Below are 72,089 nucleotides of genomic sequence, written 5' to 3'. Positions count from 1 at the left end.
TCATCCACCCTGACATGATACCTACTACGTCAGGTACTGGCGTGTAATAGGCTTTTATGGAAGATAATGATGACTATGCCCTTCCATAATACACACTGTTCCAGATACGTGCGCGCAATGGGCTTTTACGAAGAATTTAGTTAAATAACATAATTTTCCGCTGTTGCATGTTTCCAGTGAAAACAGTGGTGGTAATAGCTTTACTACTTGCAATATAATAAGAGGTAGGAAATAAAAAACACACATATGGTTACATACATTTTCTTAAAATCAGTATTCATACACAGGATGCACTACATCAACTGGTTCTTTCTTTATCTTAAAGCCAGTACCAAATATATAAAATAATGCCTTCTTGTAAGCAAAGAATTCAACATGTATTTCTCTCAAATTTAATAGCAGTACATTATTTTCCACCGGCATCATACTGACCCACTATTCGAAGTCATCTGTATGCACACAGTTCATACTTAGATACTCTGCAATGTCTCTTTACAGAGCCTTAACACAAGGCAGACATATGCTCAGTTTTTCCAACACAATGGATAGCACTATCTGTAGATCGGAAAAGCCTTTATTGATGGACGTTATAGATACATAAATGGATGGGTCACCTAATTTCACTTCGGGTGCAGAATCATTGTATACTGTTGTAATGAACAGAGCTAGAGCAGCATGTCCAGTGGCGGACGGCTTTCGTGATACCTGGTGGTCAACTGCTGCTTGATGTACGCTTTTTCACTACATAGTTCATCATATTCCATCCCCATAAACTGCGGTTTAACATTTTTAGCTACATTCGCGATCTCTTTCACAATACACCACTCTCTATCTGTTGTTGCTACCAATACGTAAACCTTTCGAACCTCCAGTGATTAAATTATACACTGAAGAGAAGAGTTGTACTGCACAGCGTTTAATTGGTATCTTTTTATCCACTACATCTTCACATTGTCCATGTAGTATCATTGGAATATTCTGCCAAGGGGCATATGATGTGTAAGTAGGCTGTTTAAGTTTTATATTGATAACGCCACGTAGCTCTCTGTATGAAAATAACTGGCTGTGCTGTGTGCAGTGTGTGGCTGGTTTGCATTGTTGTTGGCTATTGTAGTGTTGGGCAGTTGGCTGTTAACAGCGCGTAGCGTTGAGCAGTTGGTGAGCCGCCCGCAGTGGTGGATGTGGGGAGAGAAATGGCGGAGTTTTGAGAGCGGATGATCTGGAAGTGTGTCCATCAGAGACAGTAAATTTGTAAGACTGGATGCCATGAACTGCTATATATATTATGACTTTTGAACACTTTTAAGGTAAATACATTGTTTGTTCTCTATAAAAATCTTTCATTTGCGAACTATGCCTATCAGTAGTTAGTGCCTGTACCTTTTATTTAGCTGGCATTAGTGGCGCTCGCTATATTGCAGTAGTTCGAGTAACGAAGGTTTTTGTGAGGCAAGTGATTTGTGAGAGGTATAGGTTAATGTTAGTCAGGGCCATTCTTTTGTAGGGATTATTGAAAGTCAGATTGCGTTGCACTAAAAATATTGTGGGTCAGTTTAATGTTGATCAGAATACGTAAAGAGCGAAACGTCTGAGTACGTTCAGTTCTGCTCAGCTGTTTGAAAATCAAATAATGTAAGAGGTTTATCAGCACAGTAATTCATTAACTTTTCTAAGGGGACGTTTCAGATGGAGCCAAGTACAGACTTTTGTATTGCTGATTAGGAAAACTATCGAACTATTAGTTTGATAAGCCACAGCTGCAAAATACGAACACGAATTCCTTACAGATGAACGAAAAAACTGGTAGCAGCCGACCTTGGGGAAGATCAGAGTGGATTCCGCAGAAATGTCGGAACACGTGAGCTAATACTGACCCTACGACTTATCTTAGATTAAGGATAGGCAAACCTAAGTTTCAAGCATTTGTAGACTTAGAGAAGGCTTTTGACAATGTTGATTGGAATATCTCTTACAAATAATGAGGGTGACGGGGGTCAAATTCAGGGAGTGAAGGGCTGTTTACATTTTATACAGAAATCAGATGGAAGTTATAAGAATCGAGGGGCATGAAAGGGATACATTGGAAGGGAAGGGAACGAGTGAGGGTTATAACCTATCTCCGGTGTTATTCAATCCGTATATTCAGCAAGCAGTAAAGGAAACAAACAATGAAGATGGAGTAGCAATTAAAATCCATGCAGAAGAAATCAAAATTTTGAGATTTTCCGATGACATTGTAATTCTGTCAGGGACAGCGAAAGACCTGGATGAGCAGTTGAACGGAATTGAACATGAACAAAAACGAAACTAGGATAATGGAATAAAGTCTAATTAAATCATGTAATGCTGATGGAATTAGATTAAGAAATGATACTCTTCTTTTAATTCTAAATGTTTTGTTTGCAAATGACCTACTGCAGGATCCAGGCTTTTATCCTTATATCAATAAGTTATTCAGTCGACAGTTGCTATTCTTATTTGTATATTTCTGTACTCCGCGTCCCCAACCATTCCATTAATATTTATCGGCAGTTATTGCCTGTTCTGTGCATGCGACGCTTCCCTCGTTGTCATGTTTTGATTTCCAGTTAGTCTTTTGATATCCAGTCAGTTCCTGTATGGCAGTCGCAGCTTTCCTCCCGACGTGGCTTCAGTTAAGGTTCTGTGTACTGCATACTACGCACCCCCCCCCTTCCACCATCTTTCCGGTGTGTTTTATAATCTTTTCTCTCGTCACAATTGCTCATACGCTACAGTTTCATGTCGCGTTTTTTAATCCCTGATTATTGCTTTCTCTGAAATTTGAGAAATGTTGAAGATAAGGGTTGGGGTCGGATTATAAAAGTGGCCTGACCACAGAACGTACGAATTAGGTCTACCAGACACGTTTTGTCACTTTCGTTTGCCTTTGCGTAAAGTTGCTTGTTTGCACATGATGATGTAATGTCAAATTAAGAAACCGATCGTGCCTTTAGTAATGGATTTACAACAACCGCAGCGTTTTTTTTTTTCCCAACTGGCAGAACTTTGTCTGCTCACCCATTAAACTGCTATGTTCCCTCATTAAATCATATAGGGTACTCCCCATTGACGTAGAATTTCAAACTAAAACATTTCCGAATGCCTTGAAATCACTGGAACAGATATGCTTCCAGGATTTATGTCGGCAACAGACAAAAATCGCCGAGGTCCTCGATTGTCGAAACATGTGAATTGTCTACACACGTAATTACGTGTGTAGGTACCCTCTGTGTGTGACTCCGACTCGCATCTGGCCCATTTTTTCATCTGGCTTCTCTTTTTCCATCCACAGTTCATACACTCCTGGAAATGGAAAAAAGAACACATTGACACCGGTGTGTCAGACTCACCATACTTGCTCCGGACACTGCGAGAGGGCTGTACAAGCAATGATCACACGCACGGGACAGCGGACACACCACGAACCGCGGTGTTGGCCGTCGAATGGCGATAGCTGCGCAGCATTTGTGCACCGCCGCCGTCAGTGTCATCCAGTTTGCCGTGGTATACGGAGCTCAATCGCAGTCTTTAACACTGGTAGCATGACCCGACAGCGTGGACGTGAACCGTATTTGCAGTTGACGGACTTTGAGCGAGGGCGTATAGTGGGCATGCGGGAGGCCGGGTGGACGTACCGCCGAATTGCTCAACACGTGGGGCGTGAGGTCTCCACAGTACATCGATGTTGTCGCCAGTGGTCGGCGGAAGGTGCACGTGCCCGTCGACCTGGGACCGGACCGCAGCGACGCACGGATGCACGCCAAGACCGTAGGATCCTACGCAGTGCCGTAGGGGACCGCACCGCCACTTCCCAGCATTCGCAACCGTCTCCATGAAGCTGGGCTACGGTCCCGCACACCGTCACGCCGTCTTCCGCTCACGCCCCAACATCGTGCAGCCCGCATCCAGTGGTGTCGCGACAGGCGTGAATGGAGGGACGAATGGAGACGTGTCGTCTTCAGCGATGAGAGTCGCTTCTGCCTTGGTGCCAATGATGGTCGTATGCGTGTTTGGCGCCGTGCAGGTGAGCGCCACAATCAGGACTGCATACGACCGAGGCACACAGGGCCAACACCCGGCATCATGGTGTGGGGAGCGATCGCCTACACTGGCCGTACACCTCTGGTGATCGTCGAGGAGACACTGAATAGTGCACGGTACATCCAAACCGTCATCTAACCCATCGTTCTACCATTCCTAGACCGGCAAGGGAACTAGCTGTTCCAACAGGACAATGCACGTCCGCATGTATCCCGTGCCACCCAACGTGCTCTATAAGGTGTAAGTCAACTACCCTGGCCAGCAAGATCTCCGGATCTGTCCGCCATTGAGCATGTTTGGGACTGGATGAAGCATCGTCTCACGCGGTCCATGGGAGAATAGCAGCCTGCACTGCTGCCAAAGGTGGATATACACTGTAAGGGTGCCGACATTGTGCATGCTCTGTTGCCTGTGTCTATGTGCCTGTGGTTCTGTCAGTGTGATCATGTGATGTATCTGACCCCAGGAATGTGTCAATAAAGTTTCCCCTTCCTGGGACAATGAATTCACGGTGTTCTTATTTCAATTTCCAGGAGTGTATTTGTATATGTATGTGTGTGTGTGCGCGCGCGCGCTTCTCTTTTGTTTGGTGATTGGGTCTTGAGGCTAACACGAGCGCTCCCGATGAGGTTTAATCCCAGCTCAGAAGAGTGTGTTGCCTGTATCGAGGTACTAGTGGCTATTAACTAGACCTGGCTGACGTATTAGCCTGAAAGTAACACTGTTCTTATCCCTCAAATGTCCGAAAGTTTTCTCTGAACAAAGCGTGCTCGTGAATTATAAGGGCGAATGTTGTAAGATGACGACTGCCCTTCATATTAGTGCGAGTGTAACCAAGTAACTAAATCTCATATAATCAGTAGCGGAAATCTGCATGTAACAATGTTTTGGCCATAATAGTTGCTGTTAATGTACTTCACCATCTACCACGACATTAATCCGACCAGTATTGAAAACTCCCTCCTAGTGATCATGCAAATTTCTAAACTCCACTGATGGGCGAGTTGCCTAACTACAACACTTCTTTCCGATCGATTGTGCGCACGACGGCAACCTACGGATGCGCCCAGTCTTTCCCACCCACTGCCCTTCTGATTATCTCTCTCTCTCTTTCACTCCTCTCTCCCCTCCCTCCCTCCCTCCCGTTTATATTACTTGTTACTGCTGTTGAGTTGTAGGTTGTGGCATAAGGAAGCGGGGTAACAAAGTTGGCTCTAAGCACTATGGCAGTTAACATCTGAGTTCATCAGTCTCCTAGATTTAAATAACCTAAGGACAGCACACACCTCGGTGCCCGAAGCAGGATTCGAACCTGCAACCGTAGCACCAGCGCTTTCCCGGACTGAAGCGCCTGAATCCGCTCAGCCACAGTGGCCTGCGCCCATGATGGGCGACGACACACAGGCTAATGGGAGCCCATTACTCGTTATCAAGTGGTTGACACAGATATGATGATGTTGTGATGTGGTTGGTGCAAAAGACGGTGATCATACACTCCTGGAAATTGAAATAAGAACACCGTGAATTCACTGTCCCAGGAAGGGGAAACTTTATTGACACATTCCTGGGGTCAGATACATCACATGATCACACTGACAGAACAACAGGCACATAGACACAGGTAACAGAGCATGCACAATGTCGGCACTAGTACAGTGTATATCCACCTTTCGCAGTAATGCAGGCTGCTATTCTCCCATGGAGACGATCGTAGAGATGCTGGATGTAGTCCTGTGGAGCGACTTGCCATGCCATTTCCACCTGGCGCCTCAGTTGGACCAGCGTTCGTGCTGGACGTGCACACCGCGTGAGACGACACTTCATCCAGTCCCAAACATGCTCAATGGGGGACAGATCCGGAGATCTTGCTGGCCAGGGTAGTTGACTTACACCTTCTAGAGCACGTTGGGTGGCACGGGATACATGCGGACGTGCATTGTCCTGTTGGAACAGCAAGTTCCCTTGCCGGTCTAGGAATGGTAGAACGATGGGTTCGATGACAGTTTGGATGTACCGTGCACTATTCAGTGTCCCCTCGACGATCACCAGAGGTGTACGGCCAGTGTAGGAGATCGCTCCCCACACCATGATGCCGGGTGTTGGCACTGTCTGCCTCGGTCGTATGCAGTCCTGATTGTGGCGCTCACCTGCACTTCGCCAAACACACATACGACCATCTTTGGCACTAAGGCAGAAGCAACTCTCATCGCTGAAGACGACACGTCTCCATTCGTCCCTCCATTCACGCCTGTCGCGACACCACTGGAGGCGGGTTGCACGATGTTGGGGCGTGAGCGGAAGACGGCCTAACGGCGGCGTGACCGTAGCCCAGCTTCATGGAGACGGTTGCGAATGGTCCTCGCCGATACCCCAGGAGCAACAGTGTCCCTAATTTTGCTGAGAAGTGGCGGTGCGGTCCCCAACGGCACTGCGTAGGATCCTACGGTCTTGGCGTGCATCCGTGCGTCGCTGCGGTCCGGTCCCAGGTCGACGGGCACGTGCACCTTCCGCCGACCACTGGCGACAACATCGATGTACTGTGGAGACCTCACGCCCCACGTGTTGAGCAATTCGGCGGTACGTCCACCCGGCCTTCCGCATGCCCACTATACGCCCTCGCTCAAAGTCCGTCAACTGCACATACGGTTCACGTCCACGCTGTCGCGGCATGCTACCAGTGTTAAAGACTGCGATGGATCTCCGTATGCCACGGCAAACTGGCTGACACTGACGGCGGCGGTGCACAAATGCTGCGCAGCTAGCGCCATTCGACGGCCAACACCGCGGTTCCAGGTGTGTCCGCTGTGCCGTGCGTGTGATCATTGCTTGTACAGCCTTCTCGCAGTGTCCGGAGCAAGTATGATGGGTCTGACACACCGGTGTCAATGTGTTCTTTTTTCCATTTCCAGGAGTGTATATTGAGATAGTGGTACACGGTCGACCGGAACTTTCATGAAGAGTGCGCCTGCTCTCAGTGTCCCATGCTGTCCAAAATCCGATCACTTACGTATCTCAATGATCTACAAATCAAGAAATAGCACAATCTGACTAACCAGCTAACTAGAGTCACACAATGAGGTGGCATTGAAGCTCTTGCTGATAACACTGCTTTACTCTATTACGCGTCAACTTTGCGTCCTTCTTTGTAATCACTCAACATCTGACACTGTTCGTAACCCCCATACACCCTACCAGGTCTAGTAACATTATTGTAAACTAATAATGCTTATATTTTGTGATGCCTGTTCTACACGTCGCATAGAATTGAATTTCTACTCATTTACATAACCGCCGAAGGAGTGGATGCGTGTAAATTTACACTACTGGCCATTAAAGTTGCTACACCACCAAGAGGACGTGCTACAGACGTGAAATTAACCGTCAGGAAGACGATGCTGTGATATGCAAACGATTAGGTTTCAGAACATTCACACATGGTTGGTACCGGTGGCGACACCTACAACGTGCTGACATAAGGAAAGTTTCCAAGCGATTTCCCATTCACAAACAGAAGTTGACCCTCGTGGCCTGGTGTTACGTTGTTGTCATGCCTCGTGTAAGGAGGAGAAAAGCGTACCATAACGTTTACGACTTTGATAAAAGGTCGGAATGTAGCCTATAGCGATTTCGGTTTATCGCATCGCGACATTGCTGCTCGCGGTGGTCGAGATCCAATGACTGTAAGCAAAATATGTAATCGGTGAGTTCAGGAAGGTAAAACGGAACGCCGTGATGGATGCCAACGGCCTCATATCACCAGCAGTCGAGATGACAGGCATCTTATCCGCATGGCTGTAACGGATCGTGCAGCCACATCTCGACCTCTTAGTCAACAGATGGGGACGTATGCAAGACAACAACCATCTGCACGAACAGTTCGACGACGTTTGCAGCAGCATTGACTATAAGTTCGGAGACCGTGCCTGCGGTTACCCTAGACGCTGCATCACAGACAGGAGCGCCTGCTATTGTGTACTCTACGACGAACCTGGGTGCACGAATGGCAAAACGTCGTTTTTTTGTATGAATCCAGGTTCTGTTTACAGCATCATGATGGTCGCATCCATGTTTGGCGACATCGCGGTGAATGCACATTGGAAGCGTTTATTCGTCATCGCCATTTTGGTGTATCACCGGGCTTGATGGTATGGGTTGCCATTGGTTACACGTCTCGGTCACCTCTTGTTCGCTTTGACGGCACTTTGAACAGCGGACCTCACATTTCAGATGAGTTACTTCCCGAAGCTCTACCCTTCAGTCGATCCCTGCGAAACCCTACATTTGAGCAGGATAATGCACGACTCCATGTTGCACGTCCTGTACGGGCCTTTCTTGATACAGAAAATGTTCGACTGCTGCCCTGACCAGCACATTCTCCATATCTCTCACCAATGAGAAACGTCTGGTCAAAGGCGGGCGTGCAACTGGCTCGTCACAATACGTCAGTCACTAGCCTTGATGAACTGTGGTATTGTGTTGAAGCTGCATGGGCAGCTGTACCTGTACACGCCATCCCAGCTCTGTTTCACTTAATGCCCAGGCGTATCAAGGCCATTATTACGGCCAGAGGTGATTGTTCTGGCTACTGATTTCTCAGCATCTATGCAACCAAATTGCGTGAAAATGTAATAACATGTCAGTTCTAGTACAATATATTTGTCCAATCAATACCCGTTTATCATCTGCATTTCTTCTTGGTGTCGCAATTTTAATGGCCAGTAGAGTATATTGACGTTCGACCATGTCTTCCAGGTGCTTCACCTGTTTATTTATAAGGCAGTGTATTCTATAGAGGTTCTTTTCAAAGATGTTAGGAGGCCCATATACCAGTTTCTTCTCCCTCACTGTGACACGGGGTTGCAAGGATCAAGTCCTACAAAGTGAAGCAGAAACTGTCTTCGTAAAGTGATGTCTGTAGTTGTATTGACCGATAGCACAAATGTATGGAGACCGATCGCAGCTTTATTCTTTGCTTAAACACACTGAATAGGAGTATTTGGTACCACAGGGACGCAATATTGGTCCGCAACCGTCTTTCAATCTACGTTAATAGTTTTCTATCAGATTAGGATCGATCCAGAGTCCTCCATTTAGCAAGCTCATATTTTGCCTTGTATGCAAATGATGAGAAGTACCTTATTTTAAGGAAGTGGTAATAAATTTTCATTTTAATGTAATCCGCCACCTATAAAAGGGCAATTATCTTGTAAATACACCTTATGCATCTTAAATGCCATAGCCACCATTCTATTCTGCATTGCCGTATGATCGATTACTGCAAATCATTCTCACTTTTAATGATACTTTCCTATCTCAGAGCGAAGACAGTTCCCTGAAACTGTTTCATAACGTCAGCCCTCATTGGAAAAGCTATTGGCATAGTGATGACTTCTTGTACCACATCTCTAGCTACATAACATTAAGTCAAAACAAAGAAGAAGAAAGCTTAAAATTTAATACCTCTCGCCAACAATTCTAAAAGGCGAAAGTTAAGTCGGTGAAGGAATGAGTAGTATTCGATACACACGTTCGAACAGCGGAGAAGTGATACCCAAGCGTCAACTTTAGGTTACAAAATCTCCGGATGTAATTAACATTTTACAATGCAACAAACGGCACTGATAACGTATTTGTTTATATGTTCAGATGTGCTAACAAAACTAACGGGATTCCATTTTAAAAAAACGTAGGTTTGTGTTAAAAAAACATACTTCCGTGCATTTTTTATGTTTTGTATTAACCAGTTACACTAGGCTCTCTCCTCACGTTCGGTTTGTGGAATCGATTCGTCAGTATTTGGTGTGGTTTACGAAATATATCCAGCGGTAATGTTAGGTGACTCACCCCGTATAAATGTTTTGTCCAAAACAGTTACTTTCAATGTATTTCACCATTTACCACCATATTAATCCGATAGTTATTGAAAACTATCTCCTAGTGATCATACAAGTTTGTAAACTACGCCGATGGGTGAGTTGCCTAAACACAACACTCCTTTCCGATCTGTCGTTCGACGGACGGCTACGGACGCATGCGCCCCAGTCTTTCCCACCCACTGCCCCCCTCGTTATCTATCTCTCCCTCTCTCTCTCTCTATCTCTCTCTGCTCTCCCCTCCCTTCCTCCCTCCCTCCCTTTCTCCCCCTCTCCCGTGTATATTAGTTGTTACTGCTGTTGAGTTGCAGGTTGTGGCATTACGACGTGGCGTGAGTTAGGATGACAGTTTCCGTTAGTGGGTCGCAATTTAAGTCAGTTAAGTCGTCAAAAGCGGCAGCAGGATTATTAAATTTCTTTATGACGTCAGACAAAGAACCACGGGGGTAGTATTTTTATAGCACATAGAGTGATATTTTATTTCAATATTTTTCTTTGGATAACTTAATGTGCAAAATAAAAGATATTCTTTTGTGAAAATCCAGACATGGCGCAAAAAATGAAAGTATTTTTCAGAATCTGTATTGATCGTACAACACTTATTTTGAGAAATTATTTGCAAGTTTTTTAGAACGTAGGCTTGTGTAATCTACACTGCTCAACGCTATTAGGGGAAACCCCGTAACTGGGTCCCACTGCAAAGTACAAGCTTAAACTTAGGCTCTAAGGTGGCTACCGCCTTAGTCTGTAATTGTGAGTAGCACCCTGTGACCTGACTCGACGACGCTTCAGACAGCAAGCAAGTCGTCGACATCGGGAAAGAGAGAGAGAGAGAGAGAGAGAGAGAGAGAGAGAGAGACAGAGACCAGCACTCAGGTACTAAGATAATCATGCGTCGAGCGATAATGATTTCAGAAGGCAACAAATTCACCACAAATCTGCGCAACATCAACGATAACGTGTTACACGAAAGGAAGGTCGTCACGGAAGGAAGATGGTCGCAGCCCCTCTTTCACTTATTTCACCTTTCTTTTGACGTCTTTGTGATAACAGGTCAGAACGGTAACACCACGCGTTGAAATCAAGACGGTTTTCTTATGGGTAGCCGGCTAAAAGATTTCAGACACACCGCTCACATAAACGACACGAAAGAATCCCAGCGATTGGCGTAAAGGAAACCTCGTGTTCCTTGGGATGTTCATTCCCGCACCTTTCACGATCGAAAACGACAGTTCCTATTGCGATAAGTAACAGGATGACGTCTTGGACAACCTTTGACGCAGGTGATAACCCCGGACGCTTCTGTGGGGCTGTTTCCCAATGGAACTTGATGGCAGCCCTTTCGATTGCAGTGTGACCGCAGTTTCTGCTCTCGTGTACAGACTCGATCCGCTAGGGAACATTCAAAACAATTTGGCAAAATTTGAACGTTATCCAAATCAGCGCAGGCATGGCCTGCGTCGTGATCTTGTTTGGGTGTGACATTAACAGACGTGTGATTACTTAGTGCTGATTGAAAAATTCAGTCAGTAGTTTATAGGTCCCTTGGTGGAAGGAAGTGTGACAGTGCTCAACTTTCTTTCATGTTAAGTAGAAACGGGTAGCTCCACCTCCCCCGTATCTACCCCGTATCAGGTTTCTTGTTGTTCTCTATCATTAACTGCTTTCATGGATATTGTGCTCAATATATCCTTTACCTTATCAGACTTACGATTTTTGAGGCAATATTGGGCAGCACTTGCGCACGACTGCATCGTACATCTATGACCAGTACTAATGAGCCTACAATCATCAGGAGTGCCTCAGTCGGCGTTCGGCCATCGCAGGCGTCATCAGACTCCATCTCGTGGGTCGCACGGTGCCCTTATCAAGTATTCCTGTTGCTGACGGTTCTAGGCCGTATTTTATAATAATATACCTTGACAACTAACAGCCGAATCCATAAGTGTAAGCCGGCCAGGGTGGCCGAGTGGATCTAGGAGCTACAGTCAGTTTGTCGAGATGTGCTTGATTTTAGTTGACGTTGGTTCAGTTGGCTGCTAGCTGAGTAAAGCTGGCAGCTTACCTCACGGGCAGAGGGGCAAGTAGCGTGGCCACTGTGGATTTAAAGGATGTGTGTGAGAGGTGAGGTTTTGTGTTTCTCTTCCTGTACTGTTCAATACACAGGTGTGCCCGAATGTACCACGCAGATTATATAGTATAAAATTTGACGTTGAAGTGATGTGGATTCGTGAATGCGCATTCTAGAGACAATCACCTTCAGTTGAGGTTCGTATTTGTAGAAACTAATATTAAATTAAACTAAGGCTGTTGTTATATAATGCAGTCGGTGACTGAAAAGTGATATACAAAATATTTAGTAAACACTTCCCTTCGTGTCCCAAATTGCACAAGGCTTTTCGATATAGTAGACTTACTGTTATTACTCAATTAATCGCCAAGAACCTACTACACTGTCAGAGCAGGAAGGGAGGTGGTACTCGTACTTCTACGCGGTGGCTCCCAGATAGCGGATAGGTGGGATCCTAACCGACTCACTGGCGGACGTGAGTGAAATAAAATAGCTCACACAGACAAATCACAGCCTCTGTGGTTCAGAGTTGTAGTTGTAAATGTGGGTTTTCTCCAGCTAAGGTTAATTACTTTTGAGTGTCAAATATGGAAAGGTCTTTTAGGAGAAAAATGATGGGTAACCAACTAGAAGACAGCAATGAATCGGAGCGTTTTCAGTTACCCTAATGCACACTGACACACAAAACGAAGACTCAACGAAAGCAAATAAACGATATGGCAACACTACAGGAACTCACTACTTAAGGCTCAAGAATTTCACAGATGAATTCAGTAAACCAAAAAATTTTATAGCAGGGCTCCAAGAAATGAGAAGCATTATAGAGGAACCATTCGAATTACAAGGTTATATAATTTATGAAACAGTGACCACAACTGGAACACAATTTACAGAGAATATAAAATTTATAAATTTAGTAACTCATTTTCGAGCAATGGAATCAACTCTGATTTTTAAAACATTTTCCGTGGCATAACACAGTATTTTAGGTAAAACTATTACATCCTTAGCGTAAGTGAAAGCAGCATGGACGCTACCACAGAGTATTGTGGTAGCAGCGCTGGTCGTCAGCCATGCTATGTCGACATGTAGGGCGCACTTGCAGACGCGCAAGTGAGTTGCCAAGCGAGGGTACTTGAGCGCAGAGGTAAATTGCCCCGTACAGTAGAGAACGATGTAGTGAGAGGGTCGTTGCTACAACTCTCCTGTGAGTTTCTTTGTTAAGAGCGAAGTGACAAGACACCAGATTTTAGAGAAACAAATGGGCAGTAACAACATTCGATTCGGGGACTTGGTCATCGCTGAGTAGCCCTACCTCGGCGACGGAGCACCGCCAGACCGCAAGACGATCTGACAGCGCCAGCAGCAATGTTCTTGGTTCGAGACCAGGATGCGCTTGCTGCTGCACCGGGTTCTTCACGGCACTTAGTGCCACAACCCTATCGGCCTGCTGTCCGTCCCTGGTGCCACTGACGCTGAGGCCCAGAGAGGGACTCGGCGTGAAAATGCCAGACGCTCTCTGCCTCATGTCCGGGGCGCGTTGGTCGAGACTCGCGCTCAGCCAGACCGCCCACACGGAGGGAGCGTAGCTGCTATCTGTCTTGTCACTGCGCCGAAAAGCACTGATGCCACAATTGGCCGTCCCAGCAGCTGTACCGTCCAGAGCTCATGAGAGAGGCGTGCCTGCCTCATGTAGAACTGAAGATATAATAAAGTTAAATTCTTACCCAGTGTTTTCACTGGTCCTCCACCACCTATGGCATCGCCGCACACCCAGAACCAATTACAGAGGTTCCACTACACAGTGGTGCATGTAGAGTGGCGTCAGAAGGACTGATTTCACAGTAACCAACAGTGGAGGGTGTGCCACTCCAACAGCACGTCTTTCGAGACATAATCTGCAATGTCGTCATTGGGATGGGTGAATCTATTTCGTTCTTGTGTGCTGATAATCACGAGGTCTAAGTTTAGAGGACGTCCTTTTACAGATGTTACATTTACGAAACAAGAGGAACCTGTGGATCTGTCGCAGTTTAGGAGTAATGAAAAAGCTGCATTATTAGTACATGTACATTGCATTCTGCGCCTTGCACTGGATGAGTAATGGGACAGACTTACTTGTAACAGTTTTGCGCACATGGTTAGACAATGTAGAGACTCCAGGTGGCTCGATTAAAGAGAAGAAATAACTTGTTAGAACATAGAAGGAATAACTGTTCTGTGCGTATTATTTTGGTGCAGTGCAATTTTTATGGGGAATAATGGAAGCAGAGGCAAAAGCAAAGGCACAAGGTGTCACCAGTGAAGAAGCGGTGCAGTCATTAGTGGATCAAGTGGTTCAACTGATAGCGGGTAATGTGGTTATTCAATGAACTAGCAGGAAAGAATCGCCAGTTGGAAATGTTGAAGTTGCGACGGGATCTGCTCATGAAATTTCAATCACCATTTTTCTCCTCCGACTGCGAAAACATTCTGTTGACACCCACTTACATAGGGAGAAATGATCATCACGATCAAATAAGAGATATCAGGGCTCGCAGAGAAAAATTTAAGTGCTCGTTTTTCCCGCGTGCCGTTCGAGAGACAGCATGAAGGTGATTAATTGAACCTTCTGCCAGGCACTTTATTGTGAATATCACAGTAATCACGTTGATGTAGATGTAGATCGCCTAAGGATCTTTATGAAGAGGTTACGTTAGCTTCGGAATACAAAGAAATCGATCGGTCGACAGACGTAAGAGAGTGGAAACATCTAGTTACATTGAATATGAAATGTTTTACTTGCGGTCGAATGGGACATATACAAAGACAATGTTACTAATTATGGAACCCACAGAACAACTGGAGTAATGTTTGGTGGAAATGACAGTAGATGTCAACGGCAGTGTTATAGAGCAATATAAATGGTCTGTTAAACTTAGAAGGTGTTCTCACGGCCGCCTACGGGAATTCTCAGTAGGATTAAATTCTTTCAGAATGTATGCAGAGGCCGAAATTGCTATAGTGGGTATTGTGGATAGAAGAGAGTGTAAAGTATTGTTGGACACAAGAGTAAAGGTATCAACAGCCCCGAGAGAATTAGTAGGTAAGAGGGAGTGGAGCCCATGACGATATGATTCACGTGGGTAGGAGGTAATGATACACGACCCTGGGGTCACTATTGATGAAGTTTTCGTTTGGGACGACTAAGTATAGGCAGTGGAAGTGGTGTCTCATAAAACGAGTGGTACAGCGTGATCCTAGTTTTAGATTAAATGTGTGTATCACCGTCATGCCATAACTGAACTTGGCTGACGTATAGTTGAACTGAGGGGAAGACATTTCGACTTCCGAAGAATTTTGACAATGTTAATCGGCCGCTAAAAGTGTCTAGTATACAAGACGGTACAGTTAAACCATGACAAATACCATTAAAGCCTGAATAGAATGATTGTGTGTCGGAAGGTAGCGGAAAATAAGTGTGCGTGATTGTGGAACCAAAATTTTCAGTAAGTGTGACTTATGTAACAGAGCCGTTGGAGGGCGTTGTTTGGTGAAACGTACTACTGTTAGTGTACTGCAAAATAACGGAGGAAAAGTGGTACCGTACGCTTCCATGCGCATAATTATGACGCCGAAAATGTAAAATTGTTGAAGGGAACGCCATTACCTACACTAGAGATTCCACAGGAATAAGATTGCCACACGGGTGATTTTAGTTATAAGGAGGCACAAGACGTCTGTGACTGTATTTTGTGAGAAGCTGAAGCATTTGAAACGAATATAGAGAGCACTGTTGGAGGACTTGTTGCTGGAATTGCAGGATCTTGTTTTCTTCCGAGAGGGCCGTTGCGTGCCACGCCAGTAACACAACACAAGATTCCAACAGGAAATGAAGCACCGGAATACCGAAGGCCATACAAAATACCACGGTCGTTCCAAATAGCTGACTAACGGAATATGTATGTTTAGTAGAAGTATCGGTTACGTTGTCATGATCGCTGCTTGAGTAGCAAGACTACAAAAGATGCATACCCTATTCCGAATACAACGGAGTCCATAGATAACCGAGGCAAAAGCAAGTATTTCTCGATGTTGGGTTCAAAGAGTGGATACCTTCAGTTAGAAGTGCCTCCTGAAGACAGACGAAAGAGTGGTCCATACACAATGAATAAAACTTATACAATCATATAGGCTCATGCTCCTACAAATGAAAAGTAAACTCTAACAAAAACAAAGGAAGAGGTTGATAAGTTCGGGGACCTTCCGAACAGCTGCAAAAAGAAAGAAAATATAAATATGTAATTGGAAAATGGACTCCAATAATCTTACAAACAAGAATGGTCAAGGTCTTGCAGAACACTGCAGAGAACACCACCTTGAATCCAAATCAAAATATTTCAAGAGGAAGCCAAATAATGTTAAATCTTGAAAATACAAAGAATGTAGGAAGGGGAATTACAGGTAGACCATAAAAATTCTCATAGGAACTCTTCAATGCTACAGGACTAAGAGGAGTAGACACAGGCTCAGCCCACTGCTTGGTAAAAATTAAATTCTGATTCATTCCAGTAAAGGAAAATAATGGAAGGATTAATACAATAAGGGCATGGGACCCATTTACGTCAATTAAAAACGACAAATGCCAACAAATAACGCAAATTATTAAAGCAACAGATGATACAGAAAAACTGATACCAACCCACAAAAAACAAGCCGAGAAACGAGCTCCTTCCAACCCACGAAGAGAATATGAATGGTGGACTCCATAATGTGACCAAGTCCATTAAGAAATACACCAAGCACGGTTACAGTTTCAAACACATAAAACAAAAGAAAATATCATCAGCTTCAAAAACTAAACGAAAAAATTCACGCAAAACATTAGAAGAATTAATTGAGGCTTCCATAAAGGCATTATAAATTCTGCAAAAGATAATTACCACAAAACCAAATCCAGGAGCAACTACACTGATGGTGAAAGATGAAAATTTGTGCCAGACTGGTATTCGAAACCAAGTTTCCTATCTACTGGAAGATCCGTTGCCCACTGCGCCATCCACATAAAGTAGTCATCGTTACTGCACCGACTACCTTAGAATGCTTCCCGTCAGACCCATGTTCTCAAACTATCCACACACTATGCGTGTAGTGCCTCTTGCCCATTATCCTCAGTATTCGCGGCATTTCCTGTCTTTTTCCGAGGACGGCCATTGATCTCTTCGGTGTGGAAGCACACCAGGATCTAACGGTTTCGGGAGTCTGCGAAATGTCATGAGTAATGGGAGTAATCGCAAAGGGGCACTACATGCATAGTGTGTGGATTGTTTGAGAACTTGAGTCTGATGGGAGACTTGTTAGGTTAGTCAGTGACGTTTCGACGACCATTGTGTTAGGATGCCGCAGTGGTAAGCAAGAAACCCGGTTACGAATCCTTGTCGGAGACAAATTTTCAATCCTCCACATTGATTTAAGTTAATGCCTACTCTAATTCCATTGTGCCTTAATTCATACTGTCTGCAGGATCTAAATGGTGTCTGTTCTTTCGGAAACCTCCGACATAGACACACTAAACGTACAGGGTGGTCCATTGATAGAGACCGGGCCAAATATCTTACGGAATAAACATCAAACGAATAATCTACAAAGAACGAAACTCATCTAGCTTGAAGGGGGATACCAGATAGCGCTATGGTTGCCCCCTAGATGGCGCTTCCATATGTCAAACGGATATCAACAGAGTTTTTTTAAACAGGAACTGCCATTTTAATTACATATTCGTGTAGTACGTAAAGAAATATAACTGTTTTAGTGGTACCACTTTTTTGGCTTTGTGATAGGTGGTGCTGTAATAGTCATAAACATATAAGTACGTGGTATCACGTAATATTCCGCCTGTGAGGGCGGTATTTGCTTCGTGATACATTACCCGTGTTAAAAAGGACCGTTTACCAATTGCGGAAAAGGCCGATATCGTGTTGATGTATGCCTATTGTGATCAAAATGCCCAACAGGCGATATCCTGGACGACATCATCCAAGTGTCCGGACCGTTCGCCGGATAGTTACGTTATTTAAGAGAACAGGAAGTGTTCAGCCACATGTGAAACGTCAACCACGACATGCAACAATGGATGATACCACAGTAGGTGATTTAGCTGCTGTCGCTGCTAATCCGCACATCAGTAGCAGACAAATTTTGCTAGAATCGGTAATCTCAAAAACTTCGGTGTTGAGAATACTACAACAACATCGACTTCACTCGTACCATATATCCATGCACCAGGAATTGCATGGCGACGACTTTGAACGTCGTGTACAGTTCTGCCACTGGGCACAAGATAAATTACTGGACGATGACAGATTTTTTGCACGCATTCTATTTAGCAACTAAGTGTCATTCACCAACAGCGGTAACGGAAACCGGCATAGAATGCACTATTGGGCCACGGAAAATCCAGGATGACTGCATCAAGTGGAACATCAGTGACCTTGGCGTGTTAATGTATGGTGCGGCATTCTGGGAGGAAGGATAACTGGCTCCCATTTTATCGATGGCTATGTAAATGGTGCAATGTATGCTGATTTCATACGTAATGTTCTACCGATGTTACTACGAGATGTTTCACTGCATGACAGAATGGCAATGTACTTCCAACAGGATGGATGTCTATCCGGCACATAGCTTGCGTGCGGTTAAAGCGGTACTGAACAGCATATTCCATGGCAGGTGGCCCGCACGTTCACCGGATCCGACGTCCCCGGATTTCTTTCTGTGAGGAAAGTTGAAGGATATTTGCTATCGTGATCCACCGACTACACCTGGCAACATGCGTCAGCGCATTGTCCATGCATGTGCGAACGTTAGGGAAGGCGAACTACTCGCTGTTGAGAGGAATGACGCTACATGTACTGCCAAATGCATTGAGGTTGACGGACATCATTTTGAGCATTTGTTGCATTTATATGGTATTTACAGGTAATCACGCTGTAACAGCAGGCGTTCTCAGAAATGATATATTCACAAAGGTACATGTATCACATTGAAGCAACCGATATAAAATGTTCAAACGTACCTACGTTTTCTATTTTAATTTAAGAAACATACCTGTTACCAGCTGTTCGTCTAAAATTGTGAGGCATATGGTTGTGGCTATTACAGCGCCATCTGTCACAAAGCGGAAATAGTGGTCCAACTGAGACATTCATATTTCTTTACGTACTGCACGAATATGTAATACAAAATGGGGGTTCCTATTTTAAAAAACGCAGATGATATCCGTTTGCCTATGGCAGCGCCATCTAGAGGGCAACCATAGCGCCATCTGGTATCCCCCTTCATGCTAGACGAGTTTCGTTCTTTGTAGTTTTTACGTTTGACGCTTATTTCTTGAGATATTTGGTCACGATCAATGGATATACCAGAAAATCTTTGGGAGACAGCAATAACACTATGAGCACCCTACGCTAGTACTGAAAGATGAAGATAGAAGAATGGCTCACAGTTTTGAAGAAAATTGCTGAAATCATGGAAAAATGATTTCATAAACTTTTAATTTTGAAAAACCCAAAATAACTCTTACAAACCGACGGAAATACCGCAATTAAAACCAAACCTAACAAATTCCTCACCAGCCCCGCCTCCCACTTTCCAATCAGTAGAAACGGTTCTGAAAGGGCAAAAAATGTAGAAGACATGTGGAGATTTTTGTGAAATGTGGAGATATTCGAGTAACACCGTCAAGACCTCCTTACACAAGGTTGTAGCAAAAGTATGGGTAACAGAACAATTTCCTGAACAATGGACAGTGGCCATCTTTCACCCACTACACAAAAAGGGGGATAAGAGTGGATCTGGACTACTACCGTGGAAACTCTCTCCTAGACAGTACGTACAAGATTTTATCCAAGATATATAAGGAACGCTCGAGGAAACAAGAACAATTAGGACATGCGTAAAATACACAATATCAGGTAAATGAGCATTGGAGACACAAGAAAACAGCACCAATAACGAGCACGATCAAGAAGCAAGCTATCTCATCCTCTGGACATGTCATGAGAACAACGGAAAACGGAATTACTTAGGTAATAACAGAAAGTTTGAGAAATAGCAAGAGTAACGTAGAATGGATAACAGAAATTAATTAATATATAAGAGAACGCCAAATTACAGAATCTGACACAGAAAACAAAACAGAGCAAACCAGAATACTGCAGAAACACGAAGAACAATCTCATAATGAAAAAGAAATAAAATATCTTAAAGAATGAAGAATATCGGTCATGCAGAAGAGCAAAACACCATTCATATAATAATAAATTGTAATAATTGTTTTATAAACACTGTACTACGGAATTATTCTACTGAATTGAATGACCTGCATTGTGTTACTGAATAGCAACAACTTGTGTAAACCTTTCTATAAATCAAAAGATTTGTTCAATGAAAGTCATAAAATAAAAAATTAATTAATCGCCCGCTCACACAGAGAGCACAACAAGCTAAATCAGTGTCACAGCTTTGGGGTCGCTGAGGGTGGTCTCAATATGATACAGAATAGAGTCGACACGAAATGTTCCACATGGTGCCGAGTTTTAACGATGAATACTAAAGAACCGGTGGCAATTTTAGTGCGCCCTTAAAAAATGGTTCAATTGGCTCTGAGGGCTATGGGACTCAACTGCTGTGGTCATTAGTCTCCTAGTACTTAGAACTACTTAAACCTAACTAACCTAAGGACATCACACACATCCATGCCCGAGGCAGGATTCGAACCTGCGACCGTAGCAGTCGCACGGTTCCGGACTGCGCGCCTAGAACCGCGAGACCACCATGGCCGGCTCGCGCCCTTACTGTAGATAGTCAATTGGGGCTCATAAGATATTAATTTAAGTAGGTCACCAAATAGCAACAAGTTCGGTACACATTTGGTCCCAGGTGTTGGCCTTTAGTGTTTGTTGACTTTCGTGCAAACAATTTTGACGACCACGATCTTGCAGTTCCTCTAATGAGCATTTCCTCATCAAGCACTGATTCAATACTCCTGAGAGTTGAAGCAATTCAAGCGGTCAAATAAACGTACAATAAATTCATTAAAAACGATTCCTATAGCAATTTAATACTGTATATGAACGTATCTTGAGCTGTTAGCAGATGAAATGAAATAGCGTATGGCATTTTTGGCCGGGAGGCCCCATTCGGGAGAGTTCGGCCGGCGTATTGCAAGTCCTTTTTCGTTGACGCCACATCGGCGACTTGCGAGTCTGTGATGATGAAAGACACACAACACTCAGTCCTCTGCCGGGAATCAAACCCCGGCCCCCTGCGTTTCAGGCTGTAACGCTACCGCTACGCTACGGATGTGGACGTTGGCAGATGTGTTATATAGTTTGCACTAAGAATGTAAGACAGAAAAAGTTTAGGAAAGTTTTTGAAAATATATTGAAAGTTTCTGGGAAATTGCTAAATTCTCAAACTGTCGGAAGTTGGATCAGTAGAGTGAGGATAATATGCTTTCCGCTTTAAACGGAGATTAGCTTTTCACGCATGTCACTGTTTATGATGTCGTACCCTTAAACTATGTATTATATGTTATAATTTTTCGGGTACACTCACCGGTATATGTGTAATCTGTCTCATAATGTGGTGTGAAAGGAGTAACTAATTAGGACATAATAAATTTTCCCTCTCATGATTTTGTGAGCGATATCAGTGAGAAATAGTGTCTTGGGCGTTTCAACTTTATTGTAATGTTTGTTGGAAGTCACTAAGTTGTCTCATTCTCAATAACTGAACAAACATGGTCGAGGTATTTGCGTGCCACGAGTAATGTTTCATGAATACATGTACTAACTTTCCAACTGTGATACTTATCTTGCTGAGTTGAAAGTGTTTTAATGCCGGGCTAAAATTACGTTAAATATGGAAGATGAAATTTTTATTGCTCCTTGAAGCCGTTACAGAGGTAATGTGTGACTGGGACGAGGTTGATGCACCACGTTTTAGTCACTTAGTAATACAGACATTAATTTTCAGTCCTTGTCCAAATATTAGATGAAGCTGAGTCTTATTTTCCATCAACGAGACTTCCACTTTGCTAAAGCCATGCGTGTCCTCTCCACCTGTTCAGCGGTCTGAATATACACTCCTGGAAATGGAAAAAAGAACACATTGACACCGGTGCGTCAGACCCACCATACTTTCTCCGGACACTGCGAGAGGGCTGTACAAGCAATGATCACACGCACGGCACAGCGGACACACCAGGAACCGCGGTGTTGGCCGTCGAATGGCGCTAGCTGCGCAGCATTTGTGCACCGCCGCCATCAGTGTCAGCCAGTTTGCCGTGGCATACCGAGCTCCATCGCAGTCTTTAACACTGGTAGCATGCCGCGACAGCGTGGACGTGAACCGTATGTGCAGTTGACGGACTATGAGCGAGGGCGTATAGTGGGCATGCGGGAGGCCGGGTGGACGTACCGCCGAATTGCTCAACACGTGGGGCGTGAGGTCTCCACAGTACATCGATGTTGTCGCCAGTGGTCGGCGGAAGGTGCACGTGCCCGTCGACCTGGGACCGGACCGCAGCGACGCACAGATGCACGCCAAGACCGTAGGATCCTACGCAGTGCCGTAGGGGACCGCACCGCCACTTCCCAGCAAATTAGGGACACTGTTGCTCCTGGGGTATCGGCGAGGACCATTCGCAACCGTCTCCATGAAGCTGGGCTACGGTCCCGCACACCGTTAGGCCGTCTTCCGCTCACGCCCCAACATCGTGCATCCCGCCTCCAGTGGTGTCGCGACAGGCGTGAATGGAGGGACGAATGGAGACGTGTCGTCTTCAGCGATGAGAGTCGCTTCTGCCTTGGTGCCAATGATGGTCGTATGCGTGTTTGGCGCCGTGCAGGTGAGCGCCACAATTAGGACTACATACGACCGAGGCACACAGGGCCAGCACCCGGCTTCATGGCCGTACACCCCTGGTGATCGTTTGAGGGGACACTGAATAGTGCACGGTACATCCAAACCGTCATCGAACCCATCGTTCTACCATTCCTAGACCGGCAAGGGAACTTGCTGTTCCAACAGGACAATGCACGTCCGCAAGTATCCCGTGCCACCCAAAGTGCTCTAGAAGGTGTAAGTCAACTACCCTGGCCAGCAAGATCTCCGGATCTGTCCCCCATTGAGCATGTTTGGGACTGGATGAAGCGTCTTCTCACGCGGTCTGCACGTCCAGCACGAACGCTGGTCCAACTGAGGCGCCAGGTGGAAATGGCATGGCAAGCCGTTCCACAGGACTACATCCAGCATCTCTACGATCGTCTCCATGGGAGAATAGCAGCCTGCATTGCTGCGAAAGGTGGATATACACTGTACTAGTGCCGACATTGTGCATGCTCTGTTGCCTGTGTCTATGTGCCTGTGGTTCCGTCAGTGTGATCATGTGATGTATCTGACCCCAGGAATGTGTCAATAAAGTTTCCTCTTCCTGGGACAATGAATTCACGGTGTTCTTATTTCAATTTCCAGGAGTGTATAATACTTCGGGCTGACACCCCAGAGAGGCATGGTGGAGGTATAAGCGTGTGTATATAATCGGAACTCCAAACCAGAGTTTTAAGCACATTGGAACAGTTTTATAAAATGAAAGGTTTAATTGATTCAGTGAACTAAAACTGAATTTGATTCCCTATACTTAAAACTTTCTTGTATTCTGTATTGTGATCCTGAATAACGCAAGTGGTGTAATTATTAAAGGGTTCCTCGTAAAAGGCATCGGAAAACTATAAAACTATCTGAAACTGTGCAACTCTACTTGAATTAACTTTCACCAAAATACCACAAACGTAGAACTGTATTCCAAATAAGCTATTTTGTGAAATTCTGTATTGTGCACTGCAGCAAACTATGCTACAATGACAGACGTCGCTGTACGTGGTATGCAGTTCCACCAATCAACGCTAAGAAATAGAATTCTGAAAGAATAAAGAGAGTAAATTTTTCTGTGAATATGCCCCGTCACTTTATGTACACTGACTGACTAAACAAAATTCCAGCCAGCCGGTGTGGCCGAGCGGTTTTAGGCGCTTCAGTCTGGAACCGGGCGACCGCTACGGACGCAGGTTCGAATCCTGCTTCGGGTATGGATGTGTGTGATGTCCTTAGGTTAGTTAGGTTCAAGTAGTTCTAAGTCTAGGGGACTGATGACCTCAGATGTTAAGTCCCATAGTACTCAGAGCTATTTGAACCGTTTAGAACAAAATTCCAAACGCAAATGTAGCACAACACTATAGCACTGCTTTCCTTTGACAAAGTAAATGAAATTTATACTGATCTCCACATAAACTGAACCTGCAGTTAATTAGGAAATGCAAAATTTAGCTCTCAACGATTTAATTGTTTGCTGACTGTGACATTAAAGTGCCCCTAACTAATTTAGGTGGTGTCTTAATAGTGGCAACGGAAATTCGATACAGCTCGAGCGTGATGGACATTAAAATGCAGCGCACTGCAAGATCGTGCAGCTACGCTAAGCACATTAAACTATATTTATAGCCACTGTGTTCCTCGAAGTACAGTGCGGCACCAGCATTCATAAACTATATGGAAACTATGATTCTTTAACAGTGTCAATAAACTTTACAAAACTCACCTGTACAAAAGTACATTACCTTGACTACAAATTACTTACTGATACGTTAAAGGAGTGGTTCCTTTCCAATTCTCAATGCAAGCGATGTGAATACATAATATCACTTGTTCTCGTCTCGACAATCAAACTAACTGATCCGAACGATAAAGAGAAATCACCAAAAATATACATTTCTCAAACTCGTCTTAAATTACGAGTGAGCAAGCAAAGCAGCAACAACATTATCTGAATTACTTCAATCTTCCCAAACCAATCCTTATCAGATGATAATTCAACATCTTCTGAATCTTATCTCTGTACTCTTTCAGCAATTTTTATACTGCTTAGTAACATGAGCAACACCCGCTTACACCCCACAGAAAGCTGGAGACCGTTGAAATTCTACCGATAACCAAAGATCTCATCTTCGTACACAGAACCTCTAAGGTGTAGCATGTGGACTATGGAAGACTTACGTTTGAAAAATGTCCAGTGTAAAATATCAAATATGACACTGCTACTAAAAATATAAAACTCGCATCGCTTTCCTCGAGTACCAAAATAAGCTGGAAACCTTACACAGTAAGCGGTGCTATCAAATTATCTTCCAACGGGCCCAAGGAACTTCCGCCAAAACGATAAACAGCGTACACTGCACGTACCGAATTCAATGAAAGTAATTTTAAGTGTCAATGGTCATCTGATGATGAACCTGTCGGTTCGAAACGGGGTACTTCGCTATATGTTCTAAGGAATAGCGTAATCAAATGTCACTCGTTACACTTTTTAGATTTTTAAAATCATATGTCTGCATTTCCTGGAAAATTGCAAGAGCATACATTTCGAGAACAGTCTGGCTACGTCTTACCTTCTCTTACATAAATTCTCCAAAATTACCGTTAACGAAATATCAGAGAAATGCATATCCCTTTCTTCATCAGAAAAATACGATTCTATTTCTTGATCCCCCCCACCATCCGTGAATCGAATAGGACAAGTGAGAAATGTTGGTGGTGATAAGAACATCCAGCGGAATAGAGACGTAGACGAAAAGCCTTTGAGATAATATTACATCCAGACTCATTCACTCTTGCATTTAAAATTGCGGTCAATAGCCCAATTCCTATGTAAATATGAATTTCAGCTGTGTGGACCACAAAAACTGCAACAAAGAAGATCATATCAGTACAAACAAAGCTGAAGATTATGATAAAAAGGAAATATGAATATGAAGTTACTGCCACAAACCTTTTGATTCTTTATTCTTTCTTAGAGTTTCAACCACGCTGCTTACTTCTCTTCTATGCTCAAAAGGATTAACTTACACTAGTTCAGCGCCGCTGCTTCGCTCGCGTAGACTGTACGGCGTGGAGAGTCTTTTCTGTTTTTCTTTTATTTAATGGAAATTTTAGGTTTTTCATAAACTGCAACATCCTCTAAGCTTTCACGTTAGTTAAGGCCATATAATCATGTTCTTTTCATAATGTACCTCTAACCCGAAAGCGATTCTGGTACCTGGAAACTAAAGTTTTTCTTACCAAACGTTTCGCGTTTCTGTGGAGTTATTGTCACAGCAACTTTCATCCTTTAAGATGTATTTCTCAGTATCGAACCGAGAAGTGAAATACCAACTTAAAAAAAATAGCTTCAAAATTATTTTTAATGCAGCGAAATATTTTATTAAAAACTTGCATACCATATTCCACTCCCTTTGGGGTTGAATTTCCAGAAACACTGAAACACGGATATGTTTATTTCGAACTGAGAAGGCAAATACATATTGTCGCTGGTGTAGCCTTAAAAATCCGTTAGTAGCTTCTTAGTAATTATTTATTTTCAAACTGTCACCCACTACTTAATCCTCGTAGTGGTGGAATGTTCAAAAATGTTAAAACAAGCATTTTATTATTTTCTGAGAGTGAAACCAATTACCAGTTTTAGCATGTCTTGCTTCAAAATTCTCTTAATAGCGACATTCTTTCAAAAAACCTTTCATCTCCTATTTCACTCCGTATGGAATGGAATTTCCGAAAACCATTTCTTAAACAATGCCTATCGTACAAGGTCCACATGCTCTCAAAGCTTCAAATTTCTATCGTTAGCTGTCTTGGTTGGGCGATGATAAGTGAGTGAATCAGTCCCACCATATTTCAAGCTCTTAGGGGTTGAATTTGCAAAAACAATGACATTAATTTATTTTATTTCTAACAGAGAAGCCAAATACAAATTTTCATAGATTTAGCTTCAGAAATGCTTGCACAGTGAAATATAGTTTAATAAAAATTTTCATTCCCCATTTCACCCACATAGGTGGAACACTGAAACACAGATTTTTTTAATTTCTAACTGAGAAACCACATGAAAATTTCATAGACATAGCTATAAAAATATTTTCATAACAAAATATCTCCATAAAAAAATGTGATCCCATACTTCACCCCATCAGCGGTTCAATTTTCATGAAAAACTGAAATAAGTGTTTCTTACTTGTAACCGAGAAGTCAAACACCAGTGTTCGTCGATGTAGTTCTTTAGTAATAACATATTTTCATAAACATCCTTCACCAACTATTTCACCCCAATAGTATTAAAGTGAAATGTATGGGAAGTGCAAACTGGCTAAGCAGGAGTAGATAGAGAACAGTTGTAAGAGTTTAGAAGCGTACTTCAATAGCCGAAAAATAGACACCACCTAAGGAAAATTAAAGAGGTCTTTTGGGAAAAGAGAAGCAGCTGTAATAATATCAAGAACTAAGATGGTAAACCAGTCTTTACAGAAGAATGAAACAAAAATGGTAGAAGCAGACCTCAGGTACGACCAGTTGGGTTTCTGGAGAAATAAAGGAAAACGCGAGGGAACACTGACCCTACGATTTACCTTAGAAGGTCGGTTAAGGAAAGGCAAGCCTGCATTTACGGCATTTTTAGACATGGAGAAAGCGTTTGGCATTGTGGGCTGTATTTCTCTCTTGGAAATTCTGGAGGTAACAGGAAGCGAAAGGCCATTTACAACTTTCACAGGAACCAGTCGATAGTAATAGGAGTCGAGAGGCATGAAAGGCAAATGGTGATTGAGAAGTGGGTGAAACAAGATTTAAGCCTGTACCCAATGTTATTTAATCTGCACATTAAACGAGCAGTAAAGGAAACCAAACAAAAATTTGGATTAGGAATTAAAGCTCAGGGAGAAGAAAGAAAAACTTTGAGATGTGCCGATGATATGGTAAATCTGTCAGAGACTAAATGGTTCAAATCGCTCTGAGTACTATGAGACTTATCATCTGAGGTCATCAGTAACCTAAAACTTAGAACTACTTAAACCTAACTAACATAAGGATATCCCACGCATCCATGCCCGTTGCAGGATTCGAACCTGCGACCGTAGTGGTCACGCGGTTGCAGACTGAAGCGCCTAGAACCGCTCGGCCACATCGTCCGGCAATCAGAGACACAAAAGGACTTGGAAGAGCAGCAGAATGGAGTGGACAGATTTTTTGAAAGGGGGATATGAGTTGAGCATCAACAAAGCAAAACCAGGAAATCATTTGATGCTAAGGGAATCAGATACACTGAAAGTAGTAGATGCGTGGTCCTATTTAGGTTGCATAGTAACAGATGATGGCTGAAGTAGAGAAAATAAAAAAATTTATACTGGCAATGGCAAGAAAAGCATTTCTGACGAAGGGAAATCTATTAATATCGAATAGAGACTTAAGTGGGAATACGTCTTTTCTGTAGGTATTTGTCTGGAGTGTAGCCATGTATGGAAGTGAAATTTGGATCACTGACAGTTTAGGTAAAAATGTAATAGAAGCTTTCGAACCTGGGTGCTACAGAAGAATGCTGAGATTAGATGAGTCGATCACGTAACTAATGAAGAGATAATGAACAGAATTGGGGAGACAAGGAGTTTGAGGCACAAATTCACCAGAAATTTCTATCGGCTAATAGGACCCATTGTAAAACATCAATGGATCGCCAGTTTAGTATCTGATTGAAGTGTGGGGTAAAAATCGCAGAGGGAGACCGGGAGATGAAGACAGTAAGCAGATTTGGCGAGATGTAGTTTGCAGGACTTATTCGAAGATTAAGAAGCTCGAACAGTATGAAACAGTATACAGTAGCATGGAAAGCTGCATCAGACCAGTCTTATGACTGCTGAACACAAAAAAAAAATTGTTAAATTTCCAGAAATGTTTAAACACGTATTTATTCATTTCTGGACGAGTATCAAAATACCATTTTCCGTAGGTCTAGCTTCAAAACTGCCTTATTGCAACAATTTGCTAAATAACCTTCATACCCAGTTTAAAGCCCTTAGGATTGGAGTTTCGAAAAATACGTTCTAAACGACGCCTACAGTAAAAGATCCACACCTTCTCCAAATCTCAGATTTCTATCCTTAGCAGTTTGGGCTGCGCGATGATCAACCAGGCAGTCAGTCAGACGATACATTGCTTTTTACGTATAGAGATTAATCTAGGATTTTTCCATCATCATGACTGATCTGGTGATGTGAATGTCTAACATTTGGATATTTCTACAAAATATCTCCGTATAACTACACTTCCAGTGCTATTCGTAGTTCTGTGTTCTCTTACTGTCTTTTATTTCGAGTGTCTGGTCAGTCTAATAAGCTGTATGGACTACCTGGACCCTTAACTGTCTTTCGTAACGTCTAATTTCAGACACGTCAATAAAAACAATAACTTAGCACTTTGAACATTAATTTGCTATCAATTAAACAGTCTTAGTAATGGTAAGCGCATTTGTACGTGTCTGAATATTAACTAGGTTTTCATACTTCTTACGGAGCATTCACTGGACAAATTAGTGCTCATTGTCTCCAGAATCGAAGTATCCTTTTCAACTCACTATTACCTGTTATTATCGTCCAATAATTAATGTTTCCCCCTGAATCATGATGACAGCATTGGCCACTGGGTCAGAAACCAATAATACCTCAGCTTAAGGCGGTTCCTCTTGAACACAATTGAATCTTCTTGCTAATGCCGGTCACCACCTCCTGAAATGAAGAATTTTGGAACGAGGTCTGTTTGTAGTACTTAGAATAGAAGATTGATTTATAATTTCAGAAATTTAATTATTGACTTTGTATAAGAATAAAAAGAAAACTAAACTTAAATGACGTCCTTTCCAAACATTACGAATTTTCCAAATACAAAATGAAGTTAGCAACGGTGATTATACTGAAGTTACTTTAATCTTGAGATTTTTAATAACAGATTGAAAACTAGTGAAGTTTAATAAGATACTGCAACAATGCGTCACATCAAATTTGTCTCTATTTTTTTAATTTAATAAACCACACAACCGAAGCATTCACTTTTGTAAATTTTCCACCCAGTAAAAGGCTATTTGAAATTGGAATTTAGGAGAATTGGTGGTAGGTACGTGAAGCAGGACGGTAAACTTGTATTACCTAACTGTTAATACACTGAACCAGAAGCACTTATTACTACGGAATTCGTTGACATAATCTACCTTTGATAAGTGTTCTTGTATTAAGATGGTGTCATTCTTCCAATACCTCACTATGGTCAGGAGTAGTCTTGCATCCTTGCCTACAATTGACATGAGAGATCTTATTGATGCGTGACTTGTAATGACCACATTGGACCTTAAATTATACCTATGTTAGCTCAATATATTTAATGCCTTAACGATAACACTGATACATATTCAGTTCGTTGAATTTCGTCTACAGTTCTGTCTGCTTGCGACATAAATGGTGTTCAAAAACAGAACGACAGGGGAAAAAGCTTGCTCGTCCTGAGGAATGATGGCTTCCTGATTTGTTCGCTAGAATAATAATGTTTTCGTAAAAATGAAATATAATATCATTAAGAAGAGCTGAGACTACACCAAGACAATTGTTTTAATGTAAAATGTACAACAAGTAAAACACAAGTTTCGTTGAATTGGTGGCTTTACTCACAACTGGTTTGAACCATATTTAACAAACAAAATGCAAAATGATAAGTGAATAATACGAAATTGGAGGGGTAGAAAATTTTAGTGACTGAGAAGATATCACCGAGGGAGACCTGCAGGTTGCAATTCTGGGCCCACTCCTGTTCCTTATGTATGTGTAAGACCTTCCACTTGTCATTCATCAAGCAGATTTTGTACTTCTTGTGGATGATGAAGAAGTAATAAATCCCAATGGAGCGATTAAGTGGGTCTGTAAAATCGGACCCTCCCTAAATTTGGAACAAAAACACTACAGTCATTTTGGGACAACAAACACAGTCATACCACAATTTGGTAGAGCACACACGGAATCAAGTAAAAGGATAGAAAGCTCCAAATTTTTGGGTGTGTAAATGAGCAAAACTTGAAACGAAAGAAGCATGCTACTGAGCTTCTCAAAGAATATAGTTGAGCTACTTTTGCTGTTCGTGTAATCACATGTGTTGAAAACAAATGAATGAACGTCCTGACATATTTTATACTTTCCTCCTACAACATTTTATGGAATAATTTTCTGGGATAATTCACGAATTTACACACAAGGGAACAGTAAAAGTTTTATGTAGTGTTCACCCACGGCCGTCATATAAGCACCACTTGAAGGAGGTCGTCGTTTCGACTGTACCGCTAACTGTACGTGTTCACAAATGAAGTTTGTAGCAAACAGTACACCAAAATTTGAGAACAATGATATACATACCCTCATCACTACAGGGGAAGTTACCTTTATTACCATTTTTAAACCTATCGGAGGATTAGGAAGTATTTCAATATACAGCAAACTGTTTGTTTTTTTTTCTCATTTGCCCAATAAAATAAAATCTCAGTAGGCAAAGCAAGTTTTAAATCTAACCTAAATTTATTTCCCCTGGACAACTTGTTCTAGTCCACTCATAAATTTCTAGTTAAAAACCGATACACCACAAAAAATGGAAAAAAGAAATATATTTATGTGTAGTTGAACGAGTAGAACTTAAGAAAATGTATTCACACACTAATCGTGTGTTCTTATCCTGTAATTATTTCCATAAAGGAAATCGTTCATATTATATGTAGAACGTGTAACTAACTAAGTAACTAACTGTTTAAGCATGTTGTTGTTGTGGTCTTCAGTCCTGAGACTGGTTTGATGAAGCTCTCCATGCCACTGTATTATGTGCAAGATTCTTCATCTCCCAGTACCTACTGCAACTTACATCCTTCTGAATCTGCTTAATGTATTCATCTCTTGGTCTCCCTGTACGATTTTTACCCTCCACGCTGCCATCCAATACTAAATTGGTGATCCCTTGATGCCTCAGAACATGTCCTACCAACCGATCCCTTCTTCTCGTCAAGTTGTGCCACAAACTTCTGTTCTCCCCAATCCTATTCAATACCTCCTGTTTAGTTATGTGATCCACCCGTCTAATCTTCAGCATTCTTCTGTAGCATCACATTTCGAAAGCTTCTATTCTCTTCTTGTCCAAACTATTTATTGTCCATGTTTCACTTCCATACATGGCTACACTCCATACAAATACTTTCAGAAATGACTTCCTGAGACTTAAATCTATACTCGATGTTAACAAATTTCTCTTCTTCAGAAACGCTTTCCTTGGCATTGCCAGTCTACATTTTATATCCTCTCTACATCGACCATCATCAGTTATTTTGCTCCCCAAATAGCAAAACTCCTTTACTACTTTAAGTGTCTCATTTCCTAATCTAATTCCCTCAGCATCACCCGACCTAATTTGACTACATTCCATTATCGTCGTTTTGTTTTTCTTGATGTTCATCTTATACCCTCCCTTCAAGACACTGTCCATTCCGTTCAACTGCTCTTCCAAGTCATTTGCTGTCTCTGACAGAATTACAATGTCATCGGGGAACCTCAATGTTTTTATTTCTTCTCCTTGGGTTTTGATACCTACTCCGTATTTTTCTTTTGTTGCCTTTACTGTTTGCTCAATATACAGACTGAATAACATAGGAGAGAGGCTACAACCCTGTCTTACTCCCTTCCCAACAACTGCTTCCCTTTCAAGTCCCTCGACTCTTATAACTGCCATCTGGTTTCTGTACAAATTGTAAATAGCCTTTCGCTCCCTGTATTTTACCCCTGCCACCTTTAGAATTTGAAAGAGAGTATTCCAGTCAACATTGTCAAAAGCTTTCTCTATGTCTACAAATGCCTTTCCTTAATCTTTCTTCTAAGATAAGTCGTAAGGTCAGTATTCCCTCACGTGTTTCAGTATTTCTACGGAATCCAAACTGATCTTCCCCGAGGTCGGCTTCTACTAGTTTTTTCATTCGTCTGTAAAGAATTCGTGTTAGTATTTTGCAGCTGTGGCTTATTAGACAGATTGTTCGGTAATTTTCACATCTGTCAACACCTGCTTTCTTTGGGATTGGAATTATTATGTTCTTCTTGAAGTCTGAAGGTATTTCGCCTGTTTCATACATCTTGCTCACCAGATGGTAAAGTTTTGTCAGGACTGGCTCTCCCAAGGCCGTCAGTAATTCCAATGGAATGTTGTCTACTCCGGGGGCCTTGTTTCGACTCAGGTCTTTCAATGCTCTGTTAAACTCTTCACGCAGTATTGCATCTCCTATCTCATCCTCACCCACATCCTCCTCCATTTCCATAATATTGTCCTCAAGTACATCGCCCTTGTATAGACCCTCTATATACTCCTTCCACCTTTCTGCTTTCCCTTCTTTGCTTAGATCTGGGTTTCCATCTGAGCTCTTGATGTTCGTACAAGTGGTTCTCTTATCTCCAAAGGTCTCTTTAATTTTTCTGTAGGCAGTATCTATCTTACCTCTAGTGAGATAAGCCTCTACATCCTTACATTTGTCCTCTAGCCATCCCTGCTTGGCCATTTTGCATTTCCTGTCGATCTCATTTTTGAGACATTTGTATTCCTTTTTGCCTGCTTCATTTACTGCATTTTTATATTTTCTCCTTTCATCAATTAAATTCAATATTTCTTCTGTTTCCCTAGGTTTTCTAAGAGCCCTCGTCTTTTTACCTACTTGATCCTCTGCTGCCTTCACTACTTCATCCCTCAAAGCTACCCATTCTTCTTCTACTGTATTTGTTTCCCCCATTCCTGTAAATTGCTCCCTTATGCTCTCCATGATACTCTGTACAACCTCTGGTTCTTATAGTTTATCCATGTCCCATCTCCTTAAATTCCCACCTTTTTGCAGTTTCTTCAGTTGTAATCTACAGGTCATAACCAATAGATTGTGGTAAGAGTCGATATCTGCCCCTGGAAATGTACACTCCTGGAAATTGAAATAAGAACACCGTAAATTCATTGTCCCAGGAAGGTGAAACTTTATTGACACATTCCTGGGGTCAGATACATCACATGATCACACTGAGAGAACCACAGGCACATAGACACAGGCAACAGAGCATGCACAATGTCGGCACTAGTACAGTGTATATCCACCTTTCGCAGCAATGCAGGCTGCTATTCTCCCATGGAGACGATCGTAGAGATGCTGGATGTAGTCCTGTGGAACGGCTTGCCATGCCATTTCCACCTGGCACCTCAGTTGGACCAGCGTTCGTGCTGGACGTGCAGACCGCGTGAGACGACGCTTCATCCAGTCCCAAACATGCTCAATGGGGGACAGATCCGGAGATCTTGCTGGCCAGGGTAGCTGACTTACACCTTCTAGAGGACGTTGGGTGGCACGGGATACATGCGGACGTGCATTGTCCTGTTGGAACAGCAAGTTCCCTTGCCGGTCTAGGAATGGTAGAACGATGGGTTCGATGACGGTTTGGATGTACCTTGCACTATTCAGTGTCCCCTCGACGATCACCAGAGGTGTACGGCCAGTGTAGGAGATCGCTCCCCACACCATGATGCCGGGTGTTGGCCCTGTGTGCCTCGGTCGTATGCAGTCCTGATTGTGGCGCTCACCTGCACGGCGCCAAACACGCATACAACCATCACTGGCACCAAGGCAGAAGCGACTCTCATCGCTGAAGACGACACGTCTCCATTCGACCCTCCATTAACGCCTGTCGCGACACCACTGGAGGCGGGCTGCACGATGTTGGGGCGTGAGCGGAAGACGGCCTAACGGTGTGCGGGACCGTAGCCCAGCTTCATGGAGACGATTGCGAATGGTCGTCGCCGATACCCCAGGAGCAACAGTGTCCCTAATTTGCTGGGAAGTGGCGGTGCGGTCCCCTACGGCACTGCGTAGGCTCCTACGATCTTGGCGTGCATCCGTGCGTCGCTGCGATCCGGTCCCAGATCGACGGGCACGTGCACCTTCCGCCGACCACTGGCGACAACATCGATGTACTGTGGAGACCTCACGCCCCACGTGTTGAGCAATTCGGCGGTACGTCCACCCGGCCTCCCGCATGCCCACTATACGCGTCGCTCAAAGTCCGTCAACTGCACATACGGTTCACGTCCACGCTGTCGCGGCATGCTACCAGTGTTAAAGACTGCGATGGAGCTCCGTAGGCCACGGCAAACTGGCTGACACTGACGGCGGCGGTGCACAAATGCTGCGCAGCTAGCGCCATTCGACGGCCAACACCGCGGTTCCTGGTGTGTCCGCTGTGCCGTGCGTGTGATCATTGCTTGTACAGCCCTCTCGCAGTGTCCGGAGCAAGTATGGTGGGTCTGACACACAGGTGTCAATGTGTTCTTTTTTCCATTTCCAGGAGTGTATTACAATTTATAACCTGGTTCTTAAATCTCTGTCTTACCATTATATAATCTATCTGATACCTTTTAGTATCTCCAGGGTTCTTCCACGTATACAACCATCTTTCATGATTCTTAAACCAAGTGTTAGCTATGATTAAGTTGTGCTCTGTGCAAAATTCTACCAGGCGACTTCCTCTTTCATTTCTCTCCACCAATCCATATTCACCTACTACGATTCCTTCTCTCTCTTTTCCTACTACCGAATTCCAGTCACCCATGACTATTACATTTTCGTCACCCTTCACTATCTGAATAATTTCTTTTATTTCATCATACATTTCTTGAATTTCTTTGTCATCTACAGAGCTAGTTGGCATATAAACTTGTACTACTGTAGTAGGTGTGGGCTTCGTATCTATCTTGGCCACAATAATGCGTTCACTATGCTGTTTGTAGTAGCTTTCCCGCATTCCTATTTTCCTATTCATTATTAAACCTATTCGTGCATTACCCCTATTTGATTTTGTGTTTATAACCCTGTAGTCACCTGACCAGAAGTCTCGGTCCTCCTGCCACCGAACTTCACTAATTCCCACTATATGCTTAAGCATATAATACTGAAATCGAAGACAGTTATACTCACGAAGTCTTTAGATAACATTTCGTCTCCATAATCATCATTAAACGATCAGCACTCTACCATTTCAGAATCGACAACGAACTATGTGAATGTAAAATTGAACGAATTATTCGTAACAACCTACTTTATTGAGCACGTGGTAGCATATACGTATTGAAATATAAAATTCAGTATGCATGTTTGAATTCAGTAAATGAACGAGAGCTTGGCTCAGTGGTGCACAATTCTTCCTACCCATGGTCAGAGCCGACTGCACTACGGGCGAACTCTTCACCCCCGCAAATAACCAATTATTTAGTTGACGAACTCAGCCCCCACTGTCTGCCCCCTAGTTCGCGGCAGCACTCATTTCCTTTTCACATTCAGATGCAAATGCCCGAGGGACGTCTATAGAATTAGAACTGAATTCAAAATTCATTTCGTACATTTTCCCTCTGTGGAGCGGGCACACAAAACTCATCGCGCAGCCTGCCCACCGCAGAGCGCCGTCACTTGTTTCTCGCTTTCAGGCCTGCCTTCCCTCTGACCGACCTGGAAGCGGCCGCGCTCCAGGGAACAATTCTTCCCGCTCGGCTTCCAGCCGGTGTCTTCTGTTTTTCTAGACGACCGGCGCAGAATTGAAGTTGCGCTTCCCCGCGCAACGCGGCAGCGGCCAGCGTCTGAGCAGAAGTTCATTATTTCGCTTTGTTCAGCGACCCCGCCTGGCCGAGCCCAACCCGTTACAACAGTTTTCAGGTGACTCGACGAGAAATTAGCGAGCTGCCGGCTCTGGCACAGTTACGTAAAATCCGCTCTTCTCGCCATCGTGATGTAATCGGAGAAGCGGAAAAATGTGTCGTTTTTAAAAACTCCCTCAGACTCGCTTCATGCCTTACTCATTAACATTTCCCTCTTCGCAGTTATCCGTTTCTTTTACTCTTAGCATTAGGCTTTCGTAACTCCCTTCACCAGCAGAAAAATTATTACTACTCTACGTCACGAGTTCAAGTATTGAATTTGTTCCTAAGCAGTACCAGTAAGGATTAACGGCCTTCATTTTTGCGACTAGTGCTACACTTTTTTTTCTGGAAGCTGATTCGTTTTATTCAGGATTTTAGTGCACCATATTGTTCTCAGATCTTTTTGCTGCAAAAATCATATTTTTTAATATAGTCTTTCAATGCAGTGCCCTTACGCCACCTTACAGAAAGGGCCTGTATGCCCTGATGGTACCACTAAACTCGTTGTAGACAATGCCTCGTTTCATCAGTACCTTCCATTTATCGACGCACTGCTTCCCGTGGAGTAGGTCCTTCATTGGGCAAAACAGACAGAAGTCGGAAGGTGCGGGATCGGAGCTGCAGCGTGGACCACAAGGAGCCCATTGATGCTTTATGACCTTCTGTCGGGTACACTGGCTTGTGTAAAGCCTTGTGTTGAGATGGAGAAGAAGTTGTTTTCTTTTTTTGTGGCGACAAACACCCTGAAACTTTTTCTTCAGTTTCCTGAACGTAGCGTAACTTTCTGCCACCGGCCGTCATGTAGGAGATCGGACAGGTCTGCGCGACCTCTTTGTGATGATCACAAACACCTCGCCCAAAAACTCAACGTGCTTTTGTTCATTGCTAAGAGTAAGTCAGATGCTCTTCAAGCACCTACGATAATTTGAGCGAACTCAGTGATACTTCTCTACCGGGAACGCAGCTCCGTTACAGACGCCACTTTGAAGGCTACGTACAGCGCCGCCATCTAACGGAATTTCAAGAAACAATAGCGGCTGAAGCGTGTGATATGATAGAAGTGCAGAGTCGGTGCTGTGTGCGTTGTTCGCATTAATGTCGCCACCAAGCGATGAAAATTCACACTGTCTAGCTAACACTTTCGCAGACTAAATGGTTCATATTTCTTGGCATCTAATAAAAAAAACACATAAGTTATACTGTTGCACTTAATATTTTTAGGTTCTGTAACTCATATAAAGGCCGACCGGGTTGGTCGAGCGGTTCTAGGCACTACAGTCTGAGACCGCGCGACCTCTGTGGTCGCAGGTTCGAATCCTGCCTCGGGCATGGATGAGTGTGATGTCCTTAGGATAGTTAGCTTTAAGTAGTTTTAAGTTATAGGGGACTGATGACCTCAGTAGTTAATTCCCATACTGCTCAGAGCCATTTGAACCATTTGAACTCATATAAAAACATCAAAAACAAGTTTTGCATCATGGAGGTTCCCAGAGCATGCGAAGACAGACGTTAACTGTGGATACTGTATCACAGACACAATCCCTTCGACTGTTCAGAGATGTCATTAAACCAGCCCAAAGATGTAAACAACCATGCACGAGTTGCGCCTATTGGACGGAGGGGGTCCGACAGCCCATCAGTTCCAGTCATTCCACCAGGAAGGAGGTAAATGGCTCGTGCTGTCTATAGTTCAGTCATGCCTGGACCGTCGATACAGCGGTTCGATCACGTCCTCATCGTTACATTATTCCAGAGAGCGCTCTCAGCAAGGAAAGCGTCCAGACGTCGCGGAGTGTACCAAAGCGATATAGTTCGAAAGTGTAGGAGATACAGAGAGGCACGAAATGTCAGTGACATGCCCCGCTCAGGCAGCCCAGTGGCTACTACTGCAGTGGTCGGCAGCTACCAACGGATTATGGCTTGGAAGACCTCTGACAGCAATGCCACCATATTGACTCAGGTTTTTGCTGCAGCCACAGGACGTCGTGGTACGACTCAAATTGTCCACAATAGGCTGCATGATGCGCAACTTCACTCCCGACGTCCATGGTGAGGTCCATCTTTGCAACCACAACATGAAGCACGGTACAGAAGGACCCAACAACATAGTGAATGGACTGCTATGGATTGGCAGCATGTTCTCTTCACCGATGGGTGTCGCATATGCCTTCAACCAGACAATCGTTGGAGACTTTGTAACATCAGTATCGATTGTAAGTAGTTTATACTGTGTAATTCTATGTATGTGACTATGAAGTGGCTGTGCTATACTGATTAAGTTCATTGAGTTGTGAAAGGAAAGTTCATATTTGGAATATATATAATATATAAACTTAAAAAAATGTTGAAGAGTACAGAAATTTTTTAAATAATGTCAGTTTATAAAAGACAAATACTGGTTCTTACTTAGGGAAATTGTATGATGTAACTTACAAGACTAAGAGAAACCCCTCCGCTGCGGAACAGGCATTGCGCGCGGGAAAAAAGTGGTATTGGCGGTCAATCTGGGCGGCAAGAGAGAGAGAGAGAGAGATAGCGCACATTACGCAGTCAGTGGCCAGCAGTTGTACAGTCAACACTGTGGGTGTCAAGTGAGGCACACAGAAGTCGATTTATGTTGAAATTGCCTCGGATGTGGTTTTGGCTGCAATATGGTGCTCCTGTATTATGGAATGGCTCCAAAATAATTAATATGTAACCAAGAAGAAATTTGTAAACAGCCTTAAACAGCAAGAGGTGAGACGAGATAGCGGCCACCTGCTTGCCACCACTATTGCGCGACTGCTCCGCCAATCTAAGGAAATCAGATATGTATAATAGTATGGACCAGTATATTTGTGTGTGTTTTTAAGTATTAATTTCAGTGATAAAAATATGTGTTTGACCTTCGAAATTGGTCTGATCATGAAACCTAAGCAGGGCTCTGTCCTAAACGTGGTAAAGACCGAGTATCCTGTTTCTAAATTATCAGTGAATTGTTTCTACTTTCAATATTCCGAAATTTCAGTGATAGATTGTATAAATGATGATTGTTAAACTACCTGCTTCACAGGTAGTAAAAGAGGCACACAATTTTAACTTTCATGAAACTTGACTTCGTTATGACTATTACTACGAACTAATTTCTGAAGTTTTCTTCAAAATTTTAATCGACTAAATTACTATATAGTACTGAAATATGAACAAATTCAAGTGGGGTTAGAAATCCCCGTTAATGTAATGCTGTTTCTTTCTAAAATAGTTACAGGATTAGCGTATAGAGTAAATAACAGTTTATGGGTCCCCACTATATTCTTTTCCATTATGAGAAAGTTAAACTAAAGATTTTTTTTGCTAAAGAAATCTAAAGCCTTTTCATAAATGAGAGAGGGTAAAAAGTGTGTACAGTATTGTCTGTATTTGTGGGGAGTGTGTGTGTGTGTGTGTGTGTGTGTGTGTGTGTGTGTGTGTGTGTGTGTGTGTGTGTGTGTGTGTGTGTTTAAACCAGAACCCTGGCTATGCTTCATTTAATCTAGTGATGGTCTTGCTAACATTTTGGTGCTGGATCAATTAAGAATTGCGATAGTAATTATTATCGATAGGAGTGTAGTTCGATTGATCTTTTTGTGAATGCCAAATTTATGCAAATGAAACTACTGCTATCCCTTACTCTGTTCGTCTGGTAGTTGTGTGTATCCGTTGCAATGTTTAAAAAGGAGCATTAACGAAAGTCACTTCATTAATCCATGTTCATTTTTCTTTAATCTTTATGTTTCAAAGTATTATGCCTAATTAGGATCGTGATAGTTGGTTATTTCATTTATGTGAACTTTACTACTTTCACTACTTATTAAAATAAAGTCTGTTGGCTTTCTGTTAATTGCCATAGCCTCGAAATCCATGTTCGATATGCTTTGACCATTAGGTCAACATGTGGTCAACCAAGTGTTAAATTCCTCTCAGGGAGTAACACTTAGTGTATGTTGTAGCAGCAAGACCATTTAAAATCGGAAAATTTCAGCTTCAGTGCAATATTTCTGAGCGCACAAATTACAGCCAGGCACGGGCCAGTTAACAGTAAGTTACGCTACCAGTGGTTGCGAAGCAGAATGGAGGCCACAGAGCATTAGACCCGCTGAAAACAATTAATGCAGCGGTGTGCATGGTGCAAGTCACAGGCAGAAATGGCCCACTGGCCCAAATCAGGTATAATGTGTACATGACTCAGAGCAGCATATTAGCAAAACAGAGGCACACAGCTATGTATAAACATCCGTCAGTTCACTAACAAGGCATTCAAGTGTGATAGCTCTTATGGATTGCAGGGCATGTCACACCGCCAGATACACACAACATCAGATGAGGCACCAGCATTCCAGTTCACAGAAGGTTGCTGGTTCGACCCTCTGAGGCTAACATGGGGTCCACAACCAGCCAGTGGTAGACCACGCTATGGCTAGGTAATGCGGGCTGTCTAGTTGGCACCCAACACACGTTGGAGGCATCCCGAGGCGAGGGCTGCAGCTTCCGACGCCAGATTGTGGGCGCTTGTTGCTGCTGTGTTCTTAGCCACGCTGGCGAAGGAGCATACGGCAGGCCACCTTCCAGCTCCCAGTGGGCAGCACTGAGGCAGCATGGGTGAAGACTGCTGAGTCGACTGCCAGCGCTACCTGACATCGTCACAACTCTGTGGCTGTACAAGGCTGATACACAGCAGGGCATTGCATGGGTCGCTGAGACAGCTGTTCCATGTCAAGCCGTTTTGCAGGTAGCGAAGTGGTGTCCTCAGCATTGTTGGACCCAGTGGTACAGACTGAGAGGAATGAGAGCACTGTAGCTGGAAATAATAAATCACTTGGGAAACTCAGACGAGTCCTAATACGGCGCATCCTGACAGTATATTTCCTCATCCAACATTATCTCTGTATGTGGTATCAGAATAACGGCCGTCGTCTGTACAGTAGGCCCACTGCCTGCATTACAGTCACAAAACCTGGTGAATGTTGACCAATTTTTCTTTTTTAGTGTTGGGTACACTTTTTCTTTTTTCAGTTTCTGTTTTGAGTGTACGCTCCTGGCAGGCCATTTTAGATGTTTCGCAGAGGCATATTATTTCTTTGTCAGAATAAGTGTTAGTGTGTTTGGGGCAGTAATATGTTATTTTTGTAGCATTTGATTACTTTTGCGTTGGTTTATGATAATACTGAGTATGATGATATGGAGCTTAGGAAGTCAGGTTATTTTTGTGCTGGCCACTGTGGCCAACCAATTCTATGTGCTTCAGTCTGGAACCGCATGACTGCTATGATCGCAGGTTCAAATCCTGCCTCAGGCATGGATGTGTGTACTGTCCTTAGGTTAGCTAGGTTTAAGTTGTTCTAAGATCTAGGGGACTGATGACCTCAGATGTAAAGTCCCATAGTGCTCACAGGCATATGAACCATTTTTGTAATTCTTGTACTTAAATGTTTTGTGTCGGGAATAACTGGGAATGAAAGCAACTCAATGACAGACTCAGTGACGCAAGGTGTGTTGGAACCCGAAACGGTACCGATTTTGGGGGTATAGATAACATAATTGACAGTTCAAATGGTTCAAATGGCTCTGAGCACTATGGGACTCAACTGCTGTGGTCATTAGTCCCCTAGAACTTAGAACTACTTAAACCTAACTAACCTAAGGACCTCACACACATCCATGCCCGAGGCAGGATTCGAACCTGCGACCGTAGCAGTCGCACGGTTCCGGACTGCGCGCCTAGAACCGCGAGACCACCGCGGCCGGCATAATTGACAGTGGACAATACGCAGTTGAGAAGTAAATTAACATCTAGAAGTGAGCAGGAAACCGCATCGGATCAGTCGTTTTTGCCTAGAGTGCCGCAGCAGGAGATTGATCCAGTTGCTGCGAGTTTGATTATTCCGTTATGTGGCAAGGCATCTGAGGATGTACGTTCGTTTGTGGAGTATTTTGAAATTTCAACTGTGATGAATGGTTGATCTGATGAACAGTTGTCATATGTAGCCAAGATTAGATTAAAAGCGAAGCAAAAACATATGTAAGGTATTCTGAGGCCTTAAGGAAGGCGCGAGAGTTTAAGCAGTTGAAGGAGGGGCTTTTACAGAGGTGCAAGAAACAGAATTGAGAGAGAGAGATTGAGTACAATGACGAAGAGGCAGGGGGAGACGGTATAGAAATTTGCGGACAGAATAAGAGAAATTAGCGAGTATACGTACGAGTTTGTTCAGAGCGATGAAGCAAATGGTGTTCTGTTGCAGAAGGCCGAGAAAAAAGCACTTGATTTATTTTTGAGAGGGTTACTGGCGCATATGTCGCGGAAAGTGCGTGTAGGGATTCCTAAAGATTTGCATTTGGTCATTCAACTGGCAATTCAACGTGAGGAAATAGACGGGGCGTAGGGGGTACGTGACAGACGAGCAGTGTTTACAGCGGGTATAAAATGTTATAGGTGGGGTCGTATGGGACATGTGCAGCGGCAATGTACCCACTCACCGAGGAATAGAGGAAGGGGTGGAAATCAGCAATGCGGAAGATGGAGAAGTGGAGTTAGGGGTCGGCAATCGTTAAACGGCATAGGAGGCCCAACGCCCACCTAAGGGAGCTCCCGTTTAATTTCAATGCTACAAATTTGTCGTTAGAGATGGAATGTTCAGTGGTAGGATCCATAGGAACTAAACGTATAAGATTTTGTTGGACACAGGTGTTATTCTTTAATGGGACGAAGTGATATGGTTTAATGGGACGAAGGAAGTTGGAACCACCACGTTATAGGTTGCGTGGAATGGAGGATAAGGGGATCATACCTTTCGGGTCAGTGAGTTTTATTTCACATAGGGAAAGTCCCAGCAGTAGGGCTTGAATTACAGGATGCTGAAGACGATTGTAAATTGTGTCGGACACAGCCACAATTTAATATGTAGGACAGTCTTCTGTGGAGGGAAACGAAGTTAGGGCCAAGGGTAGTACAGCCAGCGAAACTAAGAGATGAGATTAAAAGGAAGCACATGATCACGAGTTGTCTCGTCGTGAAGGGTATATAGCGACGAATAGAAAAGTGGCGGAGAGGTATTGTTGGAGCGGAAGGAAAGTGGATGTGGATCAGTATGTCAAGAATTGTATACCAGGTGTGCAGAGAGCAGGTTTGAGTCGGAAAAAGATACAGATACAAGGATTGCCGGAAGCGACATGTTCATTTTCTATGTTGGGAACTGATGTCTTAAGAACTTTCAGTCGAACATAATCGAGGAACAGATTCGTTCTGACGATAATAGACCATTTTCGAGGTATGTGGAGATAGTGGTTATGCCAAATCAACAGGCAGAAATGGTCTTACAAGCGTTGGTAAACAATTAGATTTTGAAGTTTGGGGTACCGGAGACAATAACTGCTGACCAAGGGACCAACCTCATGCCGGATTTAATGAAGGGACTGTGTAAATTGTTGAGCATAAGGAAGTTGAGGACGAGCGCGTTGCATCCACAGGTGAATGGAAGGACAGAATGGATACACAGAAGAATCGGGAAGATGCTGAGTCTTTATGTGGATTATCATCACCATCGGCGGGACGAGTATTTTAAGCATATGGTATGTGCATAGAATGCAAATGTCCATACCAGTACCAGTTTGTCTCCGTATGTGGTAGTGTATGGGCGGAACATGCCATCACCATTTGATTTAGTGAAGCTACAGAAAGGAAGGATCATTGAATCTGTACGTCAATCCACAAGAACAATTCAGGATATTTTGAAACTGGTACAAAAGGCGAATATGAAGGCTTTTGAAAGGCAGGGAGATGAAGTGAAGCAGAAAGGAAGTTTACCACAGTATAGTGTAGGGCAATGGGCCTATACGCCAAAACGGAAAATTAAGAAGTTAGTCACGAGGTGTCAAGGGCCATACCAAGACGTTGAAACTACATCACACATTAATGTTAAGCTTCAGCTGCCAACTAAAGCAACGATAATACACATTGAGCAGTTGTGGCCTTTTATGGGTTGTCCAGATGTGACTTCAATCATGCAATAGGTATGGAAGAGGAAGCAATAGAGATCGAAGTGAGGTTCTCAGCGCAGAGAAACCCAGGAAGATAGAGTGCAGCACAATGTACTGTATGCTTTGCGATCCAGTAATTAATGGAGTATTTGTAGTTGTTTGTCTTCTTGCTATGTATCATTGGGTTTGCGTGCATTAATTAGGCATTGTATTTTCATACCACAAATAAAGAGAGGTAGAACATACAATTCAGGTAACTACATTGCTTGTAGCGTTGAACAAGCATGGTAGTTATCCATAATAACAGATGTACTATATCGTTGTCCTTCTTAAATATTCGCGTGCCATGCACATATTTTGTGCACAGCACGGACATCAACAGTCATCTTCTAAAATATGAGAAATATGACGCGCATGACACGATAGTAGTTTTGACAATAATAGCAGTACTGCGTTATTACAATATCACTCCTGGCCAAAGGAACCTAGGAACCAAAATCTGTAATATTTACTACAAATAACACTGTACATGCCTCTTCACGTAACTGCCACATATGTATGAGTGGGTGGGAAGATTTTTGACTGTCAGACAGAAGACGGAAGTACAATAATGTTACTGTACTATCGATAGGATTTGAGAGTATATCATTGTCTCAGACTAACAGTTGTGTGACAGACATGCGTACTTACATACACAAGTGGGTGTCTCACATAATAACCGGTAAAGAGCGCTTACTACAGTTGCTGGGACGTATTTCATGGTCAGAACGTAAATACTTATACCGTATAATCAGCGGAATAGTGCTAAGCGACGCATTTAACGTCAAATCTAAAAATTAATATCTTAGAACACAGAGGTGAAGCATGTGTGACATTACATCTATGCAGCACGTCACAATATAGAGAACATACATAAGAAAACACGTCCATGCAAAACGAACTTGTTAGGCCTCATCGATGATAGATGCTCGTACAGAGAATAATTAAGATGAAACGAAAAACATTAAAATTTCAACTAATATACGAGATAAAATATGTTGCTGCGAAAAGACCCCCAAAATACTTTTTAGGGATGATGTGCTGTGACTTCCTTTGGATCATTAATTTTCAACAAAACAAAATATATTATGTTCTTATTATTCTGGATATGGCTTTCTATTAAAGGAACATTGTTTCGTTACAGTAACTCGCTATAAAGTTCAACCTAAAAATTTTGCAGTGGATTTTTGTTAACAGTAAAACACCAATAAGTACCACGACTAATACGAGAACATGAGACTATTATCAGGGAAATAGATGTTTTTATTATAATGTTTGCCAAACGGAACTACGCACAGCAAGATGTCTTTTATGTTATGAAGGTAAATTACCTTTTTGCACTGTTAATAATATATCATCCGGAGCCCGCGTCCACATCATAAAATCTGCTGCTCTGCTCTGCAATTCCGAAAGCTGAAAGAAGTCCTTTTAGTTCACTGTTACCTGTCCGCTTCATTGTGGTATGATTGGTTTCATTTAATGCAGTTTGAATGTGCCGCGGCAGTGGCTCGTTCGTTCGTAACGCACCTCTGCACAACGAATAATGTTTAAATAGCTGAAAATGTCTTAAAAGGATGGGATAAAATACCAGGCAAGCTTATTACAAATCATAATGCAAGTTTTCACTAAGTAACTACATTCAAAACATTTAGACAGATTAAATTATTACACACCTTTAAAAATCAGGACTTATTGGCGTACGTCTCTCAATCTTGATAAAAGAATGCTACGCAAGCGTACAATATAACGTCACGGGCTCTTCCTACTCACGTAACTCAAAGAAGACGACAGAGTAATAAATTTCGGTCACTACTATTTACATTCGTTGTGACATATTCTCATTTTTGTTTGATGTTTAGTAAGTATCGTCCGTGGCCGTTTCAGTACTCGCCGACACAGATATAATCTTTAAAATAATCGGTGCAATGTTCTATACAAATATAAAACATAAAACAAAATGCTTTCCCTTTATTACATAAAGTTCACACAATCGTTGCCCAGGCAATTACAATCACCCAGTACAATTATTCTTTTCTCCTTTTTTTTACTACATATAATATGTGTTTTGCTAAGAGACGTTACAGGTTGCAAAAACGGCATGAGAGCAAGCGTTATCCTGTTGGAAAACAGTTCATGTACTGATATTCATGAACGCCTGCACGACAGTTCGAATAATCAGATTCACGTATAAATTTGCAGTCAGGGTACTAGGGAAAGCCACGAGAGTGCCCCTGCCGTCATACTAACTCGCACCCCAGACCGTAACTCCAGGTGTAAGCCCAGTGTGTCCAGCACGTAGAAAGATTGTTTGCAGGCGCTCAACTGGCCTCCTTCTATCCAACACAGGGCCAGCGCTGATACCGAGGCAGAAACAGATTTCATCAGAAAACACAGTAGACCTTCACCCTGCTCCCCAATGACGTCTCGCTTGACATCACTGAAGTCGCAAATTACGGTGGGTTGAGTTCACTGAAATGCACGCTACAGAGCGTCTGGTTCTGAGATCTCCTTGAAGTAACCCATTTGTAACATATCATTGTGTACCAACCACTGCGAAATTGCTGCTGTAGACGCACTACGATGCGTCGGGGCCATACGCCGAACACAGTGGTCTTCCATCCCGGTAGAGCCACGTGGCGGTCCAGAGACCGGTCCTCTTGCTACCGTACATTTTCGTGGCCACCGCTGCCAGCAGTCAAGTACAGTGGATGCTTTCCTGTCGCGTCTTTCTGCAGTATGACAAAAGGAGCATCCAGCTTCTCGTAGCTCTATTACACGACCTGATGAGTACAAGTGAATTCCATGTGTCTCCATCCTAGGTCAGTTTCATCATGTGTACTGTCAAGTCAGTGAGGTGTTGATACTGGTGTCTTTGGCACCTTAAAGGCATTCTTAACTAACACTAACCTACTATGCCCAGTCTCAAAAGGTAACTAATACTCGCGACCGTTTGTATTTAGAGCAAACCTGATTTTCATCGACATAGAGGCGGTGGTAGTGCCACTCTTACGGCACTGGGGCGAAATTTTAAAAGACAGAATGCAGAAACCCACTGAACAACTTTCGTTTACAGCTCACACATCCTCTTTGTATTGCGATTTTCTTATCCGTCAATAGATCCACACAAGACGAACGCTGTACGGAGAGACATATTGGAATACATACAAATAAATTTTCAATGCTTTGGGTGTAATTAGAGCTCTCATGTGAAAGGCTGGTTCACGAGAGGAAGTCTTGGTGGACAGCATCATACTTGTCAGAAGACTGACAAAAAAAAAATTAAAAAAGTAGGTCATTGGTGATTTACGGTGCAGTGGTTATGGTAAAAAGGAAAGCTGGAGAACTGCATATTACCAACTTTAATACTGATGGCTATAACAACAGTGAATAGCAAACAATCTGATTTCAGTAGGTACTTTAGCCTCAATTGGAACTCCAGAGGCTCGTAATCAAAGTAACTTATCCGCAGGCATAAGTAAACTCTATTGAACTTCTTCGTGGAATACTAAGTGTTTAATCCACGCCAGGGTATACGTGTCTGTAATGCGCAAGGAGAATTTCTGCTGCCAGGTAGAACATAATTTGTAACATTTTCTTCAGGCAGTCGTCAAAAGAGCATATGTGTTACACAAAATTCATAACACAAGGCTTTATTCGTTTCTTGCACTGTACAGTGGTTTCAGTTAAGACGATACAGGAAAATGAAGCCGATAGTTCAATGAAATAACTCAATAAAGGTTTGTATTATGAACTTTGTGAAAAACGTACACAGTCTGATACTACGGTTTCTTCCGGTCTGTTATCAATCGTGTTGGACAGTTTTACACGGATTATACTCCCTTTTCGGCGTTAGTAAAAGCACTGGACACAAACAGCTTGTTTAAGTGTTTAAGGGAAGGGGGTTCCAAATTGAGTACGCAGGTGAATTCACTGTTAACTCGCACGGATCTGAGGTAGCAGCGGGAGGCAAAGCAATACAAACGATTGTAGCGGCCACTGAATCTATAATGGGAGAGGCTTATAGGGTACAACAAGCGCCGCAGGAGGAACTACCCTGGGAGAAGTTGCGCTCGAATGTATTATTCTGGTCCGATAGAGGTTCATAACAGATTCGTATCCTGTGCAAAATGCAGTACGCTGAAACTGCGTTGGAACGGAAGCGGTCTTTCAGAGGGAATGCTTTGCGTTGGACTTCGAACTAAGATTACAGCAGTGATGAATATCGCGGGACGGTTTATAATATTTAGTTTGCTGTGTTTACTTTTATTGCATGATGGAATTAAGAAGTTTAAGAAAATCTTTTGAGTATTCGTCAGCTACTTTTAAATGTACCATCATTTTTAAATTCGACGAAGTCATCTATTCAGTGACCCCCGCCTCTATCACTGCTACATTTGATTATCTCTCTCCGTATGTAACAAAGGAACCAGTGTCATTTATTAAATTAGTGCGTTCATGTAAGAGATCAATTACTCACAACAACGTTTCAAATCGACCTATACATCTACATTCCACAAGCCACGTTGGATGTGTGTAGCGCTATTTCCCTCCTTTTATGTTCCAGCCGCGAATGTTTCACGGGAACAAAGACTGTCGATAGGCCGCTGTGTGGACTCGAATCTCTTTGATCTTATCTTGACGGTGTTTCCTCCAGATATACACAGGTGGTAGTAATTATAGGTTGAGTCTTCTAGGAACGTACGCTCTCGGAATTTTAGCTTTAAATCAAACCATGATGCGCGACGCGTCTTTTGCAGTCCAGTCTACCTACCTTGGAGCTCTCTAAGCATCTTCTTAACGTTTTCGTGCTTAAGTAACGATAAGCTGTGTTCTTTTTCTGCTTGTTCTCCGTTTCCTTAGCAATAGGATCTAGTACGGATCCCAGGCAGCCGAGCAATATTCAAGTATTCATCGAACCACGTTCTGTAAGCTACCTTCTTGCTGGATGGACTAAACTTCCTGAGGATTGCTCACCTGCGATTAGTTTTTAGCCGCCCGCTGTGGCTGTGTGGTTCTAGGCGCTTCAGTCCGGAACCGCGAGACTTTTACGGTCGCAGTTTCGAATCCTACCGCGGGCATGGATGTGTGTGATGTCCTTAGATTAGTTAAGGGACTGATGACCTCAGGTCTTAAGTACCATAGTGCTCAGAGCCATTTGAACTGTTAGTTTTTATGTGGTTGTTCCATTTCAGAACAAAATTTACTGCTACAACTAGCTATTTAATGGATGTAACTGCTGCCAGTGACTGTTTTGCAATCGTGTATTCGTACAGTAATTGGCCTTTCAGTCTATTTAAGCACAACACGTCATATTTCTTTGGGATGAGGTTCAGTTACCAGTCCTTTCAGAAAGTGTCGAACCTCTGCAGGTCTTCCAGCATTTCACTACAGTTTTCTATCTTTTCGACATCTCATCTACGAAAAGCTTCTTTGAATTCCGACGTTACAGTGTAGGTCATTTACATATTCTGACAGTAAATGGTTCTATAACACTCCCTAGTGGTATGACGAAATTACTGACACATATGAAGTTTTCTCTCCATTCAGAATGACATTTTGTGTTCAGTTTGCTGTAAAGACTTGAGCCATGCACATTGTCTGATAATCCGTACGCTCGTATTTTGCTAAGTAACACGGCGTCATCAAGGGCGCAAGTCCCTGTTGTTTTATGTTTATGTGTTCGAACAGAGCGACGTCGCTTTCACACTATTGTGGTTAAATTTTCGACCTCCAGGAATGTCAGTACATGCGAGCATAGAACTTATTCCTAAATCCTAATAGATTGGCGTTGGAGATATAGGTCTACAGTTTTATTCGTCTGTTCAACTACCCATAATGGAAACGGAAATGACTTGTGCTTCATTTTCCAATCTCTGGGAACATTTCGCCCCTTCGGCTTCCTAAAGCGCACTGGTACTAGAAGAAGAATCAGATCTTTAGCGCAAAAAAAAAAAAAAAAATGGCTCTGAGCATCAGTGGTCATCAGTCCCCTAGAACGTAGAACTACTTAAACCTAACTAACTTAAGGATATCACACAACACCCAGCCATCACGAGGCAGAGAAAATCCATGACCCTGCCGGGAATCGAACACGGGAACCCAGGCGCGGGAAGCGAGAACGCTACAACACGACCACGAGATGCGGGCTCTTTCGCCCTCCGCTTTGTAATCGTACTGCTATCTCGTTACTTTCATCTACCTCTCGTCTGCAGAGCAGCTTCAGTCGATTTTCTGTCTCGTAGTATCTCATTTAGATATGTATCATTTGCCGCGCGGGATTAGCCGAGCGGTCTCAGGCGTTGCAGTCATGGACTGTGCGGCTGGTCCCGGCGGAGGTTCGAGTCCTCCCTCGGGCATGGGTGTATGTGTTTGTCCTTAGGATAATTTAGGTTCAGTAGTGTGTAAGCTTAGGGACTGATGACAAAAATGGCTCTGAGCACTATGGGACTTAACTAATGTGGTCATCAGTCCCCTAGAACTTAGCACTACGTAAACCTAACTAACCTAAGGACATCACAGACATCCACGCCCGAGGCAGGATTCGAACCTGCGACAGTAGCGGTTGTGCGGTTCGAGACTGTAGCGCCTAGAACTGCTCGGGCACCCTGGCCGGCGACTGATGACCTTAGCAGTTAATTCCCATAAGAATCCATAAACATCTATCATTTTGACGTTTGTGTGACGATTGAAAGGAGAACCACACTACGCTCATCCTCAGTACAACAGTTTTTGAAAAGGAGGTGTAGTATTTCGGTCTTCTCTGTCTGTCCGCCTTCTTTTCGATGTCATTGCGCTTATAATGTATCTGGACAGGTGACTTCTATCCGTTTACTGATTTAATACAGGACCAAATTCATGCTGTAATATAGAATTTTACTTGGGATTCCATTGAGCGCTTCATCAATGGCCTCAATTTGCATCGGCGCCTGCCTAAGGAGTACTAAACAATATTCTTCATCTTTAATTTATGACCCTTAACATTTTCGGTCCTGGAGATGAATTCTAATGTTAACCGCTCAGATAATCCCGAAACTGTTCCTTGTTGCTCTTCATATGTCGAAATATCTTCCTACTTTTATTTACTTTGCTACTTACAGACGTATTCTGTGATGTTGTAACGGCCTTATGTTCACTGATCCCTGTTCTACGCTAAATGAATAAAAAAAGTTCCGACTTGTTGCAGACAAGAAGCTAAACTGTGTTATTTTCCCAAGCCGGTTCTTTGATTAAGCGCGAAAAGCAATTTTTCGATAAGCCACTTAGAATAGCGAAGTAAAGAGCAAATTCAGCAGAAAGCAGGCTGCAGATAGCAAAGAAAGTGTCTCTCGGAACGAGAATTTTTTTAATAATTCATGTAATTTAATCGAATATCCAGTTTCCACGAAAGGGAAAAGTCCACACTTCGAATACCGGTCGGGCACACAGTTTTAATCTACCAAGAGATTTAAACTCGGCGCACACTCCGCTGTAGACTGAAATTTAATTCTGAAAACAATAAAATTACTTGTAAGGCTATGAAAAACTTCCGCGTACAGCACCATCAAGGTAACAGGAATGGGAGTACAACATTGCCAAATCGACATAGGCCGCCCTAGAACGGTGCTCGTTGAGGCTACCCAAAAAATATAGCAATAAGTGTGTAGAATAATAACCGATACCTGTCACAATAGAAGGTGATTTTATTTAACACACGACTAGTTTCTGGCTTGTGTCCATCTTTATGTGGCTTACATTCGGGTACAGTGTTGGAGAACACTGTCTAAATCAAAAACCAATAACGTGATGGTAACTAAACGGAGGGCTTTTCGGAAAGCAAGGAACAATAGGTCGCGAAATGCAAACCACATTGAGAATCAAAAGTGTTTTATTTACAACAGTTAGCTACAACTTCCAGCTACGTATCTCCACAGTCGCCGATCCGACTTAGAAGTTTGTCGTAGTTTAATACTAACTTTCCAATACCCTCATTATAGAAGGCAGCCGCCAGTGCCTTCTGCCAATTCTCTACTCTGACCTACAGCTCGTTGTCTGTGCCAAAATGTTGTCTCCATAGCTAGCGGTTCATGTGAGCAGAGATGAAACTCAGAGGGAGACAAATACTGGCTGTATTGTGCATAATAAAACATTTCAAATTGAAAACGATGCAGGAGCATATTCATTACCCTTGCAGAATACGGCTGAGGATTATCTTGAAGAAGAAAACACATAGCTTCAGAGGAAATTTCTCACCAAGCCATCGTAATTGGCGGGAAACACTATTGTTCTAGGTTTCTTTATGTGCTCCATGTGTGTTCAGAACTAAAAAGAACGACGTAATGTGATCAATGGACATACTAGAGACACTTCCCAACATACCTGTGGAAATCTTCATCAGATTTTCACTGCGATTTCCATTTTGCGACCGATCGTTCCTTTCATCCCGAAAAACCTTCGTATTATAGATCTTACGTAAATCTGGTGTATCTATAACGCTTTCACATTGAATTTATCACACCCTGGTACTAAAATTCAGAGTTTTACACGATAACTGTATATTAGTTACCATGATAATTGTTAGTGCTTCCATCTTACGTCTTTGATAAAGCAGTGGCCCTTTAGATGTTGGCAACTAAAGACACAGATGCGCTCACAACGTGGTATATTTGAAATACACGCAGCTAATGATCAAAGAGTTTAAGTAAATGAAATATAGAGATGTGACTGTTCAAGCTTTCCCGGTGGATGTGTTGTAAATAGTCTTGCCATGTCGTCAAAAACTGGAAGGGTCCTCGGAAGATATGAAATTATGTGTAGTTTTCAACCATCTGCAAAACTGAGATAGCTGTTGAGGATGACTTTGGTCTGAGTAAATTTGGTGTGTACAAGATTCCTTGCCACTGTGGGGTAGCGTATATAGGCCAGACATGCCACACGGTACAAGAACGCTGTGATGAACATCAGCTTCGAACACTCCTTCGTCAACCGGAAAAGTCGGCAACTGCGGAACACTGTCCAAATACAGGAAATGGGATAACTCATGATAAGACGGAAGTCTTATCCCAGGCATCATCTTTCTGGGATTGCGTCATTAAGGAAGCAATACACATCCGTACAGCCGATAATCTCATCAACAAGGATACCAGATTTGAACTGAACACATCTTGGAACCCTGCATAGGCTGCTGTTAAATCACGACGAGAAAATCAAGATTCTTCGATAACAGGTCCGTGATAACATTGGTCCAGTATGGCTGTTGGCGAGTAACGTCTAGCCGCGCTGTTGGCAAACGCAGCGTACAGCGCACGCGCAGGACAGCCGCTCTGTGGAATGTGCACAACGTGATCCGGCGGCAAACCCGTGAAGACGATTTACAAATATAGAGACGTTACACACACAGATACATGACATATGTTAGGCTTTATGAAAAGAATGTTGTTACATGATTGTGGAACCAAACTGTCGTTTATAATATCTTGAATGGTTGAGGAAAAACTAAATATGATGAAACAGATATCGTATTTTCCTCCAAAAAATTGCTAGTTGAGAGGGGACTATGAGTTACAGTTACCGATTTTTTGAAATATTTCATTAAAGATTACGACTTATCATAGAAGAAAGATTAAGGAAAGGCAAACCTACGTTTCTAGCATTTGTAGACTTATAGAAAGCTTTTGAAAATGTTGACTGGAATACTCTCTTTAAAATTCTGAAGGTGGCAGGGGTAACATACAAGGAGCGAAAGGCTATTTACAATTTGTACAGAAACCAGATGGCAGTTATAAGAGTCGAGGGACTTGAAAGGGAAGCAGTGGTTGGAAAAGGAGTGAGACAGGGTTGTAGCCTCTCCCCAATATTATTCAATCTGTATATTGAGCAAGCAGTGAAGGAACCAAAAGAAAAATTCGGAGTAGGTATTAAAATCCATGGAGAAGAAATAAAAACTTTGAGGTTCGCCGATGACATTGTAATTCTGGCAGAGACAGCAAAGGACTTGGAAGAGCAATTCAACGGAATGGACAGTGTCTTGAAAGGAGGATATATGACGAACATCAACAAAAGCAAAACTACGGTAATGGAATGTAGTCGAATTAAGGCGGGTGATGCTGAGGGAATTAGATTAGGAAATGAGACACTTAAAGTAGTAAAGGAGTCTTGCTATTTGGGGAGCAAAACAACTGATGATGGTCGAAGTAGAGAGGATATAAAATGTTGACTGGCAATGGCAAGGGAAGCGTTTCTGAAGAAGAGAAATTTATTAACATCGACTATAGATTTAATGGTCAGGAAGTCGTTTCTGAAACTATTTGTATGGAGTGCAGCCATGTATGGAAGTGAAACATGGACAATAAATAATTTGGACAAGAAGAGAGTAGTAGCTTACGAAATTTGGTGCTACAGAAGAATACTGAAGATTAGATGGGGAGATCACATAACTAACGAGGAGGTATTGAATAGATTTGGGGAGGAGTTTGTGGCACACCTTGACTAGAAGAAGGGATCGGTTGGTAGGACGTGTTCTGAGCCAACAAGGGATCACAAATTTAGCATTGGAGTGCAGCGTGGAGGTTAATAATTGTAGAGGGAAACCAAGAGATGAATGCACTAAGCAGATTCAGAAGGATGTAGGTTGGAGTAAGTACTGGGAGATGAAGAAGATTGCACAGGATAGAGTAACATAGAGACCTGCATCAAACCAGTCTTAGGACTGAAGACCCCAACAACAACAACAATTAAAGATGTGTAGAAATGATTTGTTTACAAGTTGTTTTTGATTTAGACAGTGATCTCCAACAATTAGTATGGAGACATGGATGTAAATCACCTGAAGATGGACACTAGACCGAAACCAGTCGTGTGTGAAAGAAAATCGCCTTCCGTTGTTACTGGTAGCTGTTCCTATTCTACACCCTGTAAATGAACAGTTACAGCGACAGACTTCATGCTTCATGGATCGAAGGAAACGTGGGGTGAACATAAAAGACAGAGTAAGTCGGGGTAAGTCGGTGCAAACCGGACAGTGCGCCAAGTTGAAGTTACCCCAATTCTCCTTACCCTAGTGGCCCATATAAACAGGTACTCAACAGCATTCAACTTCTTCTTTCTTCTGGTACACGAAGTGAATGGCATGCTGAGAACCGATGTACCATAAGGCTGTTTAACCAACATTCCTGTAGTCTCAGCTATACTCCAAGTCTTCCAGGCCAAAATGTTAGCATTTGGAAATGCTTCAAGGGCACCATAGTCTGTGTCATTGCTCCATACAACAGCCAATGTGAGCCATATATTGCCTCCAAACACTGCTTGTACATCACAAGTGGATTGCAGACGTAATCCACGAAAAACATTTGGTCCCACAATCAATTGCTGTTTATTAAACTGTCCAGCCAAGTCAATATCAGTTGCTTTTAAGCTCCGATACACAGGTACACTGTGCCGCCAGGGACGACGGTAACCTAAACGTCGCAGAGGCAATGCTGATGCACGTTAACACACAGTGAACGTAGCTTCAGAGAGATAAGAATCTCGTGCTGAAAGCCGCTCACTAATTTTGGTCCTCCCCTTTCGCTCCCCCCTCCCCATAAAAGCACTGGTTTTTCTGGACCGGGGACGGACCATCAGCAGAAATTTATCGGGACGTGCTCGGCCACGCAACAGTGTGACAGGTGAGGAAGTGTGAGGGGCGTGGCACCGCCACCGGGGTGTGTGGGTGTGAGCCCGTCGGGCGCCGACAGGCCCGTAATTACGGCTCCGGCCCGACCCGCCAGAACAAACTTCCCGCGCCAAGTCCCTGCAGGATAAACAGCCGCAGCCGGCCGGGACGTCACGCGCCCGGCCCACGTCCCGTGACGTCAGCCCGGCGCCCACGGGGGAGAGGCAGCACGTAAGCTCCCGCATTCGGTCCCTGCGCGCTAGGGCAGAGGCAGCTGTTGAAGGCTTCCCAAACACTTGAAACGTAACTCAAAACACACTGACGGAAAAAAATTCAGCACGCCAACAAGGAGTTGTGCTAAAGAAACGAAAAATGGTAGGTGCGTTTCTACATCTTAATAGACATCTGAGCAGACAACATCTGGAATATTTTGACTACTTTTGCTTTAAACACGCGTTGTACACGTCGCAAGCGTTAGTTACTATTGTGATTGGTCTTGGTGCGTCGACGTCATTCGAAAACGATTTTAGGATGACAAAGGCTCCACAGTCAACATCTCACTGACTTTGAACTACGTCGCGTGACGGAGTTACGAGAATCTGGATGTTCCTTCTGCGATTTTGATGAAAGTCGTGGCAGCAATGTAGGCAGTGACCATGACTGTTGGCAGCGATGGTCATGAAAATCTACGGCCGCAAGAAGACTGGACTCGGGACGACCACCTGACATTCTCGAGAGGAAATGCCATTGTTTTTGGCTTATGACCATGCCGCATCGACTCCATCTGCTGCATCAATTTGAGCAGGACTTAGCACCACAATGACATAACAAACTGTAAGAACCTTCAACGTTGCAGCGCGTCAAAAATCTTTGGTTAATATATTAAAAAACTAAAAACCCGCCTCGATTGCGAGAAAAGCACCTAGTGTTAACTTAAGTTTCAGCGGAGATAACTACACCTTCTTCAGAACAACAATAAAACCCACAAGGGCCTAAGAAGACCTTTGTCAATGATTGAAAGAACACCATATCTATACATTTATAAACGAAAAAGAAAAGGAAAACACAAACAGTATATGTGTACAAAGTCAAAACCACTACTGAACTTAACGGTGTATGCTCCACCTCACACAGGTCTATGTTTGATGGGTCATAGGCAGTTTATGACGGGTCATGGCCCATCGAACATAGGCCGGCGTGAGGTGGAGCGTTCACCATTAAGTTCCGTAGTGGTTTTGACTTTGTACATATGTACTGTTTGTGTTTTCCTTTTCTTTTTCGTTCCTAAATGTATAGATATGGTGTTCTTTCAATCATTGACAAAGGTCTTCTTAGGCACTTGTGGGTTTTATTGTTGTTCTGAAGAAGGTATAGTTATCTCCGCCGAAACTTAGCTTAACACTAGGTGCTTTTTTCGTAATCGAGGCGGGTTTTTAGTTTTTTGATATAACCAACTGTTAGAAATTTGTTATTTCCAGGACATCTTCAACCTAGACCGATTACAAAACACCGCCATTTATGACTTCAGAGGCGTCATTAAAAAAAAGCACTCCATCTTCCGGCCACGAGTGGCCTACCGGGACCATCCGACCGCCGTGTCATCCTCAGAGCAGGATGTGGCTAGGAGGGATGTGGAGTCAGAACACCGTTCTCCCGGTCGTTATGATGGTATTCTTGACCGATGCCGCAACTATTCGGTCGAGTAGCTCCTCAATTGGCATCACGAGGCTGAGTGCACCCCGAAAAATGGCAACAGCGGATAGCCGCCCGGATGGTCACCCATCCAAGTGCTAACCCACCCGACAGCGCTTTACTTCGGTGATCCCACGGGAATCGGTGTATCCATTGCGGCAAGCCCGTTGCCTCACGGGCGTCATGCGAGAGCTAATTGGAGGGCACGGCAGAGTTCTACTGTGTTTTCAGGTGAATGCTGGTTCTGTCTCGGTGCTAGTGATGGCCGCGTGTTGGTTATAAGGAGATCAGTTGAAGGCCTGGAACCTGCCTCTGTGCATGCTACACCTAGAGTCGTGACTTGCGGTACGATTTCTTATGACAGTAGAAGCACTCTCGTGGTTAATTCACCCATCCTGAGGACGGGCGGGCTGTCCGAGCGGTTCTAAACGCTACAGTCTGGAACCGCGCGACCGTTATGCCTCGGGCATGGATGTGTGTGACGTCCTTAGGTTAGTTAGGTTTCAGTTTGTCTAAATTCTAGGGGACTCATGACCTCAGAAGTTAAGTCCCATAGTGCTCAGAGCCATTTTAACCATTTCGAACCACCTATCCTGACTGTAAACTTTTATGTAAATCTGGCAATTCGGTCTGATGTGCTGCATGTACAAACAGCATTCCAGGAAGCGCTTTCCTTTAGATAACGCTTGCCGATATACCGTTCTTGCAACCCAACATGCTCTACAGAGTCTCGGCATGTTGCCTTGGCCTGTTCGATCACCAGATCTGTAACCAATCGAGCACAAGTGGGCCATTGCCAGACGACAACTCTACCGTCGTCCACAAACCACATTAACCGTCCCTGTATTGAGCGACTAAGTGCAACAGGCATGGAAATCCATCCCAGAAATCGTACACTTGTACAACAAAATCCATTTGAAATACCACCTTGCTGAGTGCGGATTACCCAAATTGAAACAGGCAAAAGGACTTTCGATTTACAAACACTATTTATCTATTTAAACTAAGAGGAACAATTTTTGAAATCAGCAACATACACTTTAAACAGCAGTTAAAAGAAGGAACAACGGTTTGAGCAAGAGTTTTAAAATTAAACGAGGCCTTTTATAAAATTACAGTTTTTTGCTGACAAGTTTAGAAACTGAAAACCTTTAATGTCAGATCATGACGAAATGTTACGACCATCTATACCACAAACTGTTTATATTTTAACGTAGGGCACAACTTGGGAAGACAGCAATGGACGCGAATAAGTTAAATACAATTTTTCATCCCTTTTGACAAGAACGTTGCAAACTTGCCGCATTGGGCTTAGCCAACATTTAAACAAGCAAGAAGCTAAGGCGCAACAGCCGGAATGTAAAAAACCGAAAGACCACAATGAATACGTAATATGAAGACTGTGGGAATAGACACCACCTACATATCTCTGGTGAGAAACCAATTTCATATCTGGCAGTATGGCCTTTTCTTTTCCTCTGTTTCTTTTATTAATTTATTTTATAATACGAAAGGAAAATGTTTCATTGCCAAGGAACGCTACCGCTTGCAAGATCGTTCACAGTTAATAACTTGGGACCTCAATGTTTAGCAGAAAAAAAATTACGAAATTTGTGGTTCGTTCCTATGGTATCAAACAGCTGAATTGATCTGTTTCTAGGCTTACGCATTTCTTAATCTATCTCAAACTAACTTACGCTACAGACAATACATACCCATGCCCGAGGGACGACTCGAAACTCCGACGGGGGGAGCCGCTCGAACCGTGACAATGCGCCCAGACCGGTTGGCTCAATGCGTGGCTGTTCGGGGGAGATAATTTCCCTCAGCACGAGGCTTAAGCCACTCAATGCAGATTATATGCTTTTGCTCTTACACGGTTGACTGGTGTCACCAAACATAAAAAATGGGACCCAATATGGCGATGTCCCAACAAAATAAGGAAAAACTAAAAATAATCTGTTTAAATCTAGGCATCGTGCCTACGAAATACAGTAAACTGCAGCGAAATGGAACACGACGTCCCTAAAACCACTACTATTGCAGCCCTCGACATTAAAAGAAAAGTAGTGATTAAAAAACTTCACCAAGTTTAAAAACTAATTACATTGTTAAAAAAAGGCTCACCAAACTCACATAGAATAACTGGCCGCTTAGGCCCTTAGAATGAGAAAGCAGCAGTAACATAAAAGAGCTATTACACTACATTTAGGAAAGTTAGCTAGTGGAGACCTCCACTGACCACTTAGGACTTTATAACGAGGAAAACCGCGGTTAGATGAAACAGCTAATAGATTATAATTACATAATTGGACGAGAGTAGACCTTCTCGGCGAACGTGGAGCAGGCCGGCTTAGCGTGTAGACGCACATCGGCGGTGGAGCTATGAGCCAAGAGTCCCATTAGGCAACATACCACACCGTGGCGCTGGAACAGAGTAAAGGTCCGTCTAAATCGGAGCTACCAGTACACGCTCAAACACTGCCGCAGTTACTGTACACACACACTGTGTGTATTGAAAAACATGGTAGAATAGAAAAATAATTCCAGATGAACTGCCAAGCATGGGCAGATAAACCTAAACAGCCAGAAATTTTGAATTCAGCTCCTCTCCGATTTATAAAGGTACCGGAAATAAGACAGGGGCGGCAGTGAGACTTCTAAACGGCAGTAACCATCACGCTCAGTTGTGAAATTTTGATCTATGCTTTCAAACAAGAAAAGGATTTATCGGAGACCAAATTCACACTAGGCGAATAAGCAAAACAAGGGAGCTTAATTCCGCGGTCACGAGTCAGCTACCAACCCCACTAGATTGCCACACGGCTAATTCAAATGGTTCATATGGCTCTAATCACTATGGGACTTAACATCTGAGGTCATCAGTCCCCTAAAAATTAGAACTACTTAAGCCTAACTAACCTAAGGATATCACACATATACATGCCCGAGGCAGGATTCTAACCTGCGACCGTAGCAGTCACGCGTTTCCTGAGTGAAGCGCCTAGAACCGCTCGGTCACCGAGGCCTGCACTCGGCTAATTAATGAGTTCCGGATGACTTGAGTAATCTCTACACTGAAAAAGCAACTGTACGCATACAAACTTCCCAATACCCAAAGTTGGTACTCATCGTCACAAATTCGAGCTAGGTGCTCCCCGTGATACCTAGAGAGGAGGATGTCGCCTCCAAGCACCACCGGTCCCAGCTTATGCTTTTCGCGGCAACGTATTTCCAGTGGATGATCTCGCTTTATATTAATTTGTGATCCCGTAATTTTAATCACTTAAATATGTTACTTTACACTGACTGTTTCTTTCCGACAGCTTAGGTGACTGGATGTTTTTGTATATATAAAGCTTCAGAAACGTGTCTATTGGGAGACGCCTGTTATTGACACTGAAGACATTTTGGAGCGTTTTCAGTGCCATACCATCAATGGATGGAAGTCTGAAGAGGCTTCAAAAGCCTCAACGTTACCGACCGACCGCCGTTTCATAATCAGCCGATAGGCGTCACTGGATGCAGATACGGACAGGCACGTTGTTAGCACACCGCTAACCTGGCCATTATGAGTTTTCGTGACCGGAGCACCTAGTTCTCGTCAAGTATCTCCTTAGTTAGCGTCACAGCACTCGACAGACATGGAAGTTACCTATGCCAGACGGTTATCTGACGGAACTGATGATACCACTGTGGCAATTCAGTTGAAGCTACAGAGATAAAAATTGTTGATACGTTAGATTATCGATATTAAAGCACTTGAGGTTACAAATTAATTAAGAAATTTCAGTAATTAACAAATATGTAAAATTTCATTGCCGTTTCACACGGTCCATTCATATTCACATGACTACCGCTTAGGTTGGCCCTCAAGTGCTGTAAAACACTCACGGACGACAGGTTGCAGCATGAACAATAGAGGGGATACAATGCAAGACACAGGAAAGCAGACAACAGTCCAGTACTTGTCGTAATGTGGAAATTGAGCGATTTATCTCTGGTCCTACTAAAACGTTCATATTTCTTTACGTACTACACGGATAAGTAATAAACAATGGGGGTTCATATTTTTAAAAAACGTAGCTCATATTCGTTTGATCTATGACAGCGCCATCTAGCGGGCCAACCATAGCGCCATCTGGTTTCCCTCTTCAAGCTTTACAAGTTACGTTCTTTGTAGTTTTCTCGTTTGATGCTTATTTCGTAAGGTATTTGGCCCGGTCATGGTCAATGGACCATCCTGTATATCGTGCTCGCAACTTGACTGCTTCCGTAATGACTAAGAATGAGCGATTCGGAAGAGTTGCAGATGTACGTCAGGAGAAAGGTCCTTGCCGACTGAATCGCTAGCCATATGGCTTGAGGCCCTATTAATTCATTACGTCGTTTTCAGTATGAATATAGTTTACAGCAGCATACTGTGAAATCTTTGCTCTGTATAACCACATCTTGCAAACAGGACGACAACGTAGTCACAGAAACGTTATTCGATTAACATAAGAGAATAATTAACTTTTGTTAAAAGGTTTAAGCAGTTTGTTGATTTATTTCATGTCTTTTGATATAAAAATCCATACACTCACCTGTTTTAAATTTTACTGTTAATCGTAACGCACTGCGACTCTGTGGCAGATGTCACTTCCCAAATGAATGTCGTATTCAGTATTTCGAGGTTTGGATCCTTACACATCGGCATCTCTTTGAAGAGTAAGTTAAGAATAAAAGCCAACAATAATGAACTACATTTGCATTTCTTAGATTTTTTTTGTAGTGGTCATTAAATTGGTAGAAAACGTAATTGCCAATGTGTTGATATGATTAACAGTCCGCCAGAAGGTGTTTTCAGGTTCTGGACTCTACTTACACATCAGCACCTCTCTTAATGCTTTTAAAACACTGCAGTAAGACCTTACGGATTTTGATTCTTTTAATTTTTTTTCGAGTAAGCATAATGTAGTACACCAGCCCACCATTGGTAATGCACTTTATGGAAAATGCATTGGTATTGCTAGAACTAATGATCTGAAAACTTACTATAGGTCATCCGTTAACCGTTTGGATATATTGCACTTTCCTATCTGAGTCCTGTTACAAATGTGAATGAACACTGTGACATAATTGAATAATTCATTATACTGCCACCTAGTTTCTCAAAGTCGGCCAGTTCAGTTTCTTTTCTTTTTATCCCAACGAATGTCAAGCCTTTACAAAATGTTTCAATCAGAGACAGAATGTAAATTCACGCTCACTTACACTGTAATTTACATTTAACGTTATTAGTTTTACTAATCAGTTGGTGACTACTGGAAAGGTTCTTACATGAAACTTCGTAATAACAATAGAAATAACGCAAACCAATGGACAATTGAAACAGGACACGAAACTCTAATTTCAAGAATCATTTAGTTGCCTAACAATTCTAAAGTGCAGTTACACGAATGGTGTAGAGTGAGATGTCTGCAATGGATAGTGTAACTTCAAACACGCCGATGGAAGTCCTTGTAGAGATGGCATTCTTCGACACGGGTAGCACCAAAGTTCAGAGGGAAACGGTGCCGTAAATCTCGGCTGGAGCTTCCGTCACCGGGAAATAAAATCTCCCTGAATGCGCGAAATTTCGGGTTTATTTAACTTCCTTTTCATCGCTCTGGGGCAGTGTGTGGGTGCCGTCACACACAACGGTATGGAGCCGCTGCTAACGCCCGTTTGTTTAAGCGTCACAAATCACGACGCTGCGATGAAACGATAACGCACCGCGCTGCCGTATCGATTTCGGCGGTAGTGGTCGCAAAACGACGATAATAAACGCCGCTGCCGACTTAAATGATGAGCGAGCCAAAAGGAAATAAAGACACCGACCGAAGTGATGATATTATCCGACCACACACACCGGGCCGTGTGCGAAATGGGCAGAAACTCGAGAGCACCAGGTAACGGTGGTTTTCCTGTCTGAATGGAGTATGTGCGGTTGCTATTCCACTATTGTTTCCTCTTGACCATCCTAGTACCGCTGGGGCTAATATGACCCGATAAACAACACATATATATATATATATATATCACCCTTGTTTTCAAATAATATTTTCACAATATCTCCCACTGAGTCAAATGTATCCAATGACGTTCCGATCATTTTAAATTTAAACATAAAAAGATTTAGTTGTGTTGGCAGAATAGCCAACACCGTGTTACGAATGGAGGCCGAAATGCACGCGTTTTAGTTCACGCAGGCTGGCGTGAGGACGGAAGGACTATACTGACGTGAGGTCTGGAACATAACAAGGAATCAAAATTCAGAAAGCGGACGTAATTAGTTTGATACTTAACTTTAATTCATTAATGATGAACGTCGCTCTTGACGGTACATGAGTCACAATATTATCTGTTCAGAATACATTCACAGTAACAGAATATGGCGCCTTCCTAGGTCGTAGCAAATGACGTAGCTGAAGGCTACGCTAAACTGTCGTCCCAGCAAATGAGAGCGTATGTAGCCAGTGAACCATCGCTAGCAAAGTCGGCTGTACAACTGGGGCGAGTGGTAGGGAGTCTCTCTACACTAGACCTGCCGTGTGGCAGCGCTCGGTCTGCAATCACTGATAGTGGCGACACGCGGGTCCGACGTACACTACCGGACCGCGGCCAATTTTAAGGCTACGACCATGCAAGGCGCCATATTCTTCTAGAATGTATTCTTTACAGATAATATAGTGAATCATGTACTGTCAAGAGCGACGTTCATCATTAGTGGATTAAAGTTAAGTATCAAACTAATTTCGTCAGCTTTCTGAATTCTCATTCCTTGTCATGCTCCAGACATCACGTCAGTATAGTTCTTCCCTCCTCACGCCAGCCTACGTGAGCTAAAACGCGTGCATTTCGGCCTCCACAAGTAACACGGTGTTGGCTCTTCTGCCAACACAACAAATTTATTCATGGTTTTTGCACTAAGTAATCCAACTTGAGTTGCTTACAATTATGAAACTACACTGACGGAAACCAAATCGCAACACAAAAAATAATTAATATACAGAATGAAAACATTTCAGGGGCTAACGTTTTCAAGTGATTAACATTGCAATATCGCAGATAAATGTAAGCACAAGGTAAGTCATAGAAAATGTGAAATTCTGGTACAATAAGAACCAGTGTGACCTCCAGAATATTAAAAACAAGCATGTAGGACTGCATGCATTGTGTTGTACAGGTTTCCGATATCTGTTCGAGGACTGCTACACTTGGTCGGTCAATATAGAGTCGGCTAATGTTGGTAGTGGATGACGCTGGAGTTTTCGTCTAGTGAAGCCCCATATGTGCTCGATTGGAGACGGAACTGGTGATCGAACAGGTTAAGGCAATATGTAGACACTCTGTAAAGCACTATGTGGGCAGGCGTTATCCTGTTGAAATATAGCCTCAGGAATGCTGTTCATGAATAGCATCACAACAGGTCGAATAAACAGATTAACGTACAGATTTGCAGTCAAGGAGCACGGGATAGCCATGATGGTGCTTCTACTGGCATACGAGATTGCAAACCATACCGTAAGTACAAATGTGTCTAACAAAGAGATATACTGGTCGCAGGCGCTCCACTGACCTCGCTCTGGCCAGCAGTAAACACAAGAGACTTCCGCCCTGCCCTGTAATGACCTCGGGATTGACACCACCAGTAGTAAAAATGGCAATGGTTTGCGATATGTGGATTGCACGCTATAGGGCTTGTGGCTCAGAGCTGTCCAGGAAGTATCAATTTTGTAAATGTTCGTTGCTTCACTATGATGCCAACTGCCGCTCCAGCTTCTGCTGAAGATGAAGTACGTTGCGCCAGAGCCACACATCGAACACGACGGTCTTCCCTCACGGTGGTGCTACGTGGCCGTTCGGAGCTCGGGCTTCTTGCGACCGTACGTTCTCGTGACCACCTCTGCCAACAGTCATGTACAGTGTCTACATTCCTGCCAAGTATTCCTGCAGTATCGCAGAAACAACATCCAGCTTCTCGTAGCGCTATTATACAACCTCGTTCAAACTCAATGAGGTGTTTCTTAATGAGGTCTTTGTCATCTTAAAGGCGTTCTTGACTGAAGCCAACGCACCACATCCAGTTTCAAAGATAACTAACGATAACGATTATTACAACGTCTATTTAAGGCAAACCCAATTTTCTTCCTGATGATCGCGCTCCTAGGGCCGCTCTTTCGTGACTGGCGCGAAATTTTATTGACTGCCACCTTTAAGACGTAGAAACATGGTTACCAACATTCGTTTTTCGTTAATGTCGCACAACTCACTCTTGGTACTGCGATTTTTTTTCTGTCACTGTAAAATGAAGAACTTATTTTGAACAGCTGTTATACGAAACATCTGCAACACTGAATATGTTATTCTCCCACTGTATCCATTCTGAGGGTTTCTTGCATCAGCTGCTGTTTTACACTTCCAAAAGTCCACTATGATTACGAACGATCCTTGACAGTTAGCAGCGCTGTGACCAGATTTCAAATGCGAACCAGAAACGGCTGTAGACGAAAACAACAGCTACGTGTACAGTTCTGCCAACACTGAGGCATTGCCATAGAGACGTTTTCAGAATCGTGTTACATGATTTGCAGAGATAACCCGTGAAGCTGGCATGTCCAGCTAAATCTGCCAGGGATAAATTTACGTCGACTCGACACAGTGCTGCGTGGGTCAACATGACCCCGTAAGCACATTGTAAAATCGTATTTCCCTTGTTTTCACAGGATTTTTTCCCAAATATGTGAATTTCTCTCAATGATTCAGTTGCATCCAATATGTATTGTTCTGTTTTATTTTTGCAAGACATTAAAATTTTTAAATTCTGTAACTGAATACCACCGGGGTCAATATGCTGGTTTCTCACTCAGCAATTGCGTTTTAAAATTCTTTTTTTGTGAGAAAACAGTATTACACCTCGTCGAAGTTGGAGAAACTCCTATCACTACTTGTTGCGATTTGACATTGGGGGGAATTGTGAACTATGGTAAATTCGTTTTACCGTTTCGCGATGTCTCTGTCCGTGATAACTTGTCTAATACCACTACCGTACAATAGTGCAGTAGATTGATTAAGCGAGACACACTGATATCCATGCAGAATCTAAACGCCGAGTCAACGAGGAACATCAAAGGTCGATTATGGGGAAATCGTCAACTAAAAATTTTTAATACGTTTCTGGGAGGAAGTGTCCTCAACAATATATTAAAAATCCTGAGCGGTGGGGTGTGAGCGTTGCGGTGGGACGGCTACTGAAGGTCAGTTTTCCATATTTTTCTCGAATAAATCGAAAACCGTGACTCCTAGCGAAAATTTTTCTGAGTAATAACTTAAATTACATTAAAATCCTTACAAAAAGTTCTGATAATTTTTTTCTTGGACTAATAGTTTCAAGACTATTAAATTAATTTCAAGGATCATATTTGATGGATGATTTCAAAATTAAATGCAGAGCGTTTCACAAAATTACACGCACTCTCCACGACGTCCCTTAGGAATGGCTGGTGACGCAGTGCGCCGGCATAACTGGCGGGAGTTTGTTTTCCACAATATGGGTTAATGCTACATGGAATGCAGATATGAATTACTACCAACACTATAGCAAGTATCGCATGTGGATAGAATCTACGTAATTCTCTGCACGCTGTTCCATATTGCTAGAGAGGAAACTGATTCTTAGTTATCTTGTATGGAAGATACAGCATTCTTTTGGGAAAGATGAATTTGCCCATCACAAGCACTGCTCGATTTTCAATTTAGAGACAGGTTATACCGCCCAAGAATTTCCTAGCAAGTTCTCTTGTGCGAATAAACACAAAACTGTACGTAACACATGATTATATAATCAAGTTATATTTAGCTCATTGAGTGAATATTTATTTGCAGATGTTCACTGTATTTTTGTGTAAAATACGTTCCTGCAAACAACACCCGGGCAGTGCTTACTTTATAAGTTGCCTATGTAGTGTTGCTGGGAAAGCGATTGGATTGGTGTATGTGGCATCTTCCTGCGGTCTATCGTTAACAGCGTGTTGTAAATCCATACAATTCCGTTACAGTTATTAGGTGGTGTGTTAATATGTGACCAAAATATCACTATACGTCTCTCGCCTATGATTGTATCAGCGATAGATTGCATTCCCATTCAGGAATTGTTCGTAGTACTAGTGTGGGCTGCACTGAGTTGAGTCAGTTACCACACGTCCACACTATTTCTTTGAACGTTGGTCTGAATATGTCAGTTGGAGAGGGCCTGATGACACTCAAGTCTAGAACAATAATCCGCTGTAGTGCACTGCTGGACTTACGATGAAATATCTGAAGTTCTATAACGCCTATGTGACTTACTTCTGTTGCAGAGGCACACAGTTTAAGCATCAGGACCTCTTCAGATTTTGGGCCCACTGAGGCTGGGGTAGAGGATTTGATATTCGTCATGGTGTGAAAAGTATTCAACCAGTGAGAATGGAGACGACGTAATCGCCTTTGTCGAATATGTATTGAGTGTATGTTGTACTTGGAGCAGATTCTTTAGTGTGGTGGACAGTTGGCAGATGCTGATGTTGCGGCATTATGTAATTGCTCACTTGACAACTGAAAATAACAACTTAATACACTGGCAATTGCCCCACTATGTAAACACAAGCTCCGTAAATCTGTTTTGTCCTCTCACATGACATAACTGCACGGTAAATAATGGGGAGGTACAATCTGTCTGTAAACTGAAAAGCGAAAACCGTTAATGTTGAGCAAGTTGCTTTTCGCGGAAGAACACTACAGCATCTGTAGAAGATGACTAAGATTCTGTTTCCCCTCCACAAGTTTACAAAACTTTTCACAGATTTAAGTAGAGCCTGACCACATGGATTATATGCTTTAGTGTTTATAGTAACTCATCTCCTACAGATTTGAACATGACTGCCTTTCAGCAACCACATACAAGTTTCAATGTAGAAATAACAAATCCAATCGATTGCAAATTATTGACTTTTACCTAGGTTTCGACACCTCTAAGGATGTATTCATCACAATGAAAATTTAAGTCAAAATGTTACATAGCGAGAAGGCAATAGTCGTGCTCAAATCAAAAATAAAAAATAAAAAAACGTTCCATACTTTGGTACGTACACCTTGCAAAGAGCCGGAAGTTGTTACTTGCAAGACATAGGTATCAAAGCCTGAAACGGTTTTTATTTTTAAGTTTTGGATTGAGCATGCCAGCTGTAACCTTTGACTATATCCTTCCCGCAGTGTAACTGTAAGTTTTCATTCTGATAAAGATATCCTTACAGGTGTCGAAACCAAGGTAAACGTATTAAATCAATTATTTACAACCGTTTGGCTGTGTTATTTCTCCACTGTAACTCATATCTATATTCCATGTAGTGCTAACCCATTTTGTGCAAAATAAGTGAAACACGGGAATCTCTGCACACTGCGTCGCCCGTAATTCTTATGGCGCACTGTGGAGTGCCCACATAGCATTATGAAACGCCGTGTAGTTGCTTCTTGTGACTTCGCTGGGCAGACAAAGTGGTGTATCACCTGCTCAGCCTTCAGTTTTCAGATCTATGTTGGAGGGAAGTGCAAGATTGTAATTCGATGACAAAACTATCCCTGCACTTTTACCCTACACATCGCCGCCCTGGACCTTGTTACTCTCGGAACACAATTTATCCCTTTATACGGTTCTGCTACACTTACCTGTGGTACATACCATTTATGGTTGTTATTAATTCACTTCACTTAACGATGAACATTAATGTTAAGCACTTATCCATTGTAACATCGAAAGTATTAATGATAATTAATTGAAACCCTCAGCTGCTGACAAGTATTGTTGACATACCTCGATGGGCACAACTGAAAATGTGTGCCCCGGCCGGGACTCGAACCCGTGATCTCCTGCTTACATGGCAGACGCTCAATCTATCTGAGCCACGGAGGACACAGATGAACAGCGCGACTGCAGGGACTTACCCTGGGCACGGTTCCCGTGAGATCCACATTCTCAACTGTCCACAATCTACTTTCGTAATGTTTCTAATAGGTAATTTGCCCATCCACTCGTTACTCGCGCCAACTTAGGTGAAGATTCCCGTAAGAGTTCGGGCAACATGTGCCCATTCGTACAGACGAAAGTCAATGGCCGGGTAGCCACTTAACATTATATGAAGATAGTAGCTGTTCTCGAAAGAACAGATACCATAGATGGCCGTGCAACTTCTCTAGAATAAATGAGCCCTCGGTGGCTCTGGTGCATAGAGCGTCTGCTATGAAAGCAGGAGATGTCAGGTTCGAATCCCGGTCGGGGCACATATTTTCAGTTGTGCCCATCGAGGTATGTCAACAACACCTGCCTGCAGCTGAGGATTTCAATTAATTATCACTTACTGTAGAGAAGCTGCAAGGTTATCATTGGTATCTGTTCTTTCTTCTTCCTGTCTTCATACATCGAAAGTTTTAGTCCAGAAAATAAATGAATAGTATTTTTTAGTAAATTTAATGTTTCTTATGTTTGTACGGCAAACATTTTCCCTACGAGCCGTGTTATTCGAGATAAACCTAAAACGTGCGCTCTAAACGTCCACATCCTGCCACTCTCCCCCTCCACCCCTCAAACGAGCCCACCAATAAGGATTTTTAGTACTTAGCTCAGGACACTCCATCCTAGCACTAAGATAAATTCTATAAGATATTTCCTGTAGTTTTCCTTCTTTGACTAGACTGGATGCGACTAATGCCCGAAAGGAGTGACATAGCAATATTCGTTACCTGAACCCGACATCAAATAGTATTGATGTAAGAGGGTGATTTATTTGTTGCACTCTTCGGAATTATGTGGTCGATATTTTTTCGAAATACATTCTACATACCAATGGCAAAATTTTAAGACATTTAAGATCACTTTCAGTTAGGCAGTCCAAAATGACAACTAAGGAGGAGTGAACCAGTATACCCAGTATGGACGACTCAGCAAGTTTGCGCTCTAAGCAGGGCTTTATTGTCTTACAGAACGAAGTAACTAGGACTGCTCAGCAACAAGCAAGTCTTGCCACAAAAATTACATCATTAGCAACTAGAAGTAAAAATGTCACTTGAACAATTTCCACAAAAGATGACATAGCTCACTAGCGAAATAAAAGAATTGGAAACCCGGCAGGAAATTCCTTATTCCACTGTAGCGGAGTTGTTAGGACAGGTATCCAATATTAATTCAGGCCGTGAGAAAATGATTCAGGAAAAGTCTGATTAGCATGAGCCATAAATTTCTTTACAGATGGATAACTGGGCTCAGGCAATCGAAGAGCGAATTAAGGAACGTGTAGGTGAACAGATTAAGTATGCAGACCCTCAAACGTACCTGGTTGCATTGTAGCATATGATTCAGAAATCCAGGAGAATCTAAACAGAATTCAACGACAAATAGATTCTAATGTTGACCAACATGTAGCTCAGGCAATCTTTCAAGTGAAAAACTGTCTAAAGAAATGGAATAGGGGCAAGGGTCAAAACAAGATGGTAATACACAGCATGTGTTTTATACCCTGAGCTGTGAAACATATAGTGGAGAAGCATACCCATATCATCCAGGCCGACAAATAACATGAGTTAAAATCTTGAGGTGATACCCACATTATTTTCTTTTCTTGAGTCAACAGTCTTTTGACTGGTTTGATGCGGTCCATCACGAATTCCTCTCCAGCGCCAACCCCTTCATCTGAGAGTGGCACTTACAATCTACGTCTTCAATTATCTGCTGGATGTATTCCAGTCTCTGTCTTCCTCTGCAGGTTTTGCCCTCTACAGCCCCAACTAGCACCATGGAAGTCGTTCGTTCAAGTCTTATCAGATGTCCTATCACCATGTCCCTTCTCCATGTCTCTGTTTTCTACGCATTCGTTTCCTCTCCTAATCTGCGCAGTACCTTTTCATACCTTACCTTATCAGTCCACCTCATTTTCAACATTCGTCTGTAGCACCACATCTCAAATGTTTCGATTCCCTTCTCAATTTTTTCCACAGTCCATGTTCCACTACTATGCAATGCTGTGCTCCAAAC

Source organism: Schistocerca gregaria, chromosome 8, assembly GCF_023897955.1.
Source record: "Schistocerca gregaria isolate iqSchGreg1 chromosome 8, iqSchGreg1.2, whole genome shotgun sequence".
In the NCBI taxonomy this organism is placed as follows: domain Eukaryota; kingdom Metazoa; phylum Arthropoda; class Insecta; order Orthoptera; family Acrididae; genus Schistocerca; species Schistocerca gregaria.
This window is presented reverse-complemented; position numbering follows the sequence as displayed.